This window comes from Rhyacophila brunnea, unplaced genomic scaffold (assembly GCF_057557595.1).
Source record: "Rhyacophila brunnea isolate RB1 unplaced genomic scaffold, BYU_Rbru_1.0 scaffold_8, whole genome shotgun sequence".
In the NCBI taxonomy this organism is placed as follows: domain Eukaryota; kingdom Metazoa; phylum Arthropoda; class Insecta; order Trichoptera; family Rhyacophilidae; genus Rhyacophila; species Rhyacophila brunnea.
The window spans coordinates 12,898,354-12,970,442 of NW_028233350.1; positions in this window are offsets into that span (position 1 = coordinate 12,898,354).

Below are 72,089 nucleotides of genomic sequence, written 5' to 3' on the forward strand. Positions count from 1 at the left end.
GTATCTCTATCCATAAAATTTTTCTTTTATTTTTTTGACAATTTTTTTTTTGTATTTTTTTTATTATTTGGCATAAAAAAATACCTATAACCCCAAATTTTCACTCTCCTACCTTTACATTCCCATTTTTTTATCGCGATTTATTATTTTTGTATGAACAAATTAAACCGTCGTTCGTATTTTAAACAGAACGAAATTATTTATGTTGTTGAATGACAGATGGCGCTACATCCGAGGAGAATTCAAGAGAAGCATCGCGTCATTTTGACATTTCATTCGGCATATCACAACGCAGTGCGTGCAAAATTTTGTACGATTTATTTTAATTTATCTATTTTTATGTGCGTGCCAGCAAGACGCGAGGGGGGCCATTTGAGCCGTCGAACGAATAAAGCAACAAACATGCGAAATAGTAGAGCAGAAAAAACAGACGAACAAATCCATCAAGATAACAAAAACGTGCGTGTAAGCATGTCGCAATTGCGTACATATCGTACTCGCAAGAGGCACGAGCTGAACAAAATCAACAACGACAATTGGAACGGAGCCAAGCGCGCCAGTTCGTAGTAAACACACGCAGAGCAAATGACCGACAGCGCCAACAAGTACATCGAACATTTACATCCGCTTCGTTTCTTCGTCTCGCATTCGAGTACGAGCCAGATATTGAATATTTCGCTCATCCGAAAGTGCTGATTGGTGCTATGGACAAAGAATGTCCCCATTGTCATGCGCTCAAATTCAAACATGAGTCAGCCGGGATGTGTTGCGCATTAGGAAAAGTGCAACTACCAGAAATTAAGATACCACCAGAACCATTGAACGGCTTGCTCATCGGCACGGTTCCAGATTCAACCCAGTTCCTGAAGTCCATTCGCACATTCAATTCATGCTTCCAAATGACTTCGTCCGGAGCAACAGAAATAGTTCACAATACTGCGGCAAATGGTCAACAATTCCATTCTACGTTCAAAATCAAAGATCAAGTATACCACAAAGTAGGCTCATTGCTGCCAATGCCAAACGAACCACATACATTTTTACAAATCTACTTCATGGGCGCGGCGGTGAGGACATCAATCATGTGGATGCACGTTGCGGCTATAATAGCCTCAATTCGCCTAATGCCAGGCGCATCGTCGGCGAACTGGACGCCCTGTTGAATGAGCACAATGAATTATTGAAATTCTTCAAAGCACACATGCACGAATTGCAAAGTGACAATCACGCTATTGTCATCAATCCTGATAAAACACCAGCTGGAGAGCACGTACGTCGATTCAATGCGACTGTTGTTGACGACATTGCTGGAATCATGGTTGGCGACCGCACATCGACGCGAGAATTCGTGATTCGAAGAAGAAACAATAATCTGGAGTTCATCGCTGACACACACCGTTCATACGACGCTCTCCAATATCCGTTAATTTTCTGGAAGGGACAAGACAGATATTGCATAAATAGTAAACAACGAGATCCTGTCACAGGTAATTCATTCATTATGAACATCATTACTCATTTTGAATTGAGAAAATGAATGGTTGATGTTTTTTTGTTTTTATCGGCGGTCATCGTCTACAGCGCTCTATTCCTCTTTCTGTCATAGATCCCATCCCCACACACTTACGATACATTCGTTATTTTTTATTTAATAACCAAAATATTCACTAGAAATAATGTATATGGCAGAACAACGTTTGCCGGGTCAGCTAGTATTGATATATTTTTCATGAAAAAGTATCATGGAAGGTTATTTTAATCTTTTATAAGTAATTTATTTAAATTATAAAAATACATTTTCAATAAAAATACAATTATAAACTTCTAATCTAACCTAACCAAACTTTGTAAAGCAGCCTCTTAATTCTTCTTTTGGGGCCTTTTTAGCATTCTCTTTATATCACTGTCTTATTTTTTTAATACTGTCAGCATCCATTTATTTCAAAAAAATACGGTCATCATCATTGGTTGCTAATAACTCTTATTTCTAGTTATATCTCTAGTTTCTAGCTACCTACAAGAACTTCTTTCATTTCCTTCTATTCGGGACCTATATTATCTTCTAGATATCTACACTGGTTGGTCTAAAAGTATTGTTGACACCGACTTGTGACAATCTGACTTGTTATACAAAATACTTCTTGACGTCTGAGCATTGTCCATTCTTGCTACAAGACCTACCCATGAGAAGATAATATTAACTTTTATGAATGCAAATATACATTATTATTTGATTCTATATTATAGAATTTTAAGTTATGTCATATATGCCATTTTCCTTTTTGTAAGGGCAAGTATTATATTCTACGCAGCATTTCGTCTTGGACCATCTGCTATATTATACTGACACTACTTATTTTATAAATTTCGTTGACGAATTCTCTGCAGTCGAATATTTATTATTATTTCCACTGTACTACGTAAAAATTCACTAAGCGTTCTGTTGAGTTAAATCTTGAATCCATGTGAAGCAGCCCATTAGTGAACGAATAAAATGTAAAGTGATTACCGCTAACTATTTAAGGGCAAATTTATTTTTATTGCATAAATATTTGCCGGAAAAAATTTGACATCTGTGTACTATACTTTTGTAGAAAGCGGGTACCGTAATAATTACTACACGTAAAGTTTAATTATCCGATTTTACACACACAAATTATATAACCATTAAACTACAGGAACACATCTAAGTACAATAAAAATGAATATCCTCATAGATTTAATGAGATAATAAAAAGATTGATCGCAATATAAAAGATTTTTGCTTTTAAATAAATATCATCTAATATCAGAACCTACTTACGAGTACACACTTTATCTACTTAATTAGAAGTAATATGATTTTCAATTATTAATCAAATTTCTTGACGAAACTAAAAAGATAAATGAGTTATATTATTGTGACAGTAGATTCTTCTTCTTTTCGTGACATATCCGTTATCGGACATCGGCGATGAGTTCGGCTATTTTGTCTCAAACCTGAGGTTCTTTAGCCAAAAAGTTCTTCTTCTACCAAAACCTCGCTTACCGAAGATCTTCCATTCAATGATAAAATGCAGAAGATGATATCTTTTGGGATGTGGCCAAAGTACTTAAGGCTATACTTCAGCTGAGGCATGGTCTAAAAAGATCGTGACTAGGCGATGCACGGATTTTGCAAATGACGCGAGCCAAACGAAATATAATTTCTCATAAAAATTCAACATGCGTCCATTTAATGTTATGTTTATTGTTATATTAGTAATAATAATAGTATATTCATTGACATGTTTTCTTTTTGAAGTACAAGCGTGGCGTTTTTTAGTAATCTTTACACGATTTAAGAATATATTCCTCCGACGCCACCACAGAACAAATTGACGTGCTCACTGGTCGACTCTCAGTCTCCGATTGGCGACGAGTGCGAAATTTTGCCCCACCTACTGTTGAGAATTGTTTGCCGTTTCACTTATGTATGCTCTTAATAAACGTGTTTTAATCCGTATTTTAAATTAGTTTTTACCGTAACATTAAGAACTATTTATATTTACAATTCCTTTTGTAATAAGTAACAAAAACGTATTATAATAAGTGAAAGTGATATTAGTTATTTAAAAAAAAATTGTACAAGTTATGATATGATTTGAAAATGCCCGAGATGTGTAGACATAAGAAAATATCAAAATGTAATAATACGAGGAAAATGATGGCAGTCTAATCGGTGAAGCACTCGCCTAGTAAGCCAATGAGAAACGAGTGTTAAAATTCCACTTAGTCCAAGATTTTATAAAGAATAGTAAGAAGCTTTTCCACGTTATATATTTTCATATATGAGTTGTCTAGAGTCATAACTCACATATTGCGATTTTGTCATTTGTGAGTTAACCATACCAAGTGATTCTAAAGGCATTAATCTATACTTATAACAAAAATAGTTGGGTATCAAAAGTCATTAAATCATTTAAAATTTTACTTTTTCAATGAATAATGTGAGTTATGTTACCAAAACCTTTCTAATCTATCAAGGAGCTCTATTTTTTATAGTGTGCTGTGTGTCTGCAGCCTTACTGCCGTATTCATACACTTTTGAACCGCATTCAACGCAGTAAGCGGTTTATCGGCCAAATAAGAAAACTATAGAAAATGCGTCACGAAAATGCGTACAGGAATGCGCATCAAACTTAAAATGTCACTTTAAACAGTGTCACTTTAATATACGTCTAAAATGAGTTTATCACAACAAGCGTTTAGTAGGAGACTTGAAACGTGCCGTTGTGCTATAATCGGATTCATGATGATGCTAAATGATGCTAAATGCTTGTAAAAATGTATACAGATCGTGGATCGATGGAGATGTATGTAATATTGTCAATGAGTCCGCGAATCTGTATTGCCATATTATGGAAATATTTATCATTTTGCGCAATAAGAAGTATAAAAAAAAATATGATTTTATAACAATTAAATTATTTAAAGTTCATGATTTAATTATTCATTTATAATTATTAAATTTATATGGTACCGTTTGCACATTTTTATACCTATTCACAATTTCGCGGGAGTTCAATACCTTTCTTCTAATTACAAAAAACAGTGTTTTGGTGATTTTTTGCGATTTTCTCAAAACGCGATTTTTGGAAATGTAAATTATGACTCTAAGCAACTCATCTTTGTCAAGTTATAAATAATCTTGTGATGGTCATTATTTCGTCCGCAAAATTTTAAAATGTAAGTTATTTTGCTTTTAAAATATCATATTTTCTTCAAAAATCGATCGGAAAGTATAAGTATTTTTCAATGCTGTTCACATAATTAAATACGTCAATAAATTCGTACAGTTCCAGTATAGCATACCTTTCAAGCCGCTTTCAACGAAAATGTCATGCCTTTTAAATCAACCCGACTACACAGTGTTACATTAATTGCAATGTTAATTAAACACTTAAAGAATGTTTGTTAACTTGTTGAGCATAAATAAGGCATTCTGAAGCGGGGGGTACCATAAATAAGCCTACAAAGAAACTTTAACACTTTTAGTACGCATTGACAAAATTACACATATTCTTAGAAGAAATTTACTTGCCAATATAAATGATAAATAATATACCCATGATTAAAAATGCCCTAAAAATAGTTCAAAAGTGTAGATATATAGTTATAATCATCTGAAGTTACAAACTACGATAAATAATATTTTGCAAAGATAACTCACAATCTGTATGTAAATGGGTGGATTAGTATTTAACTATATACATTATAAGAAATATCTGGGACTTTGGGTTATATAAGAGCAGAACCAAATACTGTCTTACTGAGAGTAATTATATGGTGACATTTGAAAGGATATATTATTTGCAACGGATACAGGGTGTGCGATGGTTTGATTATGTCAGAAACGAGTAGATCGGGACATGTACGTTGGACATGGTTCAGCCTCCTGTTACAAATGCACCAATATAATCTCAGCCTGCCCTGTCATTTCTTTAAGCTAACCGGATTATGGTGTTGTAAAACGTCCCTCAATAGATATCACTCACAGGGTGTATGATTTGACAGCTTTATCAACGGGTTCGCTCTACTCCTCCGACATTCTACGACACGCATGGTACTCATGAATTGGTGGAATCAGCTGGGGTATCCAATATCACATTTAAAATTTTGATGCAGTATGTCTACACACGCAGATGATACAAACGGACACTCACTATCTTAATAATTATGCATACGCATTACGCATGATTATATGATTTCACGCGCATTTGATAAGCACTTGTGGATGCCATGAAAGGTCACCATAACTCGTAGATGTGAACGCATTGTTATAGTGTTTGGGTATGGAGAATGGATCCGGAAAATTGATTGAAGCAATGAGAAGCTATAAGTAGTAGACGGAGTAAATGCAGTAGTCAGTGCACCTGATAGATTTTGTAAACCCTGCCCTCTTCCGCCGCCTTAAAAATCAACAATGAACTACCTACTATGGATATTTTTTTAGAAATGGACTCCCCCATACCGCTTTTAAGTGTGAACATAGAGAAATGAAAAGGAAGAAGGACAGTTTAAAAAACATATTAAAAAAGCCCTTAGATTGTTAGTAAGGATGTTGGGGCGCACGAACAATCAGCTGTTAACATAGCTGAGATTTATTTTGATATACGTATATCAATTAAGAAGTGTTAAAAAAATCCCCAAATTATTTTGATAATAAATATGGGTGTACTATGATTTAGTTTGACATTATATTTTTCGACCATATCCGATCGTGCTAAGATCATATTATGGGCCTCCACAGATAAGGTTTGAATCAACAGATTTTGTTTTTACGAGAAATGAATGTCAGCCACTTGCCCAACCTAGTAGGTCCATACTCTGACTCCAAACACAAATTGAAAAACAATATGCGTATTTGCCAGACCCGGGATTCAAACCTGGGATCCACGATGCTATAAGCCATTTTAGACATTTTTTTATAGATATGTTAATTTATTTCAATTATTTTGACGGCAATATTGAAATATTAGCTTTGTGTATTAACATAGCTTTGTTCATCAAAAAAGCTTTCGGCTCTTATAAATAATCACAGTGTTACAAAAACAGATGAATTGAAAAGGCTTCTATATGAGTTAAAAGTCAGCTGGTTGTTTTATTAATTTGTAAACAGGGGAAAGCTCGTCGCGTCTTGAAATATCTTCAGATATACTGAAAAAAAAGTCGATAGGTAAAGTTCCATTACCTTGATAAATCAAGGTCGTAAATTAGCGGATGTGCAGTGCATTAAGCGATCGCAGTTTCATATCATCACTTCGTTACCTGAATTCAATAATTATACTATACGAATGAGAATTCTTAGAGGTATGTCATTAACGTTGATAACGTAATATGTGTAAATTGGTTAATGAAACATCGATGGGGGCAGTGGCGATTTTCTTTGACGCAGTCGATTCATCAGAAGACAAGGTAACCTCGAAAAAGTTCAAACCGATCATACAATTACATATTAAATTATATTAAAATCGATTGTTACATATTACTCAGAGCATAGTGGGAAAGGGTACAGGTAGGCTGTTAAGATCTGACATTAATAATGCACACTAAACTTTGTCAGTCAAACGTATTTGTTTTCTTTGAACTAATACTACCATGTGTAGATAAATTGTTATATTTTAAAATTAAATTAAACTCTGCCAAATCCAAGCCATAGTAGATAATAGTCAAAAATATATTCGTTTAATATAAATATCTACAAATATGACATTCAACCATACATAATTTTAGATATTTTATAGATTGAAGAATATTTTTTTTTGATTATGGTTTGATTGCCGGGCTTATGAAATTAAAAAAAAAACTAATTAATACCATCTGTAATAAGTATGCTTAATTCAACGAAAACGAATAATAATTATCAGTGAAAAAGTGTGCACTATTCGCCCATAGCATACCTAATCTATTATGGTATGGTTTACGCAGAGTTAAATTGAATTTCAAAAACTAACCAGCATCATCTGTACATTGTATTTTTATTTCAATGAAAACAAATAAGTATGACCGACAAAGATTAGGGTGCACTATTTATTTAGAATCTTAACAGCCTACCTCCACCCCTCGCCACTGCCAGAGCATAACACAATACCTGAAACTTAACATAACTATTCAAGTATATATACTTGTATATAAAAAAACTATTAGGTAATATTATTATGTGTTATCATTGTCATAATAAATAATAATTGGGTAGTGAAAAGATAAATTATTATCTTCACTAGATACCTTGGTAATTAGAGTACCTATAAAGGTTTTTATTTTATTTTTTATCATGTGGAGGGGGCTTAAAATCAGACTCGAGCCTCCAAGTCCCGAAATCCGCCACTGGATGTATGCTTCATAAAGTGTTTAAAAGATATCATTAGCGAAGAAGGGTATATCGAATAATTATTTTAATTTGAAAAATAATGGTACCTATGTAATTACAAATATTTAACATAGGTAGGTATCTACATATTATTATTTATTAGGATATGACGTGTAGGTATATTTTAAATTACCATGATATCAATGGAGATAAAATAATATTATAGTTGTCGCCAATCAAACAATTCGAGTTTGTCAAATTAGTGTAGATTAATTTAAATTTTTATACAAAAGATATGGCACCCTGCACTGAAAATTGACGCAAACTGCAGTACCATAACGTAAGTCTTGCTTGGTTCCAATTGAAACCAATTGGAATCAAATTAGATTTGAGTCAATTTGCAGCACCATGTTATGTCTTCGCTTTTAATTCGCGATTCTTTAGATCTCTCTAGTATATATTTCTGGGAATATTTATTTAAATATTTCATACCAATAGCGAATTTACTCGTAAAACAAAAATGTTCCAGTTTGTTTTTTAATCTCCTGAAGTCAATGACATTAATATGGACGAAGCATCTGGAAAAAAAATGACACTCACTTTTTTGTCGGGTCTGCCGAATGGCATAATCTGTTTTAACGCCATTACAATAAAGGTGATATTGCTATAAATTCCCCATGCTTTTTGTTGGGTCTGTCGAATGGTTCGGTTCGAACGGGTTCGCTCAAATGAACATTGACACTAGAACTAGAAGGTGATATTGCTATAAATTCCCGATGCGTTATATCGCATAGTGACGTCTACCTATACATGTGCGAATGTCGCTATGCGCGAATTTACTTGCTAGCTAATGTATTGAGTGCGTTGTCCATTGATAATGTCATTGTATGAAGTAATCAAATACGGTAGGTATGTATAAGCTTGTAATTTAAGCTCATAATATATGTGAGCTTATAAAAATACATAAATTCATTACTTTTTTATATTGTTAGAGAGGTCTCAATGTTTTTTAAGGTAATAATTTGGTTAAATTGTATCTAACCTATTTTTTATACAATTTCAAAATTAAAGGGCGAGTATATATTATTTATTTAAAGTTTGCATATTATTCATACTTACCCAACCCTTGCAAAATGTAATTTTTTCACGAAACTCTAAACTTATATTTTTAGTGCTAAAGCACATCATAAAGTATCCGTTAATTACCACTAAAAAAACAACCAGTAATCTTTTTTCGTTTTTATGCACTTTAATGTGCATTCCTTCTAACTGGATGCTTCCTGTGCTGCCTTGTTAAAAAATCATTTGGGATTTTTTTTCGCATCTAGCAATATTATTTACCCCTAAACGTCTCCATTTGATCAAAACATTATGGTGTTTTTGCTAATGTGTCGGAAGCTAAAACAAACACAGATGACTTATTCTACGAAATAAATGTCGTATTTTGCAAAGATTTTTTAAGCTTTGCGGTTGACGGAATGATTTGTGTTTTTTAGACGTGTTACCTTAATCCCAAACCATCTAATTTGATAAAGATACACCAGGAAACTTGCTCGGGCAAGCGCCAATAACTAGCCAATAATTTAGGATTTGTTTTGAATACATAATGTAAGTATAAGATATGTTTAAAATTCTGAAAATTGTTTTTAATTCAATTCATTTATTAATTATAAGTATACATGCGTCAATATTGCAAATTACAAGTTGAAGACGTTACAAATAAGATTTGGAACAAAGGTATACAGTATATTACATAAAAAATAATGAATTCAGTAAAATAATACATATAAGTTCATACGTATTTCAAAAAAGCATTGCAATGACAAAATATGCAGCATAATAAATGTAAGCATATCAATGCAAATTTAAATAATTACAAGATAAAAAGAACTTTTTATATACAACGTTTTTAAATTTTCTGTTGAATCATATAAACTTGACTTGACCTGACTAGCTTAAACGATCAAAAAAAAAATTGTACTTGATAGAAATAATACTGAAATGTCATTTTGACATGTCATATTGATTTCCATAGTAACGCACGTATATATTATTAATTTAGTTGCTAGGACTCCAGACCCCCTAAGCAACCAATAATGGTGTCGAAATAACTTTTCATACAAAACAGAATTATTAACTGAACATGAATTCAATTCTACTTAAAGATGGCTAACAGTATTTAAAAAATGCATTGGCATCGTGTTCTGATATATTCTAAAAGTTTCAAATATCTAGCTAGTCAGGAAGTTAGTTAAAAATCGATTGCAGGATTTGTACCGGACAAAGAACCACCGGACAAATAAGAATAGGAGCTAAGAAAAACGTTGTAAAATAAAATATCAACAAATGTGAATTTATTGAGAATTGATTATTTGGAAAATTTATAATTGTAGTATTTAATCAAATCAAATTTTTATCGTTAAGGTCGGTTTTAACTGTTTACAGGAAGGCGGGAACTGCGCTAATTTTCATAACCGATTTTGGCAAAATTCATGAATTCAAGAATGAAAACTTAACCTAAGCTAACAAATAATCCAGTATATTAGGCTGTTTTCAAAATTTGTTTGCCGCTGGCTTCTCTTAAACCGACAAAAACCCAAATTTTTATTTCACTTGTCAATTAGAATTTATCAATATTAACAGGTAGATTGTTAAAAATTTGCTACTAGTAAATTAATTGACTTAAAACTTTACGTAAAATATTATATAGTTGTCAACTTGATTCATGTAAGCGCAGCGTTAATGACCATTAGGCAGCTTTTTGTAAAAAAAGCAACATTTTTAAAACTTAAAGCTTCACCGTGCTCGGGAAGTATGGTAAAGTTAAACCTTACCACCCAGCTTGGGGGTATCGTTAATTGATTATTTAAAGCTCAATTCGACTTGCTTAAACGTATTCATTCCCTTCTTATTCGTTGAATGATTTGCAAATGTTAATTCTAAGAAATCGTAAAGTGATACGTGAGGAATATTAGATAAAGAAATCTAAAAATTTAATTATTTGTTTATATTTTTTTTATTTGAGTAATAATTTTATATCAGTATACAAATTATTAAGTATATATATTATAATTTAATAACGTGTTTAGTTAAATAACAAATAATTTCAGTCCAACCGTTTCATGTAATTTCATCACAAAATGAAGTATCTACTGAAATTTTCATAGTAGACACAGTAGTATTAATGTAGTAACTACAGTCGAATTCTAAATTATTTTAGTATTTTAATAGTATTTGTAGATTCAGTACAGTATTTTTATATTGTCAACGTTTTTAATCAGTTATTAAAAGATGTGGTAGGTGCAGTGAAATAAATTGCATATCTATGTGCATTCTTATGAAAATATATTTTTATTTCTAAGATTATGTCTACAACCTTTCATTGTCTTTACACAATCGTTGGGCACTTAAAATATCGATATCTCATTATAATATAAAACTCTTTCAGAGTAATTTTCTGCGAACCGATGGTTAGGTATTTATATGCAAATGGAGAATAATAGGTTCTTGTCTGTTTAGTGGAAGCCAACGACAAATAAATTTTAAAATAGCTTATATACTGGATTATTTGTTAGGCTCGGTTAGGTTAGGTTAGGTTAGGTTAGCTTAGGTTAAGTTTTCATTCTTGAATTCTTGAATTTTGCTGAAATCGGCTATAAAAATTGCCGTTGTTCCCGCCTTGCTTTCAGTAAACAGACTTGTACCAAATAATATTGTTATTATTTGTGTAGGTACATGTATCAAAATGCTCTTTCAAATTGAGGGATAATATGTGGTTGGCTAATTATTATTAAAAAATAAGATTAACGAAATTAATAACATTAATTATTTGAAAATGTAATTTCAGCTTGTAAATACTATCTCAATTAACACAATCACTGCGTATCTTTTAATTAATTTTTAATTACCACATTAAAATAATATGCTAATTGCATTTAATGGCCGTTTAACGGGGACACGGCAGTCGTGTCGTCCGCGTCGAACGAGTTCATAAAGCTTTGTCAATATTGATCATGATGCACTAAATCAATCATATACTAAAATATAGTATAATTAACGACTGCCCAATACTGAAAAATGAGCGAAAGGCTCTGGGAACTCTGGGCAGGCAACATAATTATTAAATTTACCAAGAAAAACCTCCGGAAATACAAAACAACACAAAGACACTACAAGAAATATCTAATTCTGGTCATTAACAAAATAACGAAATAAACGGAGGAACATAATGACACAATACTCAATATAGACTCCTTCTAAAATTTAAATGGAATAATCAAACTACTGATATAATTATATAAGCAAGGGTGTGGTTTACAATGGATTTAAATAAGCCGTGTTGTGGATGTGGTTTCAAATTCCAAGTCATGTGGACAAGGACTCAATGAAGCAGTCTAATTCCTAACAATCATTCCTCTTAAAAAATATATATTATAACATCTTCTTTGCAGACGCTCAGTTTTTCCACTTAGGAACGAATCATATGGTTATTTACTAATTATAACTGTAATATTATAATAAAATTAGTCGAATTGATTTTTGTCTCATTTAAACAAATGCACGTGGATGATGCTGTTTCGCCATTTGAAGATCTCAAAAATACTAGAAAAACATATTCCAACATAGTAGTCTCAAATCTAAACGGTAAAAAATAGCATGTATTTATTTTTTGAGGAAAAATTATAATATTTTCTTTAATTTAAACTATTTTTGCCTTCTTGGCTGCGTACCAAATAATGGTGACAAACAAGCTTAGGACCTCTGATCTATAAAAATTCAACATTTTAACATTACATAATTGTATCATTATTAAGTCTTAATATAACGCGACAGTATTCCTAGTCCCTACATAGCCTACACAATAGACATATACCTATACATATGTACATAGTTTTGCTAAAAAAAGATAATTATTTTTAAGACAAATAGTGCCAATAAAAGGATATTTAAATAAAAATAGCAATTTTTACCAATAATTTATTTTAAGTTTAGGAAAAAGCGACAAACAAATTTTGAAAAAAGCCGATATACTGGATTATTTGTTAGGTTAGGTTAGGTAAGGTTATAATATATAAAATGCTCGGTCAAAGCAATTATTGAAGAATGTCGGCTCTAGATCGTCCAGGATGGAGGAAGTTTTTGAAAGAGGCCAAGACCCACCGTAGTGCCATAAATGATGATGAGTTTATCATTCTTGAATTCATGAATTTAACCAAAATCGCCTATGAAAATTGCCGCTGTTCCCGCTTGGCTTCCAGTAAACAGAATTTTATTACATGCTAAAAATACACAAATCGATCAAGCACGTTTAGGTCGGCAGTAATTATATGCGATTAAATATTCGTTTAAAAGGATTTATATTAATCTTTGAGTATTAAATAATAATTGCATAATAAAAAATTATTGTCGGATAAGATATATTGTACTTACTACAATTTTCATTATATATTATATACGTACGTATAGTATTTATTATTGAAGTATTGAAACGGTGAATGATTTTATTAAGTTGCATAAAGAAGGGTATTTTGATCGAATCGAAATGTATCCATCCCTGAATCAAACCAATTCAAGCGATACATTGAGATATTTGTTACCGAATGGATTGTGGTTCGCGGTGCAATCGGTGGGAACGACCGACATAACACTTGCATCGGTGATCGTAAAACAAACAAGACGCAACATGATCTACCGAAAAACTACCAAACCTTTGACTAAAGCTCACATTAAACGTTTTATAGCCAGAGATTAACAACACGTGTATGCTTATAATTAACAACAATTTATTGTCTTGGATATTGTAATTTACATAATATTATTATTAAATAATAAATTTAAAACAAATAACTCAATGTTAATAAATTTTCGTAAATAAATTCTAACCAAGAACCAAACTCACTCATAATCATGAACATCTCAAACCATGAAAATAGTCAAATTTAATAAATGTATTGTGTATTTTCATTTACCATCGAAACTTACTAACTGTGAATGCATGTTGAAATAGTTACTGATTGACTACAAATTCGGAGATTTCATTAAAATGAAGTATTTCTATGATATCTAGCACATTTTTTCCCGTATGTTTGTCCTTTCATCATTAAAAATCAAATTTATAATAAAAAGAATGTTAGGTACATTTTTAAATCTTGTAAATTATTCGTTGAAAAAAATAGTTAATTAAATAATTGTCAAATTCAAGTAATTTACAATAAAAAAGTGATCTTTGACGTTGGTTAGTAATTAAGGTGATTAATACCGACTCTGATTTAAAATACAAAAGCCGATTGCCAATAGTAACTCAATTTAGAAAGCGCTTCTGAGAGTATTGTAAGAACCATTAGTAAAAAAATGTCGCAATTAGATAGAACGCCTATCTATAGCATTGTGGTCGATGTGCGTAGACACGAATCTCGAGAGACGCAGGTTCGATTCCTGCTGATTAAGTGTCTAAAGATTTTTTCTATTGGTTATATATTATTTTCAATAGGAGTTCAATAGAAAGAATGTTACATTCTTAAATCTTGTGAAATATTTTTTGTTGAATAAAAAAATTAGTAAAAAAGAATTGTTTTGTGATTTATTTACGCGATTTATTGAGCACTACTGCACGATGACACCAAATTCATCGGGCGTTTCTTGAAAATGCTTTGCCCCTCGTAAAACGGCATTTAGAGAGAAATAATGTCAGTTTTCCTATTGATAGAGCATAGCCATAAAGCCAACAACAATTCCAATAAAACAAAAATAAAACACAGCTCGTCTATCGAGAGACATCAAAATACATACCGAGGTAAATCGGCTACCGATTTTATAACTCATAAATCTATTTCGCCCTGCCTAGTTCGACACAGCGATTGATTGATGGGGTTTCTTGTTCGCCGGATGAATAATGACGGAGATTTATTCAATTGAAAAACATGCAAGTCCCATGTAACAACATGCTTTATTGAAAATTAAATCAAAGTCAAATTAAAATGTTATTTTAACATGCGTGTAATTTAAAAGAAGATTTATACGAGACAATAGCCTTTTCTCTTCTACTCTCTTGGCATCACTAAACATATTTCTTAAATTGATTAAATTTAAAATCCATTTTTTTTATACATATAATGAACATTACAAATTATTAATTCAAGACGTTCACAACATGATATTTAAGCGCAAATTATAAAATGGTGCATGTCGCTGACTATCACGTGACGTCACAGTGAGCTGCCGCTACGGAAAAAAGTGTGTGTTTTTCTTGGTGTTTAAAATGTTAAACTGATGCTCCCATCCTGTAGTACACATTTTAAACCTTTAAATTTACATTGTCAGTTGACAAAATCTGCCAAAATCACCAAAACAACAATGAGGTCACCTCACGTTGAACTGCACTACATTGACACTTGCATGACTCAATGAACGTTTTTATCATCTTCTACGTGCCTACACTTTTCGACTGTCATGTCAAAATCAGGTTTTTATGTTTTTAGCGGATGGTACTATGTATTTTCTATAAGAATGTTGTCTATTATCTAAGGTCTGCAGGTTGGGCTCTGTTCAAAATATTATCTATGGATGTCATGTCGTAAGTAATTTTAACGTACGTACACGTAGAAACTGTTTAAATTAATTGAAATTAGCATGAATAATTAATAATAATTCAAACTACTAATAAATTATAGTAAGCACTCTTCATCGGTGTCATTCTTCAGTGAATTTACAGAGATGGTGATCGTTCAAAATATTCTTCAAAATGACGAAACCATAGACTAAAGTTGTCGCCGCGACAGCGTGACAATAGGCGACATGTAGGCAACAAGCACCTCAATTTGATCAGATCTTGAGAAGGAAAGAAATAAAAATAAAATAGTTTTATAAAAAAGGAATAAATCAGCATTAAACAGGAGAAAAGTGTAAATACAAAAAAAAAATACAAGGAAGTACATCGAATGAGCTAAGCAGACCCTATTTAAAGAATTTATAAAACAATGCCCACCTATACCTCACGCAGGTGGAATATAATATTTCAATATATAAAAAGATTTGGTTGAACAAAGTTATTGCTCTCCCAATTGGCATTACCAATAGCAGGTTAGTTCTGCACCTTGGGAGAATAAACAATGAATGCCCTCGATTCCAAAGATAATTATCAGAGATACACAATAATATATTATCTCTTCGTCTCCTTCAACTACTTCCTGGATGATCTAGCATTCTTAAATATCCTGTGGCACAGTCCAGCGATCTCAATTTTGGCCGTCCAGGTCTTTGTCCTCAAGGATTACGTACCCGCCTTGCAGGTATATCATATAATATATTATTATACAAGGTGAATTATAATGTATTCCGGATGTTGCTAGAGAGTGCGATACTCTGTACCCTTGTAGCACATTACTAATTCAGTCGCCATGGAAGTTCCTTATTCTCCTTGCAGTAGTTCTACAAAAGCGATCTATACAGTGTCAGGCCAGCATAATACAGCGGGAGGTGCGAGACTGACTGCGTGACTTTTTGCCTGGTCTATGTACCAATGCTGGAGCGTAATAAATAAGGTTCAATAGTATTATATAGGTAAAGCTTATTGTCTGTTTAGTGGAAGCCAGCGACAAACAAATCTTGAAAATAGCTGATACACTGGATTATTTTTTAGGTTAAGTTATGTTAGGTTTTCATTCTTGAATTCACGAATTTTGCCAAAATCGGCTATGAAAATTGCCGCTGTTTCCGCCTGGTTTCCAGTAAACAGACTTGTACCTAGGTAAATTTGTATCCGGAAGTTGGTACGTATAATTATTGGCCATAATATGGTTAATCGTGAGATGTAGTATCGGAAATAGGTAGCCGTACAATATTGAAATCAATTCATTGTCTAAATAAACCACTAAAAAATAAAATACCTAATAAAAACTACCGGAATAACAGACAAAAGAAAATAAGTAGGTAAGTAAATTCGAAATAAAATCATATAGTATCATTTATATAAAACTCTGTAGGTTCTCGTATGAAGTCGTACTCACTGTCTTGTCAAATATTGAATTATAATGACAACGTTATTATTAAACATGTGATACCAATAAATACTAAATTAATGTTTTTATTGATCTAATAAAATTGGAACAGTACTGTCTGCAATGCTCCATGAACAACACGTATTTTTTTCTCAGTGCTATACGGAAATCTCTTTCCGGTAAGACAGCTCATAATAAACTGTGCTACGGCGAAATGTATTACGTAAAATTTACAATATGTAACCAGGTAATTTATATAACTGTCTTGTGGTCAATGATGGATTTTAAAAATAAGTTTTTCTTTCTTTACATTAAGAATTTATTTAATAATGTGTATATATACTTATCAGCACGCATGCCATTAACAAAGAAAATTTATTTGTTATGTAAGGAAATAAATAATTTATCAGAAAACGTATTGCGAGTTTCACAAAGGCAAAATAAGCTCTCATTTACTGCTAACTGTTGTTGCCGACACTACTGGCCATAAGACAAGAGACATCGGCGCACTGAGAACTTTATTTAATTTATTAAATTAAGTTTACGACTTGAAATGTACAAATTAACATAAGCCACAGGTAGTCCGGGTGTCCCGTCGTAAATTAGAGTGTCACTACTACCGGTGTGTGGTGACGACGGAATTTCTGACTGTCGATCTCTCCATATTATGGTCACCCTGGAATTATGAACTTCCAAAAGTGTTAAGTGAACTGAGTATTGTCATATTTATTATATAAATCTGGAGAATACATACTATTTACAAAGACCACTGCGCGTATTTAATGGTATGCAAAATAACTTAAAATAACTGTGAATGAATAAAATATATTAAGTATATAAATAAACCATTTCTTTTATTCAACGAATAATCCACAAGATTTGAGAATGTAACATTCTATATATTGAATATACATAACATGAAAACACCTCAGATATATTATAACGTTCTAGAAAAATCATAATTGAAAAAAATACCTCGTCCGACGGGATTTGAACCCGTATATCCACCGGTTTCCCACCAATAAACCACTTCAGCTACCAGTGGATATACGAGTTCAAATCCCACTGGGAGTCGTGTTTAGTACAACAGAAGATACATGAAACTTGATTTATTCTTCAAATCAAAATCGAAAGAATCTTATTGCCAAAGAATTATCAATTTAATGGCAAGATTGGATATAAACTTAAATGAAAATGGAAAATATATCTTGAGAAAAAGAATGTATTTGCATAATTTTAAAGATTCTAAATTAGGTATGGAATGATCCAATATTATTTTACAGAAAGCAAAATAAACTATTATATTATTCAAAGAACGAAGTGTTTTGCTGGGAATATTGCCAAGAAAAATACCGCGTCCTAACTATTGATATATTTTTTATTAAAATGTATGAGTTTCTTATTTTGTATGTACCTACTAATTAAAATTTCACATTCATATTTAATTACTTTTATATGAGGGAGTCATAAAACATATTAGTTACCGTATTATTATGAAGACATAACTGTAGTTTGTCATATTATAAGTACCTACCTTAAAAACAAATATACTTACACACAGATGATACTTACAATATTTTTTAAATTGCTACTAATATTATAAATACCTGGTTAAATTTAATATCTACTAAATAGACATACCTATTTTAAATTTTGAAACCACCCTTTTTAACCACCATTTGAATGGTCAAAGACAAAGCTTATAATCAGTATCTTTAGAATTATCTTAAAATGTGTTAATCGTGCCCATTTTTTGAATAATAAAATGCCTAATTCTTGTCAAATTTTGGATCACAGAGATTAATAAAATATATTCTTTTATCGTAAATATTTCACTATATAATGTTAACATTAATTTTACTAATGGTTTTTTAAATGCGTTTAAAAATTAATAAATTTAGAAAATCATAACACCACTGCACATGGATGTACTGACATATGACTATATTCTAAAACATTAGATCGAGAGGTTTAAAAGAATACTATTTTATGTAATAAAAATATTTTATGCAGTAATCAAATGTTTTAAATAAAAATAAAGGATAATAAGGCTTCAAAATTATATAAATAGATTATCTACAACGTTTAAGGAATGTCCAGAGTTATGCTCTGAAAATACCATAAATCCTCCATTTTGACCTACATTGTACTACATTAATACAAAGTTTCAGAATTTGAAAAATCATATGGCATATGGCAAATCATATGGCATATACGGCAAATGGCAAATGGCAAACGGCAAATGGCTAATGGCAAATCATATGGCATATACGAAATGTATTTTGATGAGAAATTATATTATTATGAATATAATATAACCAGTTTGTTTTGTTTTGTAAAAGTTTTGATTCGTAGATTTAAAATTTATTTTTATTTTGATATCGAATTATTCATTTCACAAGCGAAGAGATTGACAATCACCACGTAGGGTGCACGGGAAAAAATATTTGAAGTTTATCATCTGTCGTAAAAACTATATGAGTAGCAATGTCTGCCCATAAAACAATGAAAAATTATGGTTATGCATTTTTAAACTGTCCGATGAGATGACATGATAAATAAAAAAATGGAGGGTCGACTCTGCAGGAGATGGATTGTGATTTGTATAATTATATTTTTTATAAGAAAAATATTTGTGGCGCCATAATCATAGTTTGTGATAAACGGTTATTGACAAAAAGAGACAAATTTTGATGGACACCAAGTACCTAGAGAAATAGCTATGACTAGGTACTTCAATATTACATATATTTGTATTGTTATATTTTATATCTATCACCATACAACTACTAAAAAATGTGTGGTATGTTTGTTGGTGAGAGAATAATGCGGTATTTTAATACCAATTTAGGGCTCAAGCGTTCCAGATCGAATTAATTCCCAATACGTTACCATTGTTCCGAGAATGGACGATTTTACACCTCTTGTGTAGTATTTTTATTGTTTATAATTACTAATGATCTATTATTAGGTTTTGACGATTAACACATGCTTATCGAGCGTATTATTATTGATATGGTAGGGGTTTTTTACAAACACTTCAACTATTCATAATTTGTTTATTATATATTTTTTATTGACTTAATAGGTAGGTGATAAAGTTTTTAGCTACTATATTTAAATGATTTGCTATATAAGTTAGAGTTAATTGTATTTGTTGTCAGTGTATATTTGCCTTTGGGTGAGTGTACATAGTGCCTGAAGATGCCGAAAGACGAAACCCGGGTCGCAAAAAACGACTCAAATAGATTAATAATTATACAAATTAAATCCATTAGAATTGAAATTTAAATTACATCAATTACCTTCGGTCGATAGTATTAATATTATAAATTAATTTAATTTACAATATTTTTAAAAAGTTTAATATGAAACTTATTAGACGCTTGTTATAAGAATAATATGTATGAACTTCTATTTCTACAAGTAATAATGAGCTGTTGTGCTATTTTTGAAAATAAATAAAAATCTCTAGAAATCAATTAAATACTTAAATATTATTAATAATAAAGAACACAACCAAAGAGCTATTTATATGTTAAAATATATGTTTTTTTTTTTAAATATTTTAAATATACCCAACGTAATATTATGTTGTTATTAATATATATATTTTTTAATATTTACCAAAGAAGAGTTACCTACATTTATTTTGTACATTTTAAATTTATCACAAAATGAATAGAAGTCAAAAACTTATGACATCGCTGTCTATTCAATGATATTATTATCAGATAAGCTCAGTGATGAAATTTTATTTCCATAAATAAATATACATATCAAAATTTAGAGAGGACAATCCATTTACATAAGCTCACAAAACAATAATGCCTAAAGTTCATTTGATGAAAGTTGCCATCTCATAAGGACATGCGGCTACGTTTTTACAATGAAAATAATACTATGTTTCTCAAGCCACGCCGAAAGCTTTTAATAGTAGTTTTGCAAAGTTATATCATGAACATGAATTTTGATTTCAAATCTACTCTCATGTTGTTAAATAAATCAACACGTTGTATTAAAATATTGCTACTTGGTTCGTAAAAAAATTGTCGAATTATGCGATACATAATTATAAAATTTAATACCTTCATTGTGCTATGTAAAATATTAGATAGGTACACAGAACAGATTGATACATAAAATTCAGATATGCTCCAATACACTACATTTTGAAGCAGGGTTTTGAATGTGTGAGTGTCCTACGAAAATGAAACACACATTATATATGTGGAATAGTGTGTGTTTGCAACCTTCATTAAATCAATATTGAATAAGCGTCAGTGCATAGTCTGAGAGGAGTTGTCTGAATGAAGGACGAAAGAATGACGTATTCTGGACACGTTTAGCCCATATTCTTCCACACTCGAGATCGGTTACCTGTTACTCCACATCCGTTAGGTATTTCAGTTCCCATTAATTATGTGCTCACTGGATAGGTACCTATATAAAAATACGATAATTATTTATATTACTTAAAATACTTGCAATAAATGATTTAAACTTTGGAAATATGGTACTATGTAAGGATTGGTAGCGTGACACTTAGTATAATATCTTATTGGCGACTATGCTTTGTAATTATTTTTAATCGAGGTATTAACACATACCTAACCTACTAACTTTTATTTGATACTCTACAGTTTACAGGTAAAGGTGATATTATTTAATATAATATAATAAAAGATTTTATTGGCATTATTACCTATATACGAGTACACTTGGTCATTATTAATCGACAGCATTTGTTGTTTTTGCAGTGGCTTTAAACTAAGACGTGTGATAGATAATCTTGATAATAATAAGTTTTATTTGTCTAGTGCAATGGTCGGCAAACTCACTAGTCAACAGAGCTAAATATCAACAGTACAACGATTTCGATTTCTTTTGAGAACCAAATTTCTTAAACATAAATTATATAATATGTAGGTACACTGTTTATTAACTTAATAAAACTTTATATCATACGTAATAGTAATCTTATTTATCAATAAAAATTAAATTGTAAGTATGGTATCCATAAAATTAAATCATGACCATGACTGACAAACACTAAATGTGAATAATGGCCTTGCATCTCCTTGGAAAGTTTGGGAAGTCAAGTTTGCATGTTGTTGTTTTTAATTTTAAGCACGATTCCAGGTTGTCATCAATAAGACGAATTTTCAATTTACTCTTGATTTCCTCTATTAGAAATCTCTTTACTAACCACAAAACTTGCAATACTATTAACATTGTTGGAAGATTGTTTTCAGTAATTAAATACGGAACATGATTTTTCTTGACTCTTCTAAAGATCTTTAACTGGTTTCTTCCTAGCATCACCGACAGGATATTTAGTGCTAAATGGCGTGACAGGGCGTGTTTAGTTGTAAAGTGTCTCTCCAAATTTGACTTCTTGTTATTTTCCAATTGTTCCCGACAAAATAATACAGGTCGGTAAGCAGGCCATTTAAGTTTTGAATAAATGCCAAAGTCTCGGTCCATTCAACTTTAAATTCACGGGTTTCGTCTTCCGTCTTTCTTTGTAGCCATGTCAAATAGGGCAGAGGGAATTTGTGGTAGAGCCGCACTCAAGGGGCCAAAGAGCCGCATGTGGCTCGCGAGCCGTGGTTTGCCGACCACTGGTCTAGTGGATATTAAGATCAAAGTAATAGTATTTTCTATACGAATGAAATTTACAGATAATTAAAATATGTAGCAACTCTTAATATAGAATTATTTAATAGAATTCAAATGATTTTATTGTTTTAATAATAAATGTAATAACAATATTCTAAGCTTGAATTTGTAATAAAAATAATATAAATATTTGAGGAACTTGATGACACAATAATGTATTATAGAATTTTAGGTTTCATTTTCCATAAATGTATACCACCCAATCTTTGAGATCTAGAATTCTTACTCAGCATGTGGGGATGGTAACTACTTGCCCTAAACTCCTACTGAGACGAATCAAAAATCAACAAAAAATCTCGCGGGCTACCTAATGCTTCCTTAAAAATATCATCTTTATCCACGTATATATTATTATAACTATTCTACCGCATGCGTGAGATTCCACCCCTAAGGTAAGGGAGTTATTTTATTTGAATTTATTTATTATGTATAAAAATTAATGAAACAATGCTTCAACAAACTATTTTTTTTGTTGTTTATTATAGACGATTATTTAAATAACGAAACTATTAAGTTAGATTAAAAACATTCAGAATTTAACGAAATTAGATAATGAGAAATGTCATATTTTGTTTGTCACACTATTAGTCCAAGGAATTTTGAGAAAACATCTGTACAGTCACATTTGGAAAGCCCCAATTCTGCGTGATATTTCTTAGTTAAGCGTACATACCTACCTCCATGCTATAAACTAAGATTAAAATACTATGAATATAATATGATGGGGAGAAAGCCTGCAACTGACGAATACCTCGCGAATCTACAAAAATGTGTTTGAAGGATGCTCATAATATTGGAAAAGATGTTAAATCCTTCTGCTGGTTAACTACTGCATCTATAATGAAGGGATAAAATTGAGGAGATCATGGCTCAATTTGGGTTGTAGCGACCAAATAGTAATCAGAGAAGAGAAGAACTAATGTATTAGCACATTGTTTATTGCAAGCTGTATAATGTTTAAAATACCCGTCTTAATTTTATTCAATGCCGTGAAATTGTAAAATAATGCATAAAATCTTTTATCAGCACCAATTATTACGCATTATGGCTGCAATTTCGCGAAGAAAACAACATTATGGAGATTCTGCGGATACTTGCATTGTTTACGAGATTTACGCGAACATTGCGAATCGTAAACCACTTGTTCAGTTGTTAAAATAAAAAAAGAAATCCAATGTTAATCGATCGGAGAATTCTTGATGCCATTGAAAGTTTTTTCATTCATTGAGATAATAATAAAATCTTCTTTAGTCTGAGAATTTCACTTTGAATCGCTATGTATCGAATTTGGAATAAATTCAAAAATATGCCAGTAGGTATTAGATTTTTTTGTTGGAAAAATATTTATACTTTACAAATGTAAGTTTAATGTTTAGTTTCAATGCAATTGCGCACACATACTAGTAGGTACAATGTCCTGTGTTTGAGCAACATGAGCGAGTAGAGGTGTGACTTACATATGTATGTTTTTGAGGGAAGACGGAAGTGCTTGGTTTACCGATTTAATGTAAGGCGATGTTTTTTTAACTACCAGAGGCACCTAGCGGAAAAATACGAAGCTTGAAATTTGACACATTTTTTAATAATTTACAATTTCAACTGTGTTAATTAATAAACGTGTATCTAAAAACATTAAAATGCAAAATATTTTTTATTTTACGTCAAGTTAAACTTACAATTAATTTAAAAAAAAAATGTGAATTTGTTGCAGGAATCCTATTATTATATAAATTTTATGGTCATATATATATTATTTGTTTATTAGTGACATTCCGAACAGTCCGTTTACCAGTGCGTGAACACTGAACCAGCTACAGCGCACCAGCCCTTTCAACATCATATATGAGTGTCTGGATTGAATCACTGTTTAAACCCCCGCCCCCTAGATCCGTAATCCACAAGCATCTTAAAATTACAATACACTGCAAAAAAACGCAACCAGCGTCATTCATTATTGATGATTTGCTATTTCTTAATAATGCTGTCATTGAGGTAAATTTAATAATCAACTGAATTTGTAAAATTGAAAATTCATTATTTAAAAAAATGCCACTGCAAAATTACCTTTTAAGACTTCATTATAAAAATATACACGTCATAATAAACATAGTTTATTTATTTTTTCGAATGTCTTTTCTCTTCAATATTTTAATCCAAAAGAGAGAAAGTTTTAAATTTACTAACATTCAGACAAACGTTAAAAATGTCTTAAAAAGAGTTGGTAATTGGCAACAACCTGTCCACTTTCTTGTACAAATCAATTATCGCCAAATCTTCTTTATAAGGAAGAATCGAACTCCTCATTTTTTTTGCACTACGTGAAGCTTTTCCTTGAATTTTCGATAATTTGTTTTGAAAAAAGGTTTTTTGAAAGCGGATTCGTCATTGCACATTGTTTTTGAAACTGGTCAATCTCGATTGAGATAAGAAATCGCTCTGTTTTTTGTGCTCGAACGATTGTATGAACAGTTAGTTGCTAGTTCATCTTACGCTTTGAAATGTTGTCCATAGTATTCAGGCGTTTAAAATTATTATAAATATTAAATATATTTGAATTTAATACAATTTGTTATAACAATCAATAATATCACGAATTATACGCATAAAACATCGTTGCCACTCAATTACTACTAGAAGGAATTTTGTTCGGTTACATATTATGAAATTTATAATGAGCAAAATAAAATACTTTAAATTACGTTGTACCTATATCATCAGTTTTGTAATAAAACTAGTTAACTTGATTAGTATTGGTTAAGCTGATAATTATTTCTATCTGCCCCAATGCAATTGACTGATCTATAAACAATAGATCGATACTTAACATGTAAACGGTTTATATGCGACTTTAAAAAGAGAAGAATTTTATTGTTCCATTATAGTCAAATCAAATAAAATTTATTTATTTCGCATATAATGAACATAACAAATTAAGCGTTCACGACATGACATAAAATAAGTGTTAATAATTTAAAAAAATAAAAATACAGAGAAGTGTGAGTTAATAATAGAATAAGTAATAAAATAACAAAATAAAAGTAGATGGAAGCACACAGAGTGAATTTTGATAGACCCTATCTTAAAAACTTATAAAACAACGTCCACCTAAATTCACCCTCACGTAAGTGGAATATATCAATATCCGAAGCGATTTCATTAAACATGGTTATTGCCCTCCCAATTGGCATTACTAACGGCAGGTTAGTTCTGCACCGTGGGAGAACAAACAACGGATGCCCTCGATTCCTAAGGTAATTATCAGAGACACACAAGCCAACACCACCAAGAATGGCAGAGTTCACATTTACGCCGCGTATAATTCTGAAAAAAATATGTAGCTAAATAAAGATCCCTTCAAAATTTTAAGCTACAGTATGTAAGCATCCCTAAGAGAAAATCAGTCGGATAGAGTACGGATAATATCCATACAGCTAAAAGTAAAGGAGTCTCAAAAATTTCTTTTGGACTCTCCACCATAAAGCCGTACTTCAACTGATTCGGGGCCCAAACGATAGATCCACTCTCAAACCTGCGTCTAACTAAGGAGTTAAAGAGAATTTTTAGTACCGAAAAGACCCGGGAAGTACGAAGACAAAGCCCAACATCTTAATGTTTAACTATATAACCACAGTTACATATTATATATATGAATCTGCTATATTCATAAGGCTTAGAATGAAGCCTTAGCTGTTGCCGTGTTTTGGTTAACAGGTTGGAATGGGACGGATTTCAACAATAACTACAATCCGACCAAAAAACACTATTTACTGAAGAAGACAGATGATTACAGCGTGATACACTGCTCACAGCTAAAATGAAACTGTCCAGGTATGAACAGGTCGAGAGTTTAAGTCGGAGTAACATATTATCAGGTCCGACTGACTCAGTTATCGACACTAAGTTTAATTTTAAATTACCGAGCAAGTATAACCTATACAACTGAATCTGCACTACGATTTTTCCAATTTCTCAAGGAAGAGGCATTCTTTGTATATTGGATATTATTAATGTCTACACACAGAACTAATAAAATTATTACAGATGTTGCAATGACTACACGTATTTTGATGCAAAATGCCGGTTCGGATCTGTTTTAGGGTAGCGCACAATATATAGATATAAATATGCAATTAAATTAAAATTCATCAATTAAAATTGAAGTTTATCATTTTAGTAGTGAGGCTACGTTTCTTAAGCAATATACCTGGCAATGTATTCTGTGCGAATATTTATTATTAATTTATGCGAATCCTTGCAAACTAGTTTGAAAGGTTACTAATAATTAATGGTATTTAATAACTTAAAATATATTTTCATTGTGTATTTCAAAGAGTACTATAATTATTTTGAAGGTGGAAACAGTAAATATAACTGGGAATAAAAGTTCAGTTACAGAAATTAACATTAATACGAGTATGCATAGGGAATTGAAAAAGCAATTAAATAATGTGTCATGGGCATTGTGCTAAATGAGATCGTAAAATCTTCATATTTAATTAAAATAACTTGTTTTTCACAGCTTAACTATAAAAATGTTGATACAGGAAATAATTATTTGAATATTAAAAAGATCTTAAGTGTAATTTAATAGTGACGTTTAATTAAAAACTCGTACAATATAATTGCATGGTCTTCAGATGATGAATAGCTTCATAATTTTTACACAAAAATTAAAAAAAAAAGTTTTGTAAGAAGCGCGTGAAATATTTTAGGAAAAATAAGTTTTTTGATTTATCAACTTTTCTATATTTTTTTCGGTAGGATTACCATAAAATATGTACATAATATTATATTAGTTTTCATTTTCAAAATGTGATTTTAAATATAGTGGCCGATTTGATAACATCGTACAAACCTGCTCATAAAAGAAAATACAAATAAAAATATTGCTATTTATTTCCACTATCTGGAAAATTATAGATGCAGTTAGTAAAGTCGGTAACTTCGTTCATCGATTCATTAAATTAATTATAATACCTTGCGGCGCTTTTCAGCGGACTGTAATATGACGGAATAATTCGGATGCTGGGAAGGAGGTTATATTAAGGATAACCGGCACTGACCTTTGATGATGATGGGCCGGCTCTCACTCACTAGCACTACCAATCTCGCGCGATACTGCTTATTGAGTTACCCTGTGTGTGGTAATCGACGGTCAAAACCAGTGCATGTAAATGATATCTTAACACAATGCTTACGGGCCCTTTTAATTAATTTTGTAATTAACGTGTTAATTTGCATTTGAAAAGTAATTAGCAAAAACACAATTTTGTGCGGCCCGTAAGCATTGGTTTAATATTTCACATGTTATAGGTGTTTACAAGTACATGGTTGCAGAATGACTGCCTGTTAATAGTAAGCCTGGCAAGGATAATGGTCTTAGGTGGATATGAGTCCATTATTCGTATACTATCTCTATCTATACTATCTATTTCATCAGTATATTATTAATTCTTTTGTCATACCTATATATTTTTTGTAAAAATCTGTTTACCTTTTTTTAATTGCTGTTTAGTTATTTTACTGATTCTACATAAAGTAATTACATATTAGTGCTTTACAATTTGTTAATGCAATGATCATTTGAAGTATTTATACTCTCGAATAAAAATAATATAATAATACGACCAAGGCGAGTCTTGTGCTTTTGTCCGCGGCATTATAGAGAGTAACTAAAAGCTCGAACGCGTAAGGTAAAGCCTCTTATTTATATCTTCATCCATAAGCATTGCGCCTGGTTACAATATACACTTGTTAACCAAGAATTTATTGGTCAATATTTATGTAGCTTTATTTTGGCCGATCGCTTAAAGGCCGAGCATGACTTGAGGTATTCGAAAAACAATTGATGAAAAAAGCTCTCGAGAATTTCAGTATTTTAAACGCGGAAATATTTTCAATCACACCTTCCCATTGCAACGGACAGAGTAAATACAATGAGAAACTTTTACAATTTTATAACTGTACAGTTTATTTTAAATAAGAAAATATTTTTAATTAAAAATAACTTTATTCAATAATTATTTAACTAGTTCGAGTTGTAAACGTTTTATAACTATGCACTTTTTACTACACTGATACGCCTCTTTGCTTGATTACTTCGCATAAAATAAATTCAAATAATGATATTCACCTGTATTAATATAATATGCAGTAATAACTATATAAATAAATAGAATTATGTAAAATAATATATTTTGAATATATCATTTTTATCTTAGAGCCGTAGTGCAAAGTTATGAAGCATCTACCTATTAGTATTATAATATTATGAGCTATAAGTGAGGTTAATTCGAGCATATTTCTCACGATCTATGGGTACGAATTCATATTTTTTTAACTATTTTTTTCCAATGAATAATTCACAAGATTTGAGAATGTAACATTTTTGATTGAACACAAAACAATAGTATTTTAAATTATAAAGTAAGATAGGATTAAAATTTTGAGAGATCCTGATGGCTGGTAATCAAGATAAGTTTTTTAATTTGTAAAACGATTCAATTTCATGATTATTATTTAATTTCGTCGTAATTATGTAGAGTAAATTGATAAAAAGATATCAGCCGAAATCCGATGGATGCAGGTTTGAGTCCTGTCCGACGTCATACTTTTTTTCAAGACTTTTTGTTTATTTTTTTGAGATGTTTCAAAATTATTAAAATATTGTCAATACATATTATATAATATATCTGCAATCATGTATAATTCTTCAAAACAAAATTAACCTTTTAAGAATTTACATCGGTAAATAAATTTAAATACAGTTTGCAGAGTCATTTCAGACTAAGACTCCCACTAAAAGAAAACTGAATAAAATAAATAACTATAAATTTCTAATCAGGTTTTTATGTATTAAGGCTATACCTCAGTTGAGGCATGGTCTAAAAAGATCGTGGCTAGGCGATGCGCGGATTGCGGGTCGCGGGTGCAAATGACGCATGCCAACCGAAATATAATTAGTCATATAAATCCAACATGCGTCCATTTAATGTTCTGTTTATTATTCTATTAGTAACAATAATAATATATTCATTTACATGTTTTCTTTTTCAAGTAAATGGGTAACGTTTTAAGTCATCTTTACACGATTTAAGAATTAATACCCCCGTCGCCATCACGAAACAAATTGACGTATTGACACCTAGACGTTCGCTCTCCGAATGCCAGCGAGTCCAAAATTTTGTCGCGCCTATAGTTGAAAATTACTTGCCGTTTCACTGATGTATCGTCTTAATAACACACATTATGCCGTAATCCCCTGCCACCTCAAAGTAGAACCTGCGACTTTTACTATGTCCCAGAAGGCTTCTTATTAATATACATCTGAAAGAATAGAATGATCAACAATATAAATTATCTGTGGGGTTAAAGTAGTAGGTCAATTTTGAAGTAGATAATATAGAAGTTTCTTAAAAGCATTCTTCAATATAATTTATCAATAACTTATATGACGTATTCTAAAAATGGTATTAAGTTATTATTAAAAAAATCATTAGATACAGTAAAACTTTTAAAAGAATTTGTTTAACGCCTATTTGTATTTTCTTTAAGGGATAGTGAATAAAAAAATATTTAAATGTTATTTAAAATAAAAATAAATAAAGTCTCTCTTGTTACAAATCGTTTAGTGTGCAATAAGTAAGAAAAAAATTAGAATCGGAAGATGTATACGCAAAGCCGATAAATGGCGCTGTCTCATTAGCGGATTGTGAGCTAATTTAGTGAGTTGCTCTCTCAAGGAAATCTTTTTTGTGGGACTTCATCAATTTGCATAACAATCGGAGTAAGCCGGAGTTAGCTTTATGGGCTGACGGCTTGCATGCAGCGATCGTATGGATATGTCCTCGGGTTTACAAATATGATTCCATTTATTATTCTTCTTAGCCGGCTATCACATCCACAGAACAGATAATAAATAGAATACCAATAGGCTATATTCAATACGCCGCATGGTGAAGCAGGCTTTTGAATGCGTTAGTGTCCTACGAAAATAAAGCATGCATTATGCACGTGCAATAGTGTGTGTAATACACCAACATTAAAGGAGCGTAAATGCATAAACCGAGAGCAGTTTTTAGTATTCGACGTTAAACGTATTCTAGACACGTGTGTAAGTTTAACCCAGATTCATCCTTACTCAAGTCGGTTACCTGCTATCGCCTTACCCGTTGTGTATTTCAGTTCCTATTATTTCTGAGTTCCTTGATCACATCTAAACTCGCCTCGTCTGCCGCACAGCCATAAATCAAACCTTCCAAGAACGTTGATTCGATGTTGCATATTATGAAGACCACGCACATCTACCTAGCGACAGTCGCACGTAACCTTCGAAACGTATAGATATTTGGATGCGGCGATCGGCGAGCTAGTATAGGAACGACCAATTCGTAACTGTTCCTGGTGTCCCGAGAAACATGCAACTTGTTTTTAAAACTAAAAAGTCGCATTCGACCAATCTATCGGAAGTGAGATGGAATAAGGAACAGGCAGGGTTGGTTGACTCCAAAATGAATAACTCAGAATTTGGTGCGTGAATGAAATGAACCCTGGTTTTATTATCTCCTTCCAAATAAATATCAATTTAATTATTACAGATAAGTTTACCGATTATAATTTAGCAGAATGAAAGCAGTTTATGCGTTATGAGAAATTGCGAAGTCGATCGGGCGGAGTGGAATGATAACCTTACGGTTAAGTCTTTGATAACTGACTGACAATATTGTTTTCATGTACTTGGTGTTTTTATAGTGATTCGATACAATAGAAAATGCTGTTATCGCTACTTGAATATTTGATAATCATGCTTTGTTGTGTAATGCATAGCTTGTTTGTAAATTATAAATAATTGATTTTAATTTTAGACAATTAAGCACTTTTTAATTATTAGGCACGATTGATATTCATATAAACAATTTTGTGCATATCATGATGTTTTGTAAATTATAAATAATTGATTATTATAATTATTTTGCTAAATTAGCTTTTTGTTAAAAATTGATTTATTCACATAAATCGCTTGTTTTGCTATTTCAACCGTGTTATGTTGCAAGATACATTGTAATTATAAATTAAGTGATGCAGATTGTAGGGTATTGACCCCTACAAATCTGCGGAGTTCTATTTGGCAACGTGTGTTTTGTGAATTATGATGACGTCACATCGAAGTATTTGACACGTTGCAGGCGAGACGAATTTTGATGTGAGAGCCGGCTTAGTTATGCATCTGCATCTATCATGTTTTTTTTTTAATTATTTTTTTGTGATTTGTCAACTCATGGAAATTGAATTTACAATAAAAATACGTGTACAGATACTTTTATACATTTTTTTTTAAAAAAAGAATGTCGACCAATGACTAAAAAAATGTAACGAGCTGACGTTCTCCCTTTTCCAGGTAACCTGTGACAATTTCTTCGTTGTTAATACTTTAATGTGAATTCTCTAATACCACCTTTATTACGACGACAGTAATAATTAGTTTTTTATCCACGTACCTACAATCTAATAACATGTAGATATGGTTAACTGAAAGATATTTTTATTCGACTTGGAAAAAATAGGTACAGACTGTTAATATTAGTTTTCATTTATAATATATTTTATTTAAGACTCTTTATGTTTATGTCGATAGTAAAATGGATTGTTATATTAATAACATAGTACAAGAGTATAAGGAGTAACAGAGTGTAAATATTATTTTAGAGGAAATGTTTTAATGGCATATTTATAATTACAAAAATGCATCAGAGTTGTAGAGCTACAATTACTTTTTGATAGAGTAGTTAATGAAAGTAATTTGACGCATTCAATAAAAAAAATATTTAAAATAAAAATAGCTCTCCGTAAAATCGAAAAAATGTTACAACTTTGGCTTAGAAATCTTGATATGGGACTAAAGTCTAAACTGTTTTAGGTTACACATGTAATTAATGTAAAATATATTATTTTGAAAACATTTCTGAGAAAATATATTATCACCAATAGAATTTTTTTTTTTGAAAAAAGTAACACACCCTGCTGGAATCTTAGATATCGCGCCCACGCACATAGACCACTATGCTAAAGGAGTCATACTTAATTGGGACAAATTTTAACTATGTAATGGCTTTTTTAATACTCTCTGAAGCGTTTTCCAAATTGAGCTACTATTGGCGATCGGCTTTTGTATTTTAAATTAAAGTAGGTTATACTTTAATTACTAACCGACGTCACAGATCACTCCAAGATTTTTTGTTGTAACTTAATTGAACTTGCTTATAATTTTTAATTTATTCAACGAATAATTTCACAAGATTTCGTTGAATAAAAAAATAGTTAATTGTAAAATATTTTTATTAACGTGCGAAAATTTGATAATTTAATTTAACAATTAGCCACATAGTAATCTTATTTTCAGCTCGACTTTCTTTATATAATATAAACTCCGTACCTATCTATGGTATAACATTTTCGTTATGTACAAACTTTATGTAAAAAAATAAACACGATTATGATAAGATTCAAATGTTCATTATTAAGCATCACTTTTATCGGATAAAATATATGAGATGACCCATCTTAGCATTCTATTAGTATTAGCGGTTCAGTTTTGGATACTACGATAAAGTCATTTATCATATCAAGTTAATATTAAAAAAGACTTGGGAGTCTTTTAATAGTCATTTTGTTCACAACGGATGCAGATTTGGTTGTTGATTTTTAAAAGACAATTTTTATGAGACCTGTATCCTGAGAATCAATAACACAATATGAAATATTGTTGTCCAATTTAGTTTATTAAAATATAGCAAATGAATTGTGTGATCGCATATATACGGTATCAAACATAATATCATTGTGGAATATAATAAAAAATCTCACGTGAAATTAATTATTTACTAAATTAAACTAGACCAAATTTAATTGGTTATAGCAGAGGTTAGTAAAGTCAGCGTTCGTAGTCAACTGCGAAAGGTGATGACGTTTCATCCGAGGCTCCTGGCTCGATTCCCTGTGAGGTCATAATATTTATGTGATTTTCTTAAAGTTTATATGTTTGTGATTGTTACCCTACAAAACTATCATTGGGCCGGGTTTGCAATTACAAATTAAATATCTATTTTTCGTAGTGTCAAATTATAACGAACTCGGTAAGGAGCTGACCTCAATAATAAATTCTGCATATCTTATTTTCACTTATCCATTGACGCAAACGCCAGATAATAAAAAGCTGACTCGATTATTTCAATAAAATAAATATTATTTTGATTGTATAAATTGAGAATAATAATTATCGGAGATGTCACCTTAATATTAGTTCCCGGCCTTTTAGAATCTCAGTCTTTATATCGCTTCGCACAACATTTCATTGTACCGAGATTCGGACCTCGGAGCAGTATCATAAGTATTATAACATAACTACTTTAACATACTATTGTACCGACCGTTACGACGCAAATAAAACTTGTTCCTGCATTCATCTTTAACTTCTTCAGCATCATCCTCAACACCATGACTTATGACACATCGACGATTCCCATAGTGGTAACACAAATCGAACCCCACAGTGGTGACACCCAACTTGAGAAAACTACTCAACCTTAGACTATATATACATCTACGCAACCTTCTGATAAGCAAGTTCAACAAAATGCTGATGGGATACGATATGACTATCTCTGCCGCAACCCGGCAAGTTCAGCAAGATGCAAAGGAGATACGAGACCCTCCCACATACCCACTAGAAAAAAATATATTTGAAAAAAAATATGATTTTCGATATGATTTTTTCTAGTGGGTATATATATATCTGATGTGTTTTCAAGTTATGTATGTTCGATACTATTCACCACAACTACAAGAAAAATAATGCGTTTATAATATAATGTACCTACGTATAATATTTTTTTATATACTTAGTTTGTAGAATATTTTGTGTGGTTGTTCTTAATGATGTAGTATGAAATATTAATATGCAATATCATTAGTTTAAATTTAATTGTTAGTGACAAAGTATTATTGGATGGATAATGCAATGGATCGGTGGATTATTTGTGTCGCCTTTAATTTTGTTTGGTAATAACCTGTTTTATAAATTATTCAGTTGAAAATATCCCTCTGAGGTGGACGAAACTAATCTAGATTAATTAAATTATAAAAGTGGAATAAATACTAAAAAAAATGTGCGTTTTATTAAGTTAATCAATAGTAATACAAATGATTTAACAATGATCTGGAGCAGTTTTATACATTTAGAATCACTAACAAGAGCTGTTAGCATATAGCTGATAGCATGTCTAATGTGTCTTCGCCCTTACTCGATGGAGAAATCAAGTAAAAGACATTACAGGCATCTTAATTAATTATTGAGCTATTCAGATGATATGATGCAGAGATCACTGAAAAAGTAATAAATATTTAGCAGAAGTCAGGATAGGATACCTACAATTATTGATAAACACAGACGAAAAAGATTTTATATTACTTTTAATATAGCTTATTGTATATAAAATGCTAATTTATAATTGGTTCCAGTAATACCCGTATACCCTTAATCCATTTGGAAAACTCTTCTGAATATTAGTGTTGTTGAAGGTTTTATAATAGAATTATAAATAAAATCTCATTGCACATGAGCATATATTATTTAAAACTTTTTTACAAGTCATACTGTAAAATTACTTAAAGTATCACTAGGTGCATTCCACGTTTTGCGAACTTAATAATGCAATTTTCATTCGGCGTTTTATGCCGCCGGTACAATTCGGAGCAATAAATGCCCGAAGCGACTTACGCACGCCACTAACTTGCCGCAAGTAAACGCTCCCCACAAATTAACATTCTCAATCTGAGAGAATATAATATTATTATTATTAAAACTTTTAAAACTTAGTATGGAGCCAAGAAAATTAAAGTCTCAGATGAGATATATTTTTGCTCGTTGAATCGATAGTCGTTCCGAGTATGCAGCATAAAACATTTGAAAACCCAGTAACTTTTAGCATGCCATTGACAGTTATAGGACGATGAGAGAATTTTGAAAAAAAATGAAAATAGTTGGTAGTATACATACATATCGAACCCGTTTATTCATTGGCAAACTATATAGGTATGTATAATGAATGTCAAGTGATAAACATATCTTGAATTACTACCAAGTAATCGCTGAATCTATTGAAAATATATTTAGTAGTATTCATATATAGAAACACTTCATCTGTTAATTTGCTACATCTATTTTAGTATTCTAAACAATAATAAATATAAAATATTTAATATTATGTTACCTGTCTATATGTGATTCTTCTTCTTCTCTCACCCTGTCATGCCCCAGCATTGGAGCATAGGGAAAGCACAAGTTCACGCCAATTCCCTCGGTCCATCGTCAACTCTAGTGCCTCCGGCAATGCCAGATCTGCAGCGCGTAGATCGCTTTTGTAGCACTGCTGCAGGGTGAGGAAGGGCCAACCATGGCGACGGAATCCTTGATACTTTGGAGATAGGAGTATACAAAACTTATAAGAAATTCTTAAATTAACATTACAATGAATAATAATATCTATCCAAGTCAATTTTTGCAGTAAACTTTCATACAATACACAATGCATAAATCTTAGTTTTAGGATGTTTATTGTAGTTTATATTAATTTACATTAACGTTATAATATTATCTAACAAAAGTTTGAGAAACGTTTTTATGTTAATGGTAATTCTATAATATTCTTCGGCTTGATATTATTTTTATTGCCAAATCGAAACATACATTTTTGCTGCGGCAATCCGAAAATATTGCTGTTTTTGAATCGTCGAATTTTATATAGTAAAATTGCAATGACCTTAGCGTGACCTTAAAGTAAATGTACAATTTAATTATATAAAATGCTTATTTGCAAATTTCAATTATTTTTAATGAAATAAATACATTTATTTTATAGCCGCACGCGTAAAAGACTTAAAATGTAAGCAGAATTTACATCGAAAACCTCGACTATTGAAACATTAATTTAAAAAATATATAAACATCCAAGTATTAAAAAGATAAAGTACATCAAAATGTTGATATCGATTTTCATTGCAATGTAATAAAATGAAACATTTATTATACAAGTATTTTGTATTATGGAATGTCATAAATATTTATCTTGCTTTTCAGTAGGTATTTTTATTCACGATAAAATGGGAGATGGGTTAAAATATGATTAAATTAGATAAGCTCATTTAGTTATCTATTTAGACACAAAATTACAGCTTATCTTAATAATGGCATAAATGGTTTTCACCAATAATAATACCACTAGTCCTCTGTAAAAGCAGACGGAGATATTTTTCTTTTTTATTTAGATGATATTACTCTTCAAGTATATATTCAAGTTTTCGTGTATCCACCGCTTTCTTCTAGCCGATGTGATCCTCTGCAGCTTTTCTCTAGCTATTTACATCGAATATGACTCTTGCATCACCTTTTATCACTTATTTTAATGAGTTCATGGCATTTGATAACTTTTATTTTGTGAAAGCGTAAAATTAATACCATTTTTGGTAACTATCTATTTCTCTATCATATACTGAATGTGGCCTGTCGAGTTCAGCCTCTGAACAATTATTATGAAGGTAGAGAGTTTTAAATCCTGGACCCTGGTCCATGCCGTATGACTCATGATTATACCTGATTATCTACGCTGCATCTGAGAAGTTTATAGATTTTGATTGCATTCTTTCTTTCTCAGAAAAAGATTTGAAAAAATATAATATCTATGAATTAGTAATCATTGAAAAGGGACGGAATTTTAATTCTGCCTAAGAAGGGTAGAATTTTGCATATAATTTATTCTAGTATCATAGTATAAGCAGTACAGCACAACTTAAGGTGTAGCATTGTTTTTTTCAGTAGCCACTACTGAGTTTAAAAATAAGCTTTTGTGACATATTTGGCTACTACAGTTTTAAAATATTATAAGTGCAATAAAATTTGTATTGAATTAATGATGTTTAAAGATTGGATCTAAAAATATATAATAATGCAATATCGTAGATTGAATATGGTAGAATAGAAATTTGGATGACAATATCCTGCAATAACGGGCAATGCTCACTTAAAAGAACTTACCTACAGCCTGTTTCTGTTAACACAATCACTGCGTACCTTTTAATTACTTTTTAATTACATCATTTAAATTACATGCTAATTGAATCTATTGGCCGTTTAACGGGGACACTCTAGCCGTGTCGTCCGCGTCGAACGAGTTTAACCGATTTTAAAATCTAATATTTCCTTTGCAAAGTTAGAAACGGAGTAGTCATAATATGACTTTTTGTGACGTTAGTGACATACATAAATAAGAAATATTTTTTACATAAGATAAATGGCTCATTTGAATAATTGGTCTTGACTTATCAATGAATATTTTAAAATTTTAGCGCTGATTTTAATCGCAAAAATGAGAGCACAGAACCGCTATAAACAAGAGCGGCGATCAAGTTTGTATCGATACAAAATAATAATTATTTATTGCCCTCGTCACTTATTATTATTATTATTAAATTAACTCTAGGTAAGTCATTATGGTGCCCAAAAGGTGGATTCACCAAAAATGTGCTACCATAATCGGTATCTTTAAGGAACATCAAAGAAGTTGGAAACATTTTTGAATGCGAGCTTTTATTATTTAAAAATGCTGCAGATATAAATACACCAACTACAAAGTATTCTTACAAAATAATGTTCCGATTATCCGACGATCCGATAATCGTCTTCAAGAACAAGCTTTGGTGTTAAAATTAAAAACAGTTTAAAACTTAATAACATTATTCATTAATTAATATAATAATTGTGTGAATATATTATATGTGTGTTTAGAAGTACACATTGTAATGTTATAAAGTGATATGTTTCAACTATTTAATTGTTATAGTACTTGTTTGTAGCAGTTCCAGGTTATTTGTCTCTCTCATAATTTCGTTTAGTTTGAAATTTTACCGTACCGCATTCGTTACGCGTACTGGTACACCCACGTGAGCCTAGATAGTAGAGCGGCCATCTTTGTATTAATACGAATAGAACTTTTTAAAGACTCTCGTAGGTATTATTGATATATCTCATTAATTAATTCGATTAAATTCGTAGTATTGACGATTTTCTACGTCTTGAATATGGTTTTTATTCATAATTTGTTGGTTTTATTTGTTTTGTGATCCTTGACTTAATGAGTAGGTGCTAATGTTTTTATCTACTTTATTGTATTAATTTGTTATATAAGCTAGATTTAATTGTATGCATTGTCATTGTGTATTTACCTTTTGGTGAGTGCACATAATGCCTGAAGATGCCGAAAGGCTAAACTTGGAAACTTGAAACTTGGCGCAAAAAACAACTCAAATGGAATAGTACAAAACTTAAATCCATTAGAATTTAAATTTAATTTCCATCGAGTACCATCGGTCGATAGTATTAATATTATACGTGGTTTTAGTTTGATGTACTATCGAGCAGGCGTTTTAGCTCTTTCATGCCAGCCATAGTTCTCACTAACGGTTAGTATTTTTATATTATCATTTCAAAATAATTGTAGAACCTGAAAACACATTTTGAGAATTCAATGCACCTTTTCATGTTTCAAATCTAAATATCAAAAGAAATATGGAAATGACCAGAGTCTTGCTCAGGCGAACTTTTTTTGCTCTCTATGCTAGTATATGCAATAAGTATTCAGTAAAATACCTCCGTACAACAATCTGGGGTAAAATTAATCGTACAATTAAAAAAATATATTGATTGTTTGATAGTTGAGCACCGCTATTTTTTATTAAAGATTCTTTATCATAAATTATGGTCAGATTTATTCGACCACAGTTGGTGATAAATTGGGGGCGAGTTTCCTTTAATTTTTGTCGGCGCGTGATACGAATTAAAAATGGCGACAAATACCTACCTATTTGTACCTATAGTGTAAGCAGTGAATCAATTATTAATGACAAATTACAAAAGCAAAGTAAAAATAGATGTTGAATATGTTATTTGCATAAATTTATTCATCAACTAATACAGGTAGTATTCAGATTTTAAATAATAAATTGATTATTTCACATTGTATAAAAATATATTTTATAATATAACTGCTATGGGTATATATTATTTTGATATAATACATTATACATATATGAAAAAGTGACCAACCACTATTCCTAAAGCATATAATAATAGTGTAATGCATTCATTCAGTACCTACCTACTAATCTTTGAGTGAAAATTAGGTAGGTATTAAACAATAAATAAATGGGTAGTAAAATAAACAAAAGCAGCAGAAATAGTAAGATACCAATCGCGATATTAACCTTTAAATTATTAATAATAAATAATGAAGCTTTAGAAGAAGAAAAGTCAAGTAAAAATTACTAAACCGTAGCACACAACATATCTACATTGAAGTTAATAGCTCGACCAAACCAGATCCGTCCCGCACCACACCCGGTCTTAATAGGGCATATCACGGGACCCTACGTTTGGATAATTTTTTATCACTAAAATTTGCTTTGACTGAATTTACATAACTTTAAGTTAAAGTACACATGGGAGAGATGAGCACGTAGAGGCAATATTAAAAAATGTAGTATGTAACAAATTAAAGCTAATACGAAACTGCCTATAAAATATCTACATACTTATTATTACTAAATACATGTGTACTGGCTGATCAAAACTGGTCTTATTTGAAAATAATATGTCCATGATGGCTGAGCGGTTTGTGTCAGGCTTATACTGTCGTTTGTCCCAGATTCGAATCCTGGGTAAGGCAAATTTAATTGTAGTTGTTCAATGTATGGTTGGAGCCAGAGTATGGACCTAGTAAGTTGAGAATATGGCTTATATAACATATTTTGGTACTGTTCGGTTATGAGGAATACAGCGGAAAACACATTTTGAAAATACCAGATATACTGGATTATTTGTTAGTTTGGGTTAGTTTAGGTTAGGTTAGGTTGGGTTAGGTTAAATTTGGTTAGGTAAGGTTTGGTTAGGTTAACCTTACAAATAATCCAGTTTATCGGCTATTTTCAAAATGTGTTTGCCGCTGTATTCCTAATAACCGAACAGTACCCATATTTCTTGTTCTTATAATAATTTATATTTCTTCTTTTTCTTAATGAAACCTCCACTGTGTAGAGAATCATAATGCGAACGTCTTAGAATCAAACGTGGTAAAAAAAAACCTATAAAGGATATTAAGAGTACCATTGAATCGTTAGTTTAACTCCCAGATCAAGTCAAATAGCAGTGAAGTACATGCGAAAACTATATAAATATAAAAAAGCATTTGTAAAATTTGTATTTTTTATAATTCTCTCAAATTACAGACGCCTTATCTCAAAACAAATAATGACTATCTTTACACGAATGGTGGTGGTATTATAAAAGCTGTAGGTGAATTCGAACAACATTTCAGTCACCCGACTAAAGTTAAAAACTACAAAGATCACAATGAAAAAGTTTCATCTGATTTTTGTTCAAAATAATATTAATATTTATTTCTCTGAAAGCACACAAAATTATTTTTTCAAACGTTTATTTCATTCGTTTTTTTAGTATTTTTTTCATTTATATCATTAGATATTGAATATGAACATGAATGAACAACTGAAATTATAAAAATTATTCGCATTCGCGTATGTTAGTACATTTTAAAACGTTTTTATTAGGTCGTATTCTTATTTGTCCGGTGGTTGTTTATCCAGTACAAATCTTGTAATCAATTTTTAGCTAATTTCCCAAATAACTAGACATTTAAAACTTTTAGAATATATCGGAACACGATGCACATGCAGTATTTTAATACTTTTAGCCATCTTTAAGTAGAATTGAATTCATTTTCAGTTAATTCTGTTTTGTATAAAAAGTTATTTCAGAAGAAATCTGTAATCCAATCCACTATTATTGGTTGCTAGGGGTCTAGGATCTTGGCAACTAAATTATTAATATATACGTGCGTTACTATGGGAATCAATATAAAATGTCAAAATGACATTTCAGTATTATTTCTTTCAAATAATTTTTTTTTTTGATCGTTTAAGCTAGTCAAGTCAAGTTTATATGATTCAACAGAAAATTTAAAAACGTTGTAGGCATATAAAAAGTTCTTTTTATCTTGTAATTATTTTCACTTTACTTCCAAGCGGAGAGAACATCAATTTCAGAAAATACTGCTGTTATTTAGAAAATAATAATATCGTGTTCTATATCTTATATAATTATAGTCCGTATATTTCATATAATTTTAATTGTAATAAGTTATATATTAAGTAATAATAATCCTCAAGGCTTCCATCGCAGTAGCCAGTATTACCTCACCCTTCAGCGGTGCTACAAAGGTGATCTACGCGCTGCAGGTCTGGCATGGTAGGAGGCACGAGAGTCGACGATGGACCGATGGAAGTGGCGCGAACTTATGTTTGCCAGATGCTTGGGGCATCGGCTCAGGCGTAACAGGGTAAAGTGGAAGAAGAAGAAAAAGAAGAAGAAGAAGACATGCGACAATATTGAATTAAGTTTAACTTTTACATCTTACCTATAAATAAGTGCAAACTTTTCATGTATTTTTTAATTGGCTCCACAATTTGGTGTGGATCTTGGCCGCATCCCAAAGAGGTTTCGTAACTTTATTTTTTTACGAGAAATTGATGTTAACTACTTGCTCAACCTAATAGATCCATGATCTGGTATCAAAGACACGTTGAAAAACAATATGTTAATTTTGCCAGACCTGGGATATGAACCCGAGACCGCCGATTTACCAAGTGGATACATTATCACTCAGCCATCTCGGAATGCATGTAGAAACTATCACTATCAGAAATAACATAGAAATTTATTATGATCGTGTAAATAAGTATAATATTGTCACTGTTCTGGCAGAAAACACTAATTCGAAAAATGACATATTGAGTTAGTACCAAAATGTTCGTTATTTCAAACTATACCGTCTGGAAACCTTCTTAATAAATAAACAGTCTTTATTTTAAAGTCATCCCTTTTACGATTACTTAATAAACTCACATGATAGACCATTATTTCAAACATTTTAATAACTTCAAAGTCAAATTACTCAAAACTAGTATTATCCAGTTAGTGTGTTCTGCCAGAACAGAGACGATATAATACTTAATTATAATATTATTTCAATCCATTTTTTATTGTTTTTACCGGTACAAAGTGATCTCTACCACAATTTAATTTAACTGTTAATACAGTGAATTTGATATAAATACAAACAATTTTGTCATTCGTAATAATGCATACCTAATTCAATACAAACAGAAAGCTGTAAAAATATTTAACATGAATTTATGTTAAAGTAACATGGGAAACGTTTGTAATGAAATAATCAGATGTAGTCTTTTGATGGCAGGCAGTCAGATATTAAAAAGAGCGACCCTTTCCAAGACCTAATGTCCAGTTGGATTATTTTATAAGTAGTGTAATTGGTACTAACTAACGAATAAATGAGTTATTTGACGTTTGAAATCAAGAAACCTACCTCTAGTATGAATATAACATTAATATTTTTGCAACCAAATAATATGTTTTTAAACAACTGTTTATCCATTATTACAATATTATGAGATGTAAGTATTTAACTTTTAATGTTTAATTAGCGCTTGCGCACATTATCTGTATACATTGTTTATTGATCACATTTATTTATTTTGTGTGATTAAATGAAACTTATTTTTCCATTATCACCTTGATTATTCGCACAATTTAAACGATTTAACTATATTATTCAGTTATTAAGTCATCACATTTTTTTTAAAATAAAATTTCAATTATACTTACAGTTGCAAGTACTAAAAAAATAATATTGTTAATAACATAAAATATTTCAAGCGTCAATAAAACTTGGTGATGATTTCAGGTGTAGATGATAAACATAAACACTAGCTGGTACAAACAAGGTGGTGCCTTGTTTTGACATTGTTTATAATGTACCTACGTGCAAAAATTGTTTTTGCATTTTTTTTGATATATACATAAATATATATATATAAATATTATTAATGAATACAGATAATTTATTGTATACAAATAAATTTGTTTTATACTTGTAGCACTGATGCAAGTTTTTTTTTTATTTCTACCACTTAGGTCTTAGGCTAAGCTAAATAATCCTAAACTATTTTTTTTATCTTAGTAGGTGACATCTCTCTATAAAACAAAGAATTTTGTAATGGCATTTATTAATGTAAAAGGAGATATGGGGTATGGAAAGTTGACGTTTCGCATAATAAAGTAAAAACGACATTTTTAGACAGAGATCTGTGAGAATTTCGCAACGTCAGAATATAGGAGGGTTCAAAATGCACATCGCATGCCGGCCGCCATTAAAGGGAGAGGCCGGCAATTATCTGACGTTCTTGGGTCGCACTGTGTATTTAGTGATATTTTTTTCGGCAGCGAAACTTTTTATGTCGGACATTTTTCTTGCGATGCCGAATGGACTATCATTGCGATCAGGACCGGTTTAAAGAATTATTTTTGTCTATTGATTATTGATCATTGATATGAGATAACCTAAGGTTCACGACATTGACTATATGGGACAGGGTAGATGATTTTAAAGGTCATTCGTCAATCATGCATATCATTGGAAAACTTTTTAATATTCTATGCTATCCATGCCATGAACATCGTCTCTTATTTCATAGAGTTACAGTAAACAGTCGCGCACACATGAAAAAGATAATATGGGGTGGGTCCATTTTGAAAATATTCGTAATATAATAATGTATATTTCCAAGCGAGAAGGGATGATATTTTAATTTAATTTTGATTAGAAGAAGATTTTAATATGCCGGTTATAACTAGCTACCAGTGGCAAAAGGTAGTACCTAGGCTATTAAGATCCAGCGTAATTATTAGTACACACTATACTTTATCAGTCATACGTACCTATTTGTTTTCTTTCAACTAAAACTACAAATTATTGTAGATAGTATTAGTTAGTTTTTAAAATCGAAAAATTGCGTAAATCAGAATAACGATTTTGCTACGGAGTCTGGTAACTCCAAACTTAGTAGGTAACTATGAACTTACCGGACGCCAATGATTTTTTTCTCTCTCCGCCTAGTTACCGCACCTCGTGGTTTCTAACACAGTTCCCATATATGGCGAAATACTCATTTACAATTATTAGGTGTTGTATGCAGGAAACTCAGAAATAATGGGAACTTAAATATACCTAACGTGTGTGGAGAAGCAGGCAACCGATCTTGGGCGTGGGAGAATAAGGGATTTACTTAACTATAAAAAATACGTCATACGTCGAATACTGACAACTGTTCTCAGTTTATGGACTTACGCTCATTTAATATTCGTGTATTGAAGGTTGCATCACACACTATTGCTCGTCTATGTGGTGGTTCGCTTTAGTAGGACACTCTTACATTCAAAACCCTGCGTGAAAATGTTCTGTACTGAGATATTGGTTAACGGAAACCAATTTATTAATCTGCTCTGTGGTAGTATGTTACACCCACGAATGGTTACTCCATGTATGTGGCCTAACATCCCTAATTATTAAAGCCGTATTATCATGTCTTTTAAAAAACCTTCATGGAAATTAAAAAAAAACAAATTACAATTGAACATACATAATTTTGAAAAACACTTCTGAGAAAATATATTATAACCAATAGAAAAAATCTTTTTGAAAAAAGTAAGACACCCGGCAGGAATCGAACCTTCATCTCCTGAATTTACGCCCTAACCCGCGCATTAAATTAACAGAATGAACTTTTATGGAGCTATTATTGTTAAAGTACATTTGATTTTAATAACAACTAATATTAGAATAGTACAATAAATTATCTTAAGTCTTTTGATTCCGGATAATATAACGGGCATTTCAAAAAATACGGCACTGTACGTTTTAAGTGTAGGCCACCGAGACGCGTGCCCTAAATTTATGTGCAAATTAAACTGTTGCATAAGAAAATGCATAAAATAATAAATAAAAAAAACTCAAACTTCAATTACAGTTACATGTTATTATTGTTGAATCAAATCGGTTTCATAAAGATTTTGGTGTTAATTATTAGTAATTCTATGTAATATCATTGCAAAATCTGTGAAAAGTAAGTTATTTTAATTGAACTACGATAATGTTGAAAAGCATGATAAATTGTTTTATGTAAATAAAACATAAAACTATCGTTAGTAAGTAGTTTGCAAATTAAGACATTACAGATAACAGATTTTACACTTAGTCTGTAGGAAGAATCATGATAGTTACTAAGGTTACAGGTTGAATGTAGATAACGTAGAAAAGCTCCCTCCAAATGGACAGATTAGGTACATCAATATTATCATGGTTTTGAAGTACCAATCCGTAGAGAAGGCTGCTGCCTAATGGCCAAATCATTCATCCACTATCTTTAGTCACGAGACTCCAAATAAAGAAGAAGAAATAAAAAACGATTTTCTATTTACTCACAATATAAAAAAAAATATCTAAGGTTTAAATAAACAAGTAACGATTTTTTTTTAAATTTAAATGATGTCCAGTCTATCGAATTGTATGAAAATGGTAGGCTCCTATCGCAGAGCCTAAAACCATCGCGCATAATATTGTTGTCATGACCAAAATAATTAAAATTTAAAAAAATATGGTATCTCTGGAAATCTATGGTATGGTATTAAAAAATATATTAAGTATATTGTTTTTAAAAATAAAAAAAAAATTTATCTAATGAAATTTGATGTAAGTATATTGTTTTGAAAATACGTAATTTAAGCTCTTTGCTCAATTTTATGACATCAGTGAGTTTTTTTTAAATTTCACGGTATTAGTGAGTAGGTGGCTATTCATCAGTAGTAATATCATATATTATCTTCTTATTTCCCATACCTGACAAGACAAGTATGTTCTTTTCCTCTGATATCCACAGCCTACCTCTTTCCAAAAGTCACCCTTCGCCACTGGCTAACACCCATTTCTCTTAAAATCATTTAAGAAACCTTAACATGATGTGGTCAAGACCGATGTCGGATTGTAGAGGGAATGAAAAAAAGGTTGAATATATTTAAAACTACAATATAGCAATAATGCTGTCACTTGATTTAATATGTTAGATTATACTTATGCGTTACAAAACTTGCACACTTTTTTTGTTTTGTTTCTTGTTAATGGCATTAGTTTCAATGTAAAACAATATCGATCGGATTCGGCAGGTGAATAACATAAAATATATGCTCAAATATTTGTCTCCAAAATTTACGGGCACCCTAAAAACCCTTTAAATAACAAGATAGCCATCTATTAAACTAGAGCTCGCAAAAAAATGTCGCATATTGGGTGTTTATTATAGAATTTGATAATCACCACGGGAGCTAAACGATTTTATCTATTTAATATATTTTAAATTGGCATTATTATCGTATAGCAAAAATCTGCTCGAACATAATAAAATACTGTAAAACGCACTTTTTTCCCGACAGAGAAAAATATAAGACAAAATAATTTATTGCTGTGGCAATACTTTTGTTTTTCAAAAGCTCTAAATTTAGCGTGTTAGTTAAAAAATAGCGAGATCTAAAGTAAACAAGCATGCCAAATTAATCGACTCTTAGAATAACCGGGTAGTCGGATATTTCTCTATCATTTCAATATTGAAAACAATTATTATTGCTGTATTTATTTGTTTTTATTATAGTACGTAATATATAATATGTGCTGATTTAGAAATACTATTAAGTATAATATATGCATCTGGTAATATATCTTCGATTGTTGGTGATTTGAAATTACAATTATAATTTTCAGATGAGTCGCAAAACAACAAAAATAACAAAATTAGTTGTTTTTTTCTTCTTCTTGTTTTTATAAGTACATGTTTGTTCTTTATGTAAAGAGGATTATGAAACCATGCGGTGCTCATGATAATTCCTATAGTTCACCAATTTTCTTACACCTTGCATAATCTTTGGCTCTGTGCTATGCAAGCAACCGTAGCATTACCGAATACCAGTGGCGTAGGGTGGAAGTAGGCTGTTAAAATCCAACATAAATAGTGCGTACTAAGCATTGCCATTCAAAAATATCTATTTTTATTGAAATAAGACTATAGTGTGTATATTTTTTTTTTTAAATTTCATTAAACTTCGCGTAAGCCAAGCCATTGTTGATAATACTAAAAAAATATTTATCTACCTATAAAATATCTAAAATTATACCATTAAATCATACATAATTCTAGATTTAATAGATAAAAAATATTTATTATCTATTCTAGTTTGGCTTAGGCAGGGCTTAATGAATTAAAAAAAACTAGCACCATCTATAATTTTATATTGTATTCTTAATTCAATGAAAACAAACAAGCACGACTGAAAAATTATGAATTATTTTTGTTCGAATACCCATAGCATATCTAAAATAACATGGTTTGGATGAGGCAGGGTTTGATTTAATTTTAAAAGCTAACAAACACCATCTGCAATTTGTAGTCTTAGTTGAATGTAAACAAATAAGTATGACTGACAAAGTTTAGTGTGCACTATTTATAACAGCCTACCTCCATCTTTCGCCACTGCCGAATACGCTCTGTGGATAGACTAAGACACTGAAGTTCCAGTTGGCTTGAAGCAGATGCTCTCTTGAAACATCCGTTAGTAGTTTTAAATCAACAAAGTAGGTATAGCTAAATTACTATCACACCGTATACTTATATAATAATATAATGCAATATAACTATTAATTATTGAAATTGATAGTAAAATTAATTTATGAAATATTAATAAAAATAATTGTTTGAAACGTTTGTGGCTGGTTTTAATGAATTAGGTTTTTAGGCTGTCGCCATGTATTCTTTTTATTTATTTCTTTATATATTTGAACTTATCACAGTGTGCATTTCCTAGAGATAATAAATAATAAATAGTAAATTGTACTTACCTACTATTTTATTGTATTTTACTACGATCGGTCCTCTAACTATTTGGTATTGTTGACAGTAAATATGTAGTAAAATAATAATATACATTTAGATTTTAGAAAGTAGTTTTCATTCATAAACATAACAGTGACTTTTGAGAATGACATCTGCAACGAATCCCAAAACGCCAAATAAAGAAAAAGAAAAAATAAATGGAGACATTTTGTTTATAAAATATTAAGTTCAATGATTTGAGTTTCCCCCTCTCCACCCGCCATGTATATGCAGCTGCGGTTTGTGCATGGCCGCCTTCCATGACGCTATACACGTGTCAGAATGAAAAGATTTTAGTGCCACACTTCCTTGTCCCGAAGCGATGCTGCATGGGACTGATGTAGCAAACATGCACCTTAGTACTTGAAGAAAGAGTTTTAGAAAATAAAAGGAATCTTGACTTGCTCGCCCTGCCGTCATTTATCTTTAAAGGCATGAAGACAAGTGTCTTTTGTAATCGTATACTGATCGGTTATCCGAAGAATAGGTTCATTTTTCTTGTTACCGGTTATTAAAAAATATGCAATCTGAGGCCCTAGTAGTGTGAGTCAGCATATCACAAATAACAGCTAGATAGTATATTATTTACAAAAAAACTGTCAACGATAAGATAGTAAATGGCGTATTTTTTAAAGGTAGGTTATTCTCATAATCAGATTTGATCTAACAGGTGGTCTGTAGGGTTGCAAACCTGAGTCTGTTTGTCTAAGCGGTCAGTGGTGGTTATTACCTGTTGATTTCCTCAAGAGACCTTGTTTAATGTTTGTTTGACATCGTATGGCGGTAACTTAAAACAGATCCTTTGATACTATGTTTGCGGTTGGTGGGAAATATTGGTTAAGTAAAGGTAATCATTACAAGAATATTAGCTTTAAAAAATACAATAAATGAATCTATATTCAGAAGTTATCGTAGATAGCAGACTACTGGTATTTTGTAGTAAACGTAAATAGAAAATATATGAATTTTAAAAATAAAGTTTTCTATAATTCTTAAATTTTTGAGATATTGATGTTGACAACCGTACGGCCTGCTATTTTGAACTCTATATAAACCATTAACTAAAATAGTTTAGAGATAACTTGAGGTAATTTAAAGATAAATATAGACAACTTTGACAATCATGAAAATGTTTCAAATAACTTATTGCAATACAGGTTTACAACGTAAATGACATTTTCATTACTAATATTAAAGACTATAAACAAAATATTTAAATAATTATACAAATATGTTTACTTGCTAATTTAATAAACTTATGAATATTATAGTTACAAGTGGTTACAGGTTCACGTCCACTCGGCAGCCGTATTTTTTAAAATAGTATTTTATTCTAGTAGGTACCTAGGTGATGTTCTGATGTGTTTTAAAATGTAAAAGTATTTTTAATGATAAAGCTCTGAATGACCATTTAATATAGAATTTTCGCCAGTGTAATAATATAATATCATAAATAGAAAGTTATTATTGTTATAAAAATAATCAAAAAAATATATTATTATGACTCTACTAATTTTCTCACTGACTAACTTCTTTGTAAGATTATCTCAACCGAGATGTGTAAAAAGTATATTTTATTTGAGGTTTTTATACTTACCTACATATATTTTAAACTTAATGGAGTATGAACTTTGGTTAATATTATTTTTCTGATATTTACGTATTATTATTAAGAGTAAAATACAATGTACGAAAAAACCTGATCACGGAGTGCCGTTATTCCGTTATTAAGAAAAAAAAATCGCTAGATGTCAATTTTATTTAAAGCTATATCTTATTTATATGTATTTATTTCATTTACAAATAATTAATCTACTATTCAAAATAGATTCATGTATCATTATTGATAATATATATTCTTCAAGTTGCTTCCATGTCATACAGTCTTTTAATTTTGTATGAAGTTGAATATTGCTCCAGTCATTTCGATTTGGATAGCAAGCCATTATTTTTTCAAGTTGTCAATACTCTCGATATTTTGTATCGCTAATCAGGGAAAATTTAAAACAGGACAGAAACTATTAACGTTGGTTTTATTCGTATTACTTTTCAAGTCAATGCGAAAAAAATGCTATATTAATTAATATTTAAATACGTAATTAAAAATAGTATTAAAATATTTGAATCAGTTGTTATTTTACGGGTAAAATTGAATTGTGGTTGATTCTAACTACAACAAGTAAGAAATTTAGTACTTTTTCTGACTTTTACATCTTGTATTTAGAGTATTCTCTAATTGGCAATTTCGTATCATTCGGTTCGAGGTTGGCGAGCGGTAATGAATGAAAATAATACGGCAAACCGATTAACGCGAAGTTGCCACTAACTATCGCGCCAATCCCTGTGGACAATTTTTTGCCCTCCCCCCGAGATATTTTAATAAGATCGTTTAAACTTTGGAGAACAAATGTTGAGTCGGTGACCGTTGTTATACAATTGAAGGGAATTTATTCTCTACGTCATATCCTGCGCGAATACTCCTTACGAGAATTCGCGGTCATCAACGATGTTAGTAATCAATTATATTAGCAACAGTCTTATTTTGTTAGTCCGTTTAAACAACGAAAAACCAGTCCGTTTTGTCATACATACATTACATTTTATAAATCGATATGTAGCATCATATTATATTATTTTCCATTCAAGATTTTTTGATAACACAAAATATGACAATAGAATGTTATTATTTAATTATCTAGAAAAGCAGATCGACAATACTTTTTTTATAACTATCAGGACCATTATAAATCTATCGACAAATTATATAATTCGGTAGTACTTTTAAGAGAAAAGTTAGTTTTTTCAGGATCGCCTCAAATGTTAATATAATGTAGTGTCAACTAGGGAATCCAATCCCGAGCCAAAATTCTGATCCCGTGATTTCAGGATTACAATTTGACAATCGCGGAATCCCGGGACTGCTCCCGGGATTGGCATTTTTCCCATTGTTAATATAAACATTTTATATTTACAAATAACATTGATAAAATCGGTGAAAAATAAATCTAGTATAATTTATACTTTTTAATGTTAATATTGTATATATACGTTCAATCTTGGAATTACATAAGTTTAATGGAGTAAATAATATTGTAATATAAATAATAATGTGAATTCAATATGAGATTGCTGTTTCTGATAGTAAAAACTTAATGAATGGATTAGCGAGATTTAAAATAGTAAAGCAAATAACCATGGTGTACTTATAGCCTTTCCGCTTAATAAATCTAATTAGTCAGCCAAATATGAAACTGCCGTAAAACGTACAAGATCATGGTGGAATTACTTTGTTAAAAGTGAGAAGCATTGTTTTTTTCCAATCTTTCTCATTTTTATTAATTTATGTGAAAAAATAAAATGAATCGGCCACTTACACATGGGTATAAATCAAACCTAATTCAAACTCAGTTTATTTCTAATGTAGTTATTTGTTATTAAAAGTATTTTTTCTGTTATATTTTCGTTTTTATTTTATTTTCCATAAAAATTGATAAAAAAATCAATCCCGAAAGTTTCGGGATTATGTTTATCAATCCCGGGATTCATATGTATCGAAAATAGCTGGGGATCCCGGGATTGGAATCCCTAGTGTCAACACATTAACACTTGTATGGTAATTTAAGTCTATGATATATACAATATATATATATATATATAATTATCTACTTTTATTATATAAACAGATAACATAAAAGGCAAAACGTTCTAGAGATACATTTTAGATGACGTTTTACAATCATGCACAAAAATATTTAAATACTTATTTATTAATGATTATATTGATTTGAAACTTTTATAGATGTACGATATTTATCATTGGTGGTTTCCGAGATATTGATCGGTCGTCAATCTACTTTTCAAAATATTGTAATTTAAACAGTGCATTGCGTTTTGTGCATATATCGAAATGGAGGCTTTGGCGGGTGGTCAGTGCGGGGAGATAAAGGCTGCCATTAGACGAAACCCCATTAGTAGGTACCTACATAATATACCTACATATTATTATAGTAACATTATACAATTCATATAAAATTAACAATATAAGGTTACTAAAACACTTAATCCTGAAGTATTATTAGTATTTTCTGTTTAATACTAATAATTATCAAAACTAGTTTTGTTATTTTTTTATTCTGACTAATCAATTTCATAGTAGACGCATTATTTTATATTGAGAGTAATGCCGCTTTGACAATTGATAGGTGAGTGTGTTTTATTTTTATGTTTTTGTATTGTCTCAGCGACACTGAGAAGATTTTTGTTGTATATTTCGAGTCCTTTTTATTGTTATTACCTCGACCATTGATGTGAAAGTCTCAATTTATTCTCCAATTAAAAATCTCCGCATTGTTGTCACAAGCACTGCGGAATATATATATATATATATATATATTATTTTTAATTATTTATCGCAGAGTTCAATGAAACTACTCAACAGTGAAATAATATGTATATTAAAAGTAAATTGAATAAAGTTATAAATTAATTATTAATACTGGTAAGTTTAACAATATAATAATATGCCTTTTCAATTTTATGTGAGTAACACTTATTTAAATAATTTAGACCTGTAGAAAAACCATGGAAACTTTTCACTTACCAAGAGATGAGTTGTCTTAACCAATTAAGTTACTTAGTCAAGTGTCTGTCTTGTGTATAATTTCGAATAACTAATCTACTTGAGGTTTTCAAAAAACATCATGAAATGGCAAATATCATTTTAATTTAAGAGTAGGTACCTACATCTAAAATAAATATTAGTTTTGACTTTTAGTTATTTTTTTTTTTAGTCTATTAGAATGCCAAATTCAAGAGAATTTGGCATTATTTTTATTAAAAATATATAAATTTTAATTTTTTAAATATGCCTATTAGAATAATTTCTTTCTTTTGACCATGTACCATCCAACTAGTATTATGTGGTCCTCCAAAGAGTGAAGGTTCGTATTAACAGATTTTGTTTTTACAAGAAATGTATGTCAGCCACTTGATCAACCTGTTAGGTCCGTACTCTGAATCTAAACACAAATTGAAAAACATTATCTGTATTTGTTAGACCCATGATTCGAACCTGGTATCCACGATATTATTAGCCGACGGGCTAGCCGCTCGTGGACAATAATTTACTTAGGTATTAAAATCCAATTGATTTGGTTTTAAAGTTAGCTTCAAATATTTCATCATATTGAGTAGATACACATAATATAATTTATATACAAAAAAATATTAAGAAAAACCTTACATATAATAGAAATTTAATTTATGTTATTTTAATAACATTGCACTGCTTAATGTAAGTTAATAAGTAAATAAATTGACAGTTTCCTCCTAAATTTACGAAACCGTGATGTTTGTAAATATAGTTTATATAGTATATAATAGAGATGTAGATAAAGTACTATATATTTTCTTTTATTTTCATAAATTGAATATTTGTGCATTTGACAGAACTAAAATTTTTATCATAAATTAATATTCTTAAAAAAGGTATAATCCATATTTTTATTCTTATAGAAACCAATATTACTTTGATTTTATCAGCTAATATAAATATTTCAATAATATTTTCACCAGTATAATAATATTATAAAGCACCTTTAAATACGCCACCTTGTCGCGGAGCAAGAATGAAATCGTCTTTGTTCTTTACGATCTGTCCAATCCGATTGCGAATTTTATCGATCGAGTGTGGCATTTAGTGAACCGGCAAGGTGTCGTGTGTCACAAATTGAATTCCTTCACATCGAAGGATCAGAGCATTTTAATTAAGTTATTATTTTGAGCGTCATCGGGCTAAGGCGGTGCGGTATGAGACCTGAATGTTCAGCCAGTGATGGAGACAAATGTACAAAAAGAATGTTGCATGTTCAGAACATTTTAATAACTGAGTGTTTTTTCCTAAGAATGGTATGCAGACTTTATTGTTATGTAACTATTCTATAATATGTAGATATGTACTGAATATGGAAGTATCAAAAAGTCGGTTGACTAAACTATCACAACGTGCTGCTATTAAACAAAATATACCGTAAAAAAATGTCTATCTATATTCTATACAGAACTGTATTAACGCTTGATGGAAACCTGAGAATAAATTATATAGGCCCCAAAAAACAACATATTAAAACGTATTCGTATTTTTGAAAAATCATTTATTATTAGACCCAAGTCAACTTAGTCGATGTGGACCAAAGGTATTAGATAACTTATTTTTAATTTATGATGATCTGAAAATCTAACACCCATGATGGCCGCGTGGCTTAAATGCCGGCCGTCGAGGGTCCCAGGTTCGAATCCTGAGTCTGGCAAGTACACATATTGTTTTTCAATTTGTGTATGAGTCAGAGTATGGACCTAATAGGATAAGCAAGTGGCTGACATCCGTTTCTCGTAAAAATAAAATCTGTTAATACAAACCTCTACTCTGTGGAGGCCCATATGATCCTATTAGGATCGGACATAGTCGAAAGAAGAAAAGAAAATCATTTTTTTTAAATCTTTACTAAGGCGATTAGATGGTTTAGTAAGTTAAGTCGACAAGTAAGTTAGTTTTCCATCTTCTATAAACTTTAAAAAAATGCATATTTTTTTGAATTTTCTACCTCCTCTTGAAATGAATCACAAAATTGATCAAACTCATATTATGTTTTATGAATCCCATCAAATTATTTTTTGGGATACAGGGCTCGTAGAAAATTGTAGGTCCTGGACTAAATGATATGCTTGGGCTATGGTAAATCCGGTCTTGTGTATATATCAACCTATTTATATGTATGACATATGATATTACAAAGCAATAACCAACAACTTATTATATAACACCACACTACACGTTAAAAAGTATTTAAGTATATAATATCATAAAAAATACATTGCCATATAAATATGTATATTTATATAATTTTATGTGCATACGCTATGTTAAAATGTCATCATTTTCTACCATTCACCAATTAATTAATAACTACACATTTTAAAATGTTTTTTTTTTAAATTTTCTTTTCAGTGTTTCTTCAATAAATGAATAACCACCGAATTTCACTGCTTGCGATCCCTGAACATAGAAAATATTCTAAATTCTCCTACATATTCATGAATACCGTCACTTTGAAATTAAAAATATCACATGTTTATTCAATAAATCACATCCAAAGTGGCCCATTTATAGTGTGTCCATCTCTGGAGCCATGGGTTGCAGGTTTGATCCTGCGACTGGCAAAAATACATTATTTTTGTAATGTAAATTTTATACAATCCAAGGAGCCAATGGCTTGGAAAATAGTTAACAACCATTGTTTTTTTATTTTTTATTTACTGTTTATAAACTAAATTAATGTAGTAAAAATCAAAAAAGTGTCTTTAATATTATTTTGATAGTTAACTACAGTTTAATATACTATTTGTAAGTTGTATATTATATTTGATATATTATATTTGATATATTATATTTATAAATATTATGTATTTATATACTTCTGGAAATAACGAAATATGAATTTTGTGTCTTTAAAAACAATTTATAGGACTAGTAAAAATCTCTAATTAATTATACATTAAACATAAATAAATATTTATTTTGAAACAAATAATGTGCGTGTATAGAATATTTGAAATAACCTTAACTGTGTAAACAAATAAATACATCTATTTTATGATTTATTATAAAATATATTTAAAAAGGTTCTACTTCTTTGATGGAGAGCAGGCAGGAAAATAAACAGGCACGAGCTTTGGGATTTAATCAAAAACCTTAAAATTCACCAAATTCCGACGCGTGCATAATTGCGTGGGTCAAAATGACCAGTAAACTAAATTAATCGATACTTTCAGAACGCTTTTAAAAATCTTTCTAAAACTTATTTAAAAACAAATTTTTCGTGATCGGGGATACATATTTCAACGCGATAATTTATTTAGTTTTTAATTTCGGATTTAGTTTCTAAATGTTCATATTGTTTCCTATGAGGCCGCTATAAGTTATGGTTTGACGACGTGGATGAGACACTTATTGTTATTAAATTTAGTTCAAAAAATACATTTATTGTGATAATATACGTCTTTATTTCCGCTTAATAACCTTGGCAGTGATCAAGGTTGTTCGTTGTATTTAATTCATATAATTTGAAACAAACATTTATGAAAAAAATATATTATAATATTTAATTTTGAATGTACCTATGCAATGAAAAACGGCGATATAAATTAGTGAACATTCATTGGGACGAAACTTAATGATTATATCGAAAACGACAATGAAGTAAAATAATGATGTCATTAATTAAACCGGAATACTTTTGACTCAAGTAAAATAATTTTATTTACTTTTAAATAATTTTAGCCTGGTCGAATATACACACTCATCTCGACTGCAATACCTCAAATTTGAGATGACGGCTCTCATAGTCCAGTGGGTAAGGCGCTGGCTTTTTATTTTTTATTCCGGTTTGATTTCCCGTGAGGTCACAATAATATATTTATACGATTTTCTCAAATTTAGGACGTTTATGATTATTTCACTTCCATTAATAACTACTATACAGTTTTATTACGATACTGCTGTAGAGCCTCATTGTCTATTCTAGCGTTAAAAAGAGTGTATAGTTTTTTTTAATATTAAAATCAATGTAATTTTGTTGTTATTCATAAAACACATGTAACTTAATGTAGCGCCGTACATTGCGTCGGTGCAACATTTTTGATAGCAAATAACATCTGTTTATCGCATATAGTAAAACATTGTATCAACCTTTCATGCGTTTTGGCTAGCCGTGTGACGTCACTGTCCCAATATGGTCCCGTCTACATGCATGGAAGTGATTTGCAACATTGCCGACCAGTTTGATTTATAACCGTGATGTAGTCGATGAGGCACGTTACATGGATGGGTCGTATATTCCGGATGCTGAGGATGTAACAGTCTGCACTATTTACAGTGGCTGACACTCCTCAGCAATCCGTTGGTGCGTATTATAATACATGACGGGTGCGGAGATGGGGTCACTCAAATATCTTCTTCTATATGCTGCAGATTTGGCACGGCCAGAAGCATAAGATGTTATGTTGCGATAGACCCAGCCAAATCGGTTTCGTTCGCTTCAAGAACCAGACATTATCGTTATCTAACTTGTTTATTTTTATTAATACAATGTCTTTCTATTGTTGTTTTTATTCAACAAAACGCATTTTTTTTAAAAAAAAAAATTATTTATTAAATAATTTATTCAATAAAAACAACAATACAATGCAGTTCCACCATGAATTGACAGTTAACAAAATAAAAGAAACAATGTCTTTTCATAAAAAAAATACAGTTTATTCCATTAAAACATCAAGCTTCTTCAAAACAACATAAATATTACGTTCCCAAAAATGACGTTTAAAAAAAATATATTATGCACATAATCATTGCTACTGACTTTTGGAAAATAATTTTAAGTCCCGTTATGTATTTGTAATAACTACAACAGTTAAAGTAACTAATACGCTTCATTTGCAAAAATAAATATAAAACATCTTAAATTTAACGATTCCCTAAGGCAAACAATAAAGAATATATTAGTGCAAATTGTTTCAGCTTAAATCTTTATCGAAGTATAAAAAATATATTTGCTGGTAATTGTGACACGCGACCAAGTTACAGGTAGCCGGGAATTAACCATTTGGACGTCGGAGAAAATTAAGAGAGCACCTGTCCATTCCCCAAGTCTTCCGGTATAATTAATTTTCAGTTTTGAGTAGGCTTTAAAATTTGAAATCGATTGCGCGCAGGGTTACAACTAAGTAAAAAAATTGTTATAATATAAATAACATTATTATTATCGACCGAAAGTACTTAATTTGAATTTAAATTTTAATGGATTTAATTTTGTATTATTCCATTTAAGTCGTTTTATGCGACCCGGGTTTGGCCTTTCGGCATCTTCAAGTGCACTCACCTGACTCATACTGACAACGGATATAATTAATACACTAAAAAAGGTAAAAACTTTATCACCTACCAGTCAAGGATCTCAATAAAAAATATAACAAATCAATTAAGAATAGTTGAAGTATTTGTAAAAAACCCTTATCACTAATAATACAATCAATAGGCGTATACATCATCCAAATCCTAATAAAAGACAACCAATAATAATTATAATACTACATTCAAGAGGTGCAAAATCGTCAATACTGGGAAAATAATTGCAACGTATTAAAATTTTAATGGAGTTTAATGGAATGGGATATATCAATAATATCGGTCTTTAATAAGTCATATTAGTTAAACAGATATTCTTACAAAAAAACGACTCAAATAAAATAGTACAAAACTTAAATCCATTGGAATATAAATAATACATAAATCCCCCAAATTATAGTAAATTAATGATTCTTAATTAAAGTTTGAGATAACGTAAAAAGATATTTAAATAAATAAATTTAATATTTGTTTGGATTAAAATTAAAAGCAGAATGTGGAATAAAATAACTAATAAACATGTATTCAAAAAAGTATGATTTACTTCGAAAACCCTAAATAATACTTCATGGTGGAAGGAATTTCATTTAATTCGCAAGTGAGTTGAAATTTAATCAAAAAACTATTTATATTCATCATACACCACACTAATCGCTGCTGATGAAAGAGAACTCACAGAGCTGCTACACCGGGTAGAGGAAGAGAGTTGCAAATACGGCCTCCTTATTAATAGGAATAAGACCAAGTTAATTGTTGTTGATCGGGCCAACCTTCTACCAACACCAAGTACACTCCAAAACCTCGAAACAGTCGACGAGTTTGTATATCTGGGATCGACCATCAGTGGAAAGGGCGGATGCGAAGCGGAAATAAGAAGTCGCACACAGATTGCAAAAAATGCGATGACACGCCTTACTACTATATGGAAAGATCGGGGAATTTCAATAGCCACAAAAATGATGCTTATGCAAACATTAGTGTTCTCGATATTTCTATACGGAGTCGAGTCGTGGACCCTGAAGGCAAGAGAACGGAAGGCAATTGATGCCTTTGAAATGTGGTGTTGGCGCCGAATGCTTTGCATTTCTTGGACGGAGCACAGGACGAACCAGTCAATCATCCAGAGACTGAAGATAAAGGAATAGCTCTCGACGATATGTCTGAGAAGAATTCTGCAGTTTTTTGGACATATTGTCAGGCGCGGACCGGACAACCTGGAGAAACTGGTAGTTTTGGGTAGCCTCCAGGGAAGGCGAAGTAGAGGAAAAGCGTCTGCGCGATGGAGCGACCAAGTGAAAGAGCTGACTGGGGGCACCATCCATTCTGCCCTGAGATCGAGAAGGATGGAAAGTCTTGGTCGCTCAAAGGATGGCGAAATTTAAATGTGGTTACGATCCTCAGCCATGAGTGCACGACCAAGAAGAAGAATTATAAAATAAAAAAATGTATTTTTATAACTGTATGATATGTCTTGTAAATAAGACAGTATATACATATTATAGTCGTTAGTGAAATTAGAACTAAGAAACATGAGGAGCTTATAAACACAAACAATATTTTTTATTACATGCGTTGGTTCATGAGTTTCATAAACATTTATCACATGCTTTGATAACCTATTGTCTATTTTTTCTCTCATATTTTTCCCCCCACTCGTAGCTGCTATATATAAGTACTATTAATAGTAAAATATTACATCCAAATATAATATAACTATCGATCTCAGTCAATAATGAAGTACTCGTCACAAGGTGTGATAGGTATTTAATAACCAAAAGCTAAAATATTTGTCGATATTAGTATGTCTGACCGTAGCATAATGGCTGAATGCGACGAGTTTGGGGCGTTTACCCGTTGGAGATGCCGGGTTCGATTCCCGACCGGTTGGCTTACTTTTTTCAAAAAAGTTTTTTCTATTGGTTGTGATATACTCTCTCGGTTAGTGTTTTTCTAAATTATATAATGTTGTATAAATATTGAACTATCAAAATAATTATTCCATACTATCATAAAATATTAAAATAGACATGAAACAATAAACAAACCTAGAAACCGTTATGTGTTTATTAATCAATTATGTATCTATATAAGTAACGTAAATTTATATTAAAATATAATTGGAACCACTACAAAACCTTTCTCTTTAATAATAGAAGTGAAGTAAAAAATATATTTAAAAACATAACCTACAAAAAATATTTGTTAATTAGAAGAGCGTAAAAAAAATAATGATATGACAATAAAATAAAACACGTAAATAAGCTGCCTTTTATTTTATGTAAAAAAAAATATTTTAGTGGAACGGTATCTGTCCTTACCCTGATTTGACAAATATGACAGAATCTGGAATGAGATGATGTGGATACTTTGCACATTCTTCATCGTGCATACTGTGTTGACGTGATTCAAGGATACTATTAATTGTCCCGAAAGAGTTATGGCCACTTGCGAAGATGATTGGACTCCTTAAATGTATCTGAGAACGAAAAACTGGACTAATACTGTATAATAATATATATTTATAGTCAATAAATACTTTAAAATATGAGTGCAAATATTTTACGATTTTAAACTGGTATTTTTTATAAGACTATAACATAATTATTTATTATACTTAATATTAATTCACTGAATGTAAAATATAATATGTAATTCAAAAATATACAATTAAATTTGTAATACTACGTAAGAATAATATATTTCTTTTTCTTTCGACCATGTCCGATCCTTATAGGATCAAATGGGCCTCCACAGAGTAGAGGTTTGTATTAACAGATTTTGTTTTTACGAGAAATGGATGTCGGCCACTTGCTCAACCTATTTGGTCAATACTCTGACTGATACACAAATTGAAAGCCTGTGGCACTTTTGATTTGGTATATTTTTGGAGCGTTTTCTCGTTCTTTTTGACCTTCGACCTTGTCTACTATCATCAATGATGTCTTTAGGTAAAATATCGTCCTTAAGATGGGTTAGAGTGCCACCAACTTTCATTTTTGATTTCAGATTGTCTGAAAATTCGTTATTTACTTATTCAGATATTGTATAATTTATTAGACAAACAGACAAATAAGTACATTAAAATATAAATATACACACCACCTTCTATAGCATATCCACGAAACCTACTCTTAAACAGTGGTGGTTTTAGGTGCATGGAGGTTTGTGGCACTTCAATGTTTAAAACACCCTTATGAAAATATTAACTTTGCGATAAACCAACATTACAAAATGTATTTCGCATAGATTATTTTTTTAAACTAAGATGTCGATGCTTTATAATGAAGCGATCGCATGCTCTGCTTTATTGAAAACCATCACAGCTATCAAAAGTTGTAATATTTGTATTTATATCTTCAATTGCGGCCCTTTATAATAATGTGCCGCCCCTATGCAACATAGGACCTGCCTACCGTCACGGGACGTCACTAAATTTAATATCATCGGTCTTTCTAGATTACATAAATTATATTCTTTGTGGCCTATCTATATGACCTCTATATGACCAAAGAATTGAAGAGTCCAGCGAAGGTAAGTCGACGAGAGTCTCTGTCGAATCTGGAGTTTGCTGATTAAAATAATATCCAATTCTTTTTGCGTAAATTAAAAAGAGAACATTTTATTATCGGCAGCAGATGAAATAAAATAGATTAGGTATTATCTTGTTTTTCAATTTTGTCTTTTATATTTATTTGAACGCTAATATTATTTACACAGTATCTTACGTTGTTTTTGAAAGTATACTATATAATAAAATAGTGAAGTATCGTTTTAAATTATTGCGTGTATGTTTTTTTGTAATTTTATAGCTTCAATATAAGACATTAAATTATCTGTAAAATGTATCATCAATTTTTAAATTTATTAAAACAAATTAATGTCAATATAACATGGAACAAACAGATTTTTATTATGTTTTTTAAAACTTATGTTGAATGAATGACTTATAAAGAACACTGGCCTGTTATATAATCGTTGAATAATAATGAAGTATTCTATTAAACTAGTTAAAAATAATACATATGAATTTTATTTTACCGTTTTACCGCAAACTAAACATGTTATGTATCGATGTATTTTTATTGTTTTTCGTGTACAACACAGATCAAAGCTTCTGATAAAGAGCGAAACACATTAAGATAAAACTTCAAATAGAAATCTATAAAGTTTTTATTGTTATTCTTTTTAGGAACAACAAAAGAAACATTTACTGCCTGCTGTAGGTAAAGGCATATAGCTTTCAACAAACTGTTAATCATATTTTATTGTTTTCGCTGGAAGACAAATCGATTGATTTTTTGTGCCTCGTCACGTCATAGCTTCCGCCAAAAGGGTACAAAAATTTAGATGCATTTTTAGATAGATTGATCGATAGCATCCCCTTGTAAATTGAAAGGAATCCTTTGCCCTATCAACCCCGATTGAGTGAAAAAACTGTTTTAAATTAATATGTAGAGATTGATATAAAACAATGGGATACAGATATGTTATAATGGAATATTGATCGCATCGATATTAAAAAAAATACAAAATTAATAGTAAATTTCATTATTATTTACCTATTCGTTTAAATATTGAAACATATATAAATTTAATAAAATATGTACTAATAAACGAATTATATAATTTAAAACATAAAAACAATTCAATTGGAGATTCTAATCGGATACGTTTGGAATCAAGCAAGACCTGTATCGACGCACTCAAATTGTATTGCCGTATGTCATTATATACTAGACTGATCACGTCCAACGAATGTACCTTGACGTTCGACCAATTTGAAAAGTTTGAAGCATTTGATTGGAGGAGTATTGGTGAATGGGTGAAGTAATCCAGGGTGCATGTATAAATGGAAGAGAAAAATTGGAATACAGCTCACGATGACACAATGACAGGAATAATAAAAATATATCAGTGGAAAAGGGTGGGTGTAGACTGTTAAAATCTGACATAAATAATAGTGCACACTAAACTTTGTCAGCCATACGTATTTCTTATCAGGACTTAATTGAATTTAAAAAACTAACCAACACCATCTGCAATTTGTAGTCTTAGTTTAATAAAAACAAATACGTATGACTGACAAAGTTTAGTGTGCACTATTTATGTCGGATCTTAACAAACCACACCTACCAATCGCCATTTCTTAAACAACCACAAAAGTTGTTCTCAAGAAATTCCTCTCAAGGTAAACATTCATATTTATCTCATCCTGTTTGCTGAATCCTCAATATTCTGATCCGTATATTAATACTGGGCCTACTGATTATTATATGGTCTATAAAATGAGTCAAAAATATATTTATTAAGTGTCATTAATTCCCTGCCATATTTTGAGTCTGCTGAAATGAATAATATTATTGTTTTAATTTAATAAAACGCATTTTTTTTGTAGTACTTATTCCACTTTTAATCAATAAATTAGGACCGGTTTCGTCTGCCTCAGAAGGAAATTTTCAACTAAAACAACAAAACAACAATACAATGCAGTTCCATCATGAATTGACAGTTAACAAAATAAAAGAAATGAATAATAGTTTAAGTAGGTATATAATAATAGTTAAAGTAGGTATACGTGGAAGAACTGGGAAAAATATGACAACTAGGCATATTAAAAAGTTGATTTAAAATAAAAACAGATGTATGGGCAAGTAAATCTGATTAATGTTTTGACAAGCATTCTGCATTTTATGCAAACATCAAAATATTGTTTTCAACATTTTTGAAAATACCGGTTAACACTTTCAATTTTGTTTTATTTATTTTTCTATAACAAGTTTTAAAAAGTTTTTATCATTATCAGCTGGGATCGGTTCACTGTATTTTAATATTTTCCGTTGACTACTCTTAATCTGTGGTCCAATTATAAATATATACCAAATAGTACAGTAACGAAGGGTGGGAGTAGGATAATAAGATCCGACATCAACTTTATCAGTTATACATATTTGTTTTCAGTGAAATAATACTACAAATTGCAGATAGTATAGATTAATTTTATTTAATTAAATTAAACCCTGCGTTATCTGCAATTTGCATTATTTGTTCAATGCAAACAAATACGTATGACTGACAAAGTTTAAGACGGTACTTCAGTGAAACGGAAAATAATTTTCAACTATAGGTGCGACGAAATTTCGGACTGGCTGGAAATAGGAGAGCGAAAGTCGAGCTGTGAACACGTCAATTTGTTTTGTGATGGCGACGGGGGAATTAATTCTTAAATTGTGTAAAGATGACTAAAAAACGTTACCCATTTACTTGAAAACGAAAACATGTCAATGAATATATTATTATTATTATTATTAGTAATAGAACAATAAACATAACATTAAATGGACGCACGTTGACTTTTTATGAGAGATTATGTTTTGTTCTGCACGTGTCATTTGCACAATCTTCGCGTCGCGTAGTCACGATCGTGCCGCAGCTGAAGTATAGCCTTAACGTGAACTCACAAAAACGGTTTGAGAAAATCACATAAATATTCTGTCCTCACCGGGAATCGAACCCAGAACTCTCGGGTGGAAGGCCAGCGCCTTGCGCACTGCACAACGAGAGCCGCTGCCACTGCGATATTTTAATATTACATAATTTGAAAATGTATAACGTTTTAAGGTTAATTTTTAAGAAGCTGTACTTGAACTTAAAATAAGTAAGTCAGCCAAATTATTAAAATTATTGTTATTGCAGCCTTGAATTATTTTGAAAAAAAATATATGCAGAAGCGTGCAGAAGTTGATGCTGTTGAATATTTATGAGATGTCGAAGTAGGTAATTCGAACTTATTTTAATTTACGTTGTGACATTAAAAAGTACGTTTTTTGGAAAAAAATATCGTTTTCAATATGCGGTTTAACACAGCGACCAGGTGTTACGTTGAATTATCGAAAATGTGTCATGAGCCAATAAGATTATAGGTAATGTGTTGCGACACTGATTTTTGCATACATTGTCGCTTAAAATCATCTGTTGTCATCATCATCAACTGCAACGAGTGCCCGCCCAACCTCTGTTTCACATGCAGTGAATATCATGTCATTGATTGTACTTACGAGTGTATTATACTAATAAAGTTGTGTTGTAATTTTTTTCATACATTTTAACATTTTCTCGTGACGTTGCGAAAAGTCTTTTCGCTTATATCCCATTTACCCAATGACATTATTAATGGACAACGCACTAAATACAGTAGCTAGCAAGTAACTTCGGCGTGTTAGACGTCACGCAATTTCCATTATGCGATATCACGCATCGGGAATTTATGGCAATGTGGCCATTATTGTAATGGCATAAGAACAGTGTTTCTATTGTCAATGTTCATTTGAGCGAACCCGTTCGAACCGAACCATTCGGCAGACCCGATAAAAAGCATCGGGAATTTATAGCAATATCACCTTTATTGTAATGGCGTTAGAACAGATTATGCCATTCGGCAGACCCGACCAAAAAGTGAGTGTCATTTTTATTTCGTCCATATTAATGTCATTGCATTTACCCAGTAAATTTAAGATAAGTACATAAGTGCTATTGTAGTGACAAAATATGAGAGTTTTATACAACATTTTTAAACAAATATTAGTGATGCCATCGATATGAAACCTTCACTAAAAGATTGCTCATGAACGGTTTACTGATATAAATGTAAAAAATCATGGGTGTCGTCAATAACATTTTTGAGATAATAGAATCTCAGCACTGTATTAGTACGCGTTACGAAGGGGGGGGGGGGACTCTGGCAGAGAGACCATGGAATGCTCGTAGTCCAGTGCGTAAGTCGACGGCCTTTCATCCGGGGGCTCCGAGTTCGATTTCCAGTGAAGTTACAATATAATATTAGTTTTTCAAAGTCTGGGTATTTGTGATTATTTTATTTATATTATTGATTATAATACTATAATTTTCATTACCTGTTGTGTTAAAAGAATAATTTTTTTTATATATTAAAATTAAATATTATCAGCCCCATTATGGAGGATAAAGATCATCGAAGGTAGCCAGATATGTGTTACCTCACTAGTAATAATAATAATAATATGTAAATGATAAATTATCATATTTTCATTTTTCATCTTCAAAATTCTTTCTATGATAATAATATGACGCCATATCATATAATTATGTTAGTCTATATTTATACTTCACTTTTTACAATATTTTTAATAATTACTTGTAAAAATATTATAAATGATTTATTTTATTAATACACACATTATTTTTACATAGTATATTTATAATACTGCAATTTATTGTTTATTATTTATAATCAGTTAAAAAAAATAAAGTTTTGGCATTTATATTTTTTAATTCTGAATGTTTGGTGCAATGAAATAAAATTGCAATAAAATGATTTATATCTATTTCAGAATCTGAACAAAAAAAATGAAGTCTAGTAGCACGCGGAATATAGACGACAAAGCAGTTGGTAGCTACATATATAAATCAAGTGAAGTTATTATATAGTAAGTAAAGGCTACAAATTAAATACTGCCAACGCATACACATATCGAGATCGGCGCCGTTGATACGTTTGTTATAACATAAACTTAATAAAACCAATAACATGGAAGTGGCAAGTCATATTTGGTTTCTGTTCTGTCATATTTTCCTCCGATGAAGCTATCATAAAATGACTTGCTAGATTACATGACAGTAATTAAGATATTATAAATATATATATTTAAAAATGTATTATTTATTACATTCAAAATTAAAAAGATTTTAAGAATAGTTTTAATGAGGTATTTTCATGTTAAAATGCAAGTTGTGTGAATTAGGTGAATGGCAATCAATTATTTAACGTAAATATACTCATGGTTAATAAATACTATTGACTTTTAAAGCCAATGGTATTTCAGTGCATTTATTGACATCAGTGGGTCTTATCGACCGCTAAAGTGATAGAGTGATGAATATTTTCAAACTTAGGGTAGGTTTGTATCAAAGTATTAGTACTTATTGTAACAATTGCAATACGTTGGCTGTAATTGTTGCAATAAGCGACACATTTTAAAAGCACCTCTCTTGCTAATGTTAAAATATAGCAGTTATTGCAACAATTACAAGACAAATATTACAACCAACTTATTGTAATTGCTACAAAAAGTGCAAATACTTTGATACCAACCTACCCTAAGTTTAATAATACCAATCACTTTATCACTTTAGTGGTCGATAAGTATAGAATAGACCCACAGGGAACTCAGAAATACCGGGAACTGAAATACCTAACTTAGGAGAATAGATCAAAGACGTAAGCGCAAGTTTACATTAATCACTCACGCAATATAGGTAGACTTATTTTATCAGTACATGCCTTAATATTATTATATTGTATTCTAAAGCGTCAATTACATTGAGCTTTTTTATGAGCTGATTATTGGCAAATTTAAAAGCGGGCGGTTCAGCTACTGCGATTTCATGATTACACACAAAATTTTCCATTTGCTGATAAGCCACAAGCCAGCGAGCGATTTTGACGGAACGTAGTTCGTTTTTTTGCCGGGAGGTCGCTACGCTCCATAATAATGTTTCCATTAAACGTCAAAAAGGTAAATTTCAAAATGAGTAGTTCGTTTTTCCACCACCACGCTCTACTGCGCAGACGCGATACGCCCACAAGCCGGCGTGTAGCTTATAAAGTTGACCGGCTTTCAACTTTTCTCGGTGGAGTGTTTACAACCTGCTTATTAGCTTGTTCGATGATTACACTGGGCGAATTTACAGGCAGATTATAAATTTGCCAATAATCAGCTCGTAAAAAAGCTCAATGTAATTGACGCTTAACATTTTATGAATTAATGTACGCTGTATAAGCAAAACCAGATGTCAATGAGCATTTTATGACTACCCTTATATTTTGCACATATCTATTACTTAATTAGTAAGAACATGTGATTATTATTTATTTCGTTTTAATTTTAAATGAAAGCTTAAAACCCATTTTTTTTTAAATCCGATATTAAATTTTAATTGTTTACATTGATAAATGATCTTTGCGGTGTTTTTATTGTTCTTCGGGTTTAATAAAATAATGTATGTTCATTTTGGCCTGATACATAAAGTAAGGACGGAAATTTCCCGTTAAGGCTTTTAGTTACTTCCGCTTCACCCAATCATTTCATTTGGACTTTAAATCTTAAAAAACTTACCTTATAAAAGCTTTTATTATTTTTTACTCGGTGTCATATTTGTATCAATCATTTTTTTTAATTTATGCTTATTTATCAAAGCAATAAAATTGTATAATTGGTGAAAATTATATAAATTAAAAAAAAAAACCAGTTTGGTTTATAACAAAATAGAAAAGGTAATGTATGTTTGTCTGGATACCTGAGTTTTTTTTTATAAATTCATACAAGTTTTTATATATTGGAATTTATTGTGTCCAGTAAATTGTGCGTAAACAGTAATAATTGTACTTCTATTATGTTATGGCCGTGAATATATTTAATTCGGCGGCTCTCGTGGTGCAGTGCGTAAGGCGCTTGCCTTCCACCCGAGAGTTCTGGGTTCGATTCCCGGTCAGGACACAATATTTATATGTTTTTCTCAAAGCCTGGGTGTTTGTGATTGTTCAAAATTACTAACAACCATCTTGTACGAAAAAGCAAGGACATGGTTATTATTAATTCTAAAAAAACATACATATTTAATTCATTTGATTTTAATAAATATGCAATAAGTATTGCCTAGTTATTTTTACGAGGCACTATTTAATAATCTATGAAACAATAAAAACTTATTTACATAATACGTATAAGTTTATTGTTATATTTTAGAGTTTAATGTCAAAAAATAAAAATGACATAAATCGTATATCATAATATTAACATAATACTGAAAATTTTGCAAATATAATGGAAACGCATGTTTATATTAATTTTGGTTAGTTAAAAAACAACTTGAGTTAATAATATTGAATTTGAAACCTGAGACGTCATGTGACAGTCAATATTTTCTTAAAGGAAATCTAAATCAATACAATAGTGTTTTTATTGGTGTTTGTGATACAAACATTACCTTTGTCTCCACATATCAAATAAGATAGATCAGGGACACCGGTCTAAGTAAATGTAAATATTTAGTTTTAATATTTTTGTGAAAAAGAACATCATAACCAGAGCTTCCTTTTCAGTAAAATTCAATACGTTTTAAATTATTGTCTGTATGCTGAAGCAAATGGATTTTTCTATGAACTTCGTATACAGTAATGGAAATAGTAAACGATTTTTTTTATTTTATACATTTGATTTTAGAAAGTAAGCCAGATATAATGTAGGTACTATCTAGCACCGTCTGCAAGCATTACTTGATATCAATTATTTTTGTACAGTTTTTCGCTAAACAATTTAAAAAAATGAATTCATAAGACCTGCTTCCTTGAGATTTCATCGTTGATTACTATAACTTGGATGATTTGGTTGTCGGGCAGCTTTCTTTTTCACTACTCGGGTCTACCCCTCTTGGCATACATCTTCACATAGAGCAAGCCCTCCGCATGAGCCGATTTTAGTGAGTAATGTTTTACCAAGTGCATAGCCAACACGCCAGTGTTGCCATAATCTAATTTATAAAACATCGATTGTAAAGTTATAACATTGGAATAAATATTCGATGTCTGGCAACACTACGACACGCACACAGTAACACATATTTTCGAATAACCCAAGAAAGGGTCGCGAAGGAAGCGTGAAGGGGACGAGGCAAGTGCGTGAAAAAGTTCGTCATGTTTTGAGGTACAAACACTTGCAATATCTCTATCTATATTTTTATATAATCTAAGACATAGAGCCTTTGTTAGTGGAAATCATGTAACACTGCTGATTTGGTCTACATATCCGAAAGGAACTCTTTTTCGCCTTGAACAATTTTTGACTTTTATAAGTTGTCATCTTTTCTGCAGGCGGTGACCAAATTTGCTCATTTTTACCATTATTTAGTTAAAAATCTCTTAAATAAATTCTAATCTCTAAAACAAATTTATTTTCCCATTTTCTATATAGCTACTTAGTCTAACTTAAGAATAGATAAATTCAATTAAAATAATAACAGTATCAAATATTTTACTCTTTATAACCATGCCTTGGTATGTGAATTTATGATTTTAATTCCGTTGTTTGGCTCAATTCACATTTTCATCATCACGTCTTAAAAATGGCTAGTATGTCGTTAAATGTGTTTAATCCAAACTGTGGAAGTCTAAATATTCTGTGGAAGCGCAAAAATATTTAGTGCCACATTTACAATATTATCTAAAATAACTTCGTGATTTTAAAACACATTTAGTAGCTATAAATAACCGACTGCTGTAATTTTAAATTGTAAAAAAATTACTGCTCAATAATTTGAAATTGTATTAAAGTTTGTATTTAGCTATTGATTTTAACTACTGTACACGACTTCTTTTATTCGGTGACTTTAAAATGAAATGCAGGTAGGAAGTTGATGTAGTTTCCTATTTGCCATCACAATATCACCGTGTGAATGCGATCCGATAGAATTTTACTCACGACAGACGCAACGATAAACAACTACACTATGCTTGATAAATATTATTTTTTTCATTTCTATTATTTAATAACAGGTACTTGATTAAAGTCAGGAAATATTGTCGCCTTTTAGATTTCCTGAATTTCTCGTAGACTGATTGTGACGTATTAATTGGCGACATATGCCATATTCTGTGTACGCAAAATCATATGTATGCACTACGTATCCATAATATACATTTGGGCACATCAACGTACGCTGAACTGTGATACGGCTCCAAAAATTGAATTTAAATTATTTTACACTTTGTATATTCTTTTTTACGATACCTACTAACTTAAGTAGGTAATTTTATGTAAATACAATTTTTTAATAACTTGTATGCAATATCTATGGTTCCTTTAATTTTTTCCTTGTAAATTATTACTAATCAATTGTTTTCATAAAATTATCTTATAATTCATAAAATACTACCTTTGAAATTTGTGTTCTTCGAATAGTATTAGGACCTACTTGTTGATTACAATACTATTATTTTTGTCTAAGTTACCTCATTGTGCAAATTGTTTTAAACCATTCTATTTTTCATCATTCTAGGTTCAAATGCCGAGCCTGGCGAAAAAAAATCACCTATTCATTTCTTGTAAGAACAATTTGGCATGTTGATAATTGAAAATATTCGTTAGATTGAAACTACACAGTGCAATAATAATTATTGTTGAATACCTAAGTAATGAGAAAATTTAAGCTTAAGTGTTTGTTGTTTCTAATAGTAGGTATCTACATATCATAAATGCAAAAGGATAATTAAATATAAAAATAATTACAAGATAAAAATAACTTTTTATATACTTACAACGTTTTTAAATTTTCTGTTGAATCCAATGACACATTGGTTGAATCATATAAACTTGACTTGACTAGCTTAAGCGATCAAAAAAATTTGTAGGTACTTGATAGAAATAATACTGAAATGTTATATTGATTTCCATGGCAACGCACGTATATATTAATATTAATAATTTAGTTGCTAGGACCCACTTAGCAACCAATAATAGTTTTACTTTTTACGGATTTCTTCCGAAATAACTTTTTATACAAAACAGAATTAACTGAAAATGAAATCAATTCTACTTAAAGATGGCTAAAAGTATTAAAAAAATGCATT